This window comes from Curcuma longa, chromosome 1, assembly GCF_044706935.1.
Source record: "Curcuma longa cultivar G26 ecotype Majalengka, Jawa Barat chromosome 1, ITB_CL_G26_1.1, whole genome shotgun sequence".
In the NCBI taxonomy this organism is placed as follows: domain Eukaryota; kingdom Viridiplantae; phylum Streptophyta; class Magnoliopsida; order Zingiberales; family Zingiberaceae; genus Curcuma; species Curcuma longa.
This window is the reverse complement of record NC_133861.1, coordinates 2,108,028-2,179,905: the sequence shown is the minus strand read 5'-3', so window position 1 is coordinate 2,179,905 and position 71,878 is coordinate 2,108,028. Positions and strand designations below refer to the sequence as shown.

General features: G+C 45.0%; 2 protein-coding genes across 2 annotated transcripts; both read right to left on the bottom strand.

Moving 5' to 3' along the window:
• Positions 1–57,029: 57,029 nt before the first annotated feature.
• On the bottom strand, positions 57,030–57,921 carry LOC141830508 (uncharacterized). Its single transcript, XM_074717949.1, has 2 exons — positions 57,332–57,921; positions 57,030–57,270 (listed from the first exon to the last, which is right to left on the bottom strand). Exons 1-2 carry the CDS (start codon positions 57,919–57,921, stop codon positions 57,030–57,032), a joined length of 831 nt encoding a protein of 276 aa, XP_074574050.1.
• Positions 57,922–58,145: 224 nt separating this feature from the next.
• Positions 58,146–59,761, bottom strand: LOC141830308 (uncharacterized). Its single transcript, XM_074717787.1, has 3 exons — positions 59,312–59,761; positions 58,990–59,162; positions 58,146–58,911 (listed from the first exon to the last, which is right to left on the bottom strand). The coding sequence occupies exons 1-3, from the start codon at positions 59,759–59,761 to the stop codon at positions 58,146–58,148; spliced, it is 1,389 nt and encodes a 462-aa protein (XP_074573888.1).
• Between the last annotated feature and the right edge of the window lie 12,117 nt (positions 59,762–71,878).

Genomic DNA, 71,878 nt, shown 5'->3' with positions numbered 1-71,878 from the left:
GAGCATCACGTATCTCCATCTTTTGAGTTAACGCCCCTAATATAATAATAAGTCGCTATCATTCCAGATCTTAGGCAACCGTTGACCCTGGACCGCAGTCCACAATATCCGAAGCTCTAAAGAGGGCGGGTCTCCGCTGCATTACGCTAACACAGAAGATCGCAGATCTTAATCTCGCTGCTTTCCAATTGGTTATCATGAGTGGCATTGGTAAACTTCTAGTTGATACTTGAGATATAGTCTCATTTCTTATTGTTGATAATGCCCCTCTCCTCTTTATCGGTCCCTAATCTTTCCTTGTGCCGAAAGCAAAAAGCAAAAGAGAATCGATTCCTCTGTCTATCTTTAATGAGTCCATAAGCAGCACTCGGGACTGAAAGAAGGAGGCAGAGGGAGTGGACAAGATGAGCTTCTAAGGACTCTTCCACTCCACTATTCTTTAGAGCAACTCCGACTGAGCTATAGCTCGGACCTTGCTAAAGGAATCAGTCAACTATTCATTTGCGAATGAGGAAGGGAGTTCGAAAGGGGAATGCTACCAGAGGCGTCTTATCATTGTCCCAGGAGAGAGTAGACTGCTACTTGCTACCGAGTGGCTATTAACTCAAACTGGTGAACCATTGCACTTGGAACTCCGTTGTTCTATATTATTATAGAAAAAAGAGCACCAGAGGCGCGAGGGAGCAAGAAAGGCAAGGCAATGAAGGAAGAAGGGCCTCACCAGCCCCATTTCCGTAAGCTAGAACAGCCGAAAGAGTATCTCACTCCACCCTTTGGATCCACCGGAGGCCCGAGGCACCGCAGGGAGAGGAAAAGAGAAGAATCCGAGCGCAATTTAACTATATTAGGGCGCCCAACTGCGCGAAAGGGCCCAAATTCGATTGAAGACAGAGTTATACACATGCGCTCAACGGGAGTCGAAAACTGCCGATCGCCCTACCCTATAAAGTCAATGATGGGACCGCGAGACAGAAAAGGAAGCGAGCGAAAGAAAGAATGGAAGGGCAATGCCCGAAGGAAGGGCGAAGCAGAAAGAAGGCGCAAGAGAGCAAGAGCCGAAGGCGAGAGCATGCGATGCAGCGAAGCCCGAGCCCGAGCATAGCGATTGCTGAGTGGATAAAGCACCATTTAGAGGGAGAGGGAACAAATATCTATATGCATTTTTCTTTTCTTTGCAGCAAATTACTGGTATTACGAACTTAATATATATACGGGGTGTACCTGATATGTACGTTCTCTTTCCTAACTATAAAACGTACTTCTCGGATGCCCTAAATTACGGCGAGCTATCTGATACGGTATTGCGAGCTATCTGACGATACCCTCTACTTCGGCAGCTTAATGGGATGATTTAAGAGTGCCTTTAGAGCCCCAAAAATCTAGTAAATGTAGCAAATCCAGTCCTTTCAGTCGTCCCTCTTCTTGCTATAATCCTCTACTGGGGTTCGGAAATTAAATTCAAGAGCAGCAACTGAGTCGGGAGCACTAATTTAATATTATGAAGCAGATGCCCTCTTTCTCAGTTGGCCCTGGTCTCCTTAGCTTAGTCTTAGTCTTCCTTAGCTCCTACCTCTACCGGGAAGAAGAACCCTACTGATGTCCAGTCCAGGAATCCTAATAGCCCTAAGGTTGGCCAAGAAGAGTGTTTTTCTGCCGCCAAATATTCAGTCGAGTAACTACCTTCCCCCTATCCCCCAATGGGTTTCGGGTGCTCGTATGAGTTGTAGAGGAGATTTGGGAGAGGCTTGCTATCAGAGTCTCTTTCTTGGCCGCTGTCGGAGGGAGAACCCGAACAAAGAAGGAGGTTTTTCCTGAGGCTGTTTTCTATTCATCTTTGGATTATCATCATATATAGATATATATTATTATTATACAAGAATCATAAGACTACTACTAGTAGAAATTCCGCGCTTACTTGCCTAACCCCTTCGAATATAATTGCTCTTTCGAGTGTAAGTCTTACCCGTTCCTATCATGAGACCTTGAGTCATTCTGCTTGGCGGAGAGGACGAGATGGCAGCTATGCGTGTCAACCACACATGGACATTGACTGATTTACCAGCAGGCAAGAGAGTGAAGGGTGGGTCTTTACCTTTAAGTACTTAACTTTCCGGATGGGACAATTGAGAGGAGGAAAGCTTGTCTAGCGGCCAAAAGCTAGACTCAAATCCCAGGTAACAAATTCTACTGAGACTTTCTCCTGCGGAAATGAGTTCTAAAAATGGATGTTCCGATAATATTAAAAAATAAAATAATATTCAACTAATATTATCAACAAATTTCAATGTTATGTTAAAATGAAATGGTTCGTTATTAGACCATGTATTTGATGAATCAAATACATCATTATTGTATACTCTTTGATATATATGACGCAACCTAATGTTTGTTTTGCAAATTTACAATTAAATTTATCCCCTTATTCTTTTGAATCTAATCTAAATATCTAAATACTAAGAAAAATTCCCTCTTGACAGTGATATATGTTGTATATGTAAATCCTAGATGTGAAAATAGGCATAATTCATCCAAAAAGGGTATAAAGAATAGATAGGCAGCATATTCTAAATCAACATCTAAATAGGAACCCCCATCGAGAAAGCAAGGACGCCCAAATGCTTTCTTTGGAAGAATCTCTTATTTACTTTCCTTGTTTTAGTTAGTAAGTAGGGATGATGTATGGCACGACGCTCCTCTCTTGGTCTTTCGTGAGCATCTTTCTTTGGTTCAGGAAACGCCTTGATTAGCCTCCACATGAGCTAGGATAAATTGAACATCATTACGAATAATCTGCACTTTCAAATGCAAATGCTTGCCAAAGCATCCAAATGCCACCTGCGAAACCACACGCCGTAACTCTATGCGAGTATTTAAAATGAAAGGCACGAATAGTTTCATCAGCTCTGGTACCACTAATTCTAGGCTCAACGAGAACTACTAATTTGAGCTTATGCATCCCCTTTAGCATTTTGAACACTCTGCCAAAAGTCAAACTCCTGCCCCTTGACAATTCCAAAAGAGGTAAAACAAATGAATAATATACAATATCTGAATTTTAGACATGCCCACTAGGAAGCAGTCTCTATGAGCCCGCTCAAAAGTCCATCTCTCCGTCATTTTAGTTACTTCTATTTTTGGGCCATCTCATCTTCACTTTCTTCTGAAAGAATCTGCGTGTCGGCACCAGTCTCCCTTGATGTGCTAGGATTACTAGTGGTCGGGGTTATTTTCAATCTTCTCTTCAAGTTAGTGAAGTTATTTCATTGTAATTAGACCTAACAAGAACGGAATCACGCTCTGTAGGATTCAAATAGTTCTTTATTCAATACATAAATGTGTTATATAACTAAAAAATCTTTGTGAATGTTCAAAAGATTCTATTGAGCTAACAAAGGGAATCGCGAACCGGAAGTGAGCTTGTGATCACATCTCGTTTTCCTACGTAACGGTGGCTATAAAGGACTTCTCCGCTAGACCAGAGCTCTTAAGGCGCTATGGTTTTGCCCTGGCTTCCCCTTGTCCGACGGATCGAGTCAAGCAAGTGAGACTATAGCAAAGAGGCAGACTCGAAATCATCCAAGCTCACCAGGACTTAGAATCGGCGAGTGCCCTCTCTCCTCTCCCAGCAACACCCAGAAGATTACATCAGTATAAGTTCATGGCGCCATTCAAAACTACGAAAGATCTTCTGGTCGAGCGTATTACATGACCTCTCCTTGTTGGCTTAGTTAGCCTGGTCTCGCTAGTTCCCCCTATCAAGCATCTTCGGGAATAGTGAGTCTGCAAAGTCCTCTTACTCTTTTGAGAGGAACTTATATTATAGTAAGGGTGAGCTGGTAAACTCCTCTGTGCTCTTTAATAGTATTAAACATATTGGGGCCCAATCCGAACACTTTCCCTAGCTCAGTACTACTGTATTTCGTATAGCTGTACTGTGTTGTTGCTAACAGATACACCGTCCGCATCTAGGATTAGGCCACTAAGGGTAAAAAGGGACCGGAACGATTGACAGAAGAAAGAGATCTCATATGTTATTTTTCTCCTCTTTGGGATAATTCGTCGAAAGAGGCCGCGTCCCCGATGACGATAGCACTGGACTTGCTTAAGGCACTAGCTTTTTTTTGAAAGTAAAGAAGAATTCGTTATCAACCTTCCCGGGATAGGAGAAGGCTATTGAAGTCTTTCCCCTTACTATAATATAAGTTCCTCAACCCAATGCTATCGACCGATAAGACACCCCTTAAACCCACGAAAGCTCCCTCCCACCAACTCCTCCAACTCGAGTTGAGGTTCGGGTTAAGCAGATCAATCGGCGGCTTTCGGGAACCCCACCCACTCAGTCGGGCTCGCAAGCCGCTAATGGTTACCTTGCCAAGCGCGAAAGGAACTCGAAAGCACCGGCAAGTCAGGCCGAGGAACATACGCTTAGTCCTGTAGGTTGTAGGAAGTAGAAGTAGCCCGATGCCTAGGTCGATAGGAGCAAACGGCAGAATAAAGCCCGCTCTTCAACCATTGAGGGAACGACCGAAGGTCCTAGAACCAGTGCACCGAGGGGAAAGAGACCAAGACCAACGAGGGAGACAGGAGGGACGCACCGATAAAACGAAAGGTCCTTGGGACATTCGACAACGAATAGCTACAACAAGACTACAGGGAGGGAGTAGTAAAGAAAAGATCGAATCTTTTACCGTTACATCCGCCGCTGGAGATTCTTCTAAAAGCTTAGGAGGAGGTGACTCTAGTTGTTGAGTAAACCTTCCGCGCAAGGCAAGATTATTTATATATAGGTTTTGGTGACATAAACTGTAATTTAGGAAGTTGGGTACGGGAGTCTTTCCACACCACACCAGAAGCTGAGACCGAAGATGCTGAAACAAGAGAATCGGGAGAAAGATCCAATTCTCCTCTATGTCGAGCTTATACCCTGGTCGAGCTTCCTATAGCTCTCCTCTCCCCTTTCTCGTAGTTAGAAGAGCGAGTGGCTACGCGGATGTGATTCTTGTCCCATCAATTAATTAATCAAACGGGTAATATAGCTCCTCGGCATGTACGCACAAAGCATCAGCCCGCTGATATCTTTACGAAAGGACTGGGCAATGTGAGCCTCGCTGCTCTCTTCTTCACCGTAGAGATACTACTTTGTTTCAATAAATTCGTATTAAACAACCGGGAGTGGAAAGCAGAATAAGAACTTGAATGAGATGCCTTTGCAGTGGATGAAATCGATTGATTGAGATAAGGGTTGATTCTCTTCGGGTAGGGATTGGGGTCGATCCCGATTCATTTTTTAGCCACGTCTGGCTCGGATGGGTCTATGACCAGCTCGTGATCATGCATGAGAGTTGGACGATTATGATGTCGGTTTTGGCTAAGAGTTCCCTGAACCAAGTCACAAACAACTTGATATCTTCATTAGGTCCTTTGGTGCTATCCTCTAGGTCACAGAGATGGTAGGCTTCTTTATCGAGGAATGTTGCTACGTTTCAACCTTCAATTACAGTCTTTTATGATTTACTAAAATACCCAACAGAGCGGGTTTATGGAACTATGCAAATAAAGCAGTCGGAAGTGAAAGGGTTTGTCCCCCAGACAGCATTTAAGCTCATCACATTTTTTGGAGAAGTCGACACCAAGCAAAACTCGAAGACAGAAAACGATAAAGGTTCACGATTCTACCTGACTTAAGCCTTTCTGCTTAGACTTTTTAGGCGTTGGAGTCCCTTAAACCTTTCGCACGCATAGACGCACTAATGCGTCGGGCTGGTGCGCATAGCTCTTTCTACTGTGGAATTCTAGTCCGTTGTATCTAACCATCGCAGCGGATAAGGCGCATCTTCTCTTTCTTCTTCAGTGCCGCGGAAAAGAGCTAGCAATAAGCGCAAAATCTTGGAGCTAGAGCATACGTTGAGCCAGATCGGACCGCGTTCGTATTAGAGTACCTGTAAAGCTCATCACTAGGTAGCTGTCCATCTCTCGAGTCGAAATGGACAGCTAGTCAAGCTCTAGCTGATGGAGCAAGGGCTGTTCTTTCAAGTCCAAGAAAGTGTGTTGAATAATATAGGGCTGGATAGAGGGCAATAAAGCGCCTGGATTTAGTACCCGATTAACTAAAAAAAAGGCTTGTTGCCCGCTCTAAACTAAAGTAAGTAAACTACCTTTGAAAGCTCCACGGGACCCCCGACCACTAGTTTTAGACTTCTTTCTTTGATAAGCAATGGAAATAGAAAAGGTAAGATGGGAGGAATAGCTATCTTTGTTCTTGCGCTTGTACTGCCTTTTTTCCTATCCGACACCGGCCGCATCAAAGATTCCCTCACGAGATGGGATGAAGTCCCACAAGAGTCAGAAGGTAATCGACGACAAGGCAAGGTAAGCGCATTCGAGAACAGCTCCTGTAGGACTCCCAGTTATCCGGAAGAAGGAGAGGAGTGAAAAGAGGTTGGGGAGGAATCGGGTGACGAAGAAAAGCATTCATCCCATGAGATGCCATCTTATTTATATGCAAGACCGGCTACAGGTTGGGCTGACAGGTTCACAGCTCCTACTCGTAGTTAAAAAGAGTCCTCTCTTTCATGTCGCAAATGTCCAAAGATGGCAATGTGAGCCTCGCTGCTCTCTTCTTCACCGAATTCACTGACTAAGCTAACTACTTACTCTCCATCCGGTCCTTCTTTTGCCACTTCTTCCAACGATGTTGAAAGAGTTTCCATTCTCATAGCCTGTCAATCTCCAGCCCTAGACTATACCAACTCGCTTCAGACTCACTTTTCAGCTCAAAATTGAGAAAGTGTTCAACTTCAAAGGTCGGAGAAAGACTAAGACTCTCTACAAGAGAATAGGAGTACTTTGCAAGTGCACCAATGTCCCAGAGGAAGGAAGATATGAGTTAGGGCATGACATACCTCAAAACGTAAGAAGAAGGTGCGGGAGGTCTAAGTCCTAAATGAGAAAGGCGGTGTTCGCTAACCACTTAACCATCAGCAGATCTGCTTTCCAGGGCGGGTGAGGGCAATAAGCGCCTAATCGTGGAGGATCAACTCTTTCATCAAATCTATCGCTTGAAGAGCGGATACAAAACAGTCTGATTTATGCAATGAGTCGGCTTCTTCTCTGGGGTAATCCCAGGAAAATACCCCCCCCCATGTTCTTACTCTGCCACCCGGAGACAATCCTCTTTTTTATCCGCCTTTCCTTATTCCAGCCATGTCGTTTGGAACGGCTTTGGTTTCCATGCCGTACGATAAGCTTCCTTTTTGATACCAATTCTTTCGGACCTAGTTGAAGTGGATCGATCAAAGGGAGAAAGAATCGTCTTAATCATTTGGATGTGACATCGGCCAGGCAATTTCAACTCGGAATCTTCTTTCTACGAGTCGAACGAGGCCAGGCCTTCGTCGCAGCCGTAGATTGACTGTATGATTCGTTTACACAGGGTATTCTCATCATTCCAAAATAGCCACAACTATTTTCCCAGAAGATCAACCTATACGGCCTTTAAGACTCTTTAGATTCCCCAGATTCTTTGGCTGCCACAACCTTCTTGAACTCTACCCAAACTATTTGTGAATTTCCTTCTTCATCTACCCGGAAGAAACTTGGATTTGCTCCAAAGACTTCAAGACGAACTCCGGCACCCGAAACAAAGAAAATGGATATAGGGGAAGGCTAGATAATATCGCATTGAGAAAAGTCAATCAGCCTCCCATCGAAACGAGACTTCCTTTCCAAGTGTCAAGCCGTCCGAGCAGTCTTTCTGTGCCTCTCATTCCACGCATCTAGTCGGAAGATAGATTTAACAAGTCCTACGTAATGTCCTTCAAAGGAAGAGATCCGCCGAGACAAGAAATGTGACTCGCCACATGCTCAACCTCGGCCTGAGAGATGCTTTTCATAGCCGGAGTCGTATCGTAGTAAAGTACCCCAGCGATTCGACTTGCCTTGGCGATTGGGTCCGTAATCAAATAGGCTCAACCTTCGCCCTTCAAGGTCACAAGCAAAAACCCGATTCGGCTAAAAGAAAGAACCCCTTCAGATTCACTTGCAGCAAACAGGGCCTTCTCTCATCTCATTCGTCTTCGTTAGCGCCTGGTACTGGCTTGAGTTTACGAGACCTCTTTTCAAAAAGAAAGAGTTGATAGGAAAACCTAAATACGCAAAAAGAAGGCGAAACGCCCTCCCCCCGGGAAAGAAATACGGTAAATAATCTCTCCCTTACTGGCTTATTCCTTATTGACTTGACTGCAACTTCTGCTCTCTCTTATCGTTGTTCATTCCTGATGCACTTCTTCCCATTCAAGCATTCGTTCCGAGTCGGTAAGGGGAATCATACTTGAGTCTTATTTCTTTGTTTTTTGTTTGCAAGCATTCCCATACATAGGAAGATTCGTTAGCTAATTCAATTCATCTACGCGTGATTATTTTCTAAGAAAGATTAGGGCAATTCCATCACGCCTTACTACTGCTACGCGACGCTCTTCCACTCCTAATCTGGCCATCCCCCAATCCCTACTGTCCTAACTCTGCTCTAGCTCTAGGACAAAGGGGAAGACTTCCTCTAATTAAGTGCACGGGAAAAAAAAGCACTTGACTTTTTTCTACTACAGTCGGGTTCAGCCAAAGCGTGATATGCCTTCGATATGGTCTATTCCTTCTTTGCTTTTCTAGTTTGAAAAAAAGAAAACCTAACAACTCCATTTCATCGACCCTTGAGACTTGTTCCTATTAGTTCTTGGGCTACTTTCTTCTGTTACACATCCTAAGGCTTAAACAAATAAGAAATCAACTATTACTTTTGCGGCCAGTGGTCATGCCACTACAACAAATTGGCACAATTCCTCCCCGTATGTAGTTGTTGGGGAAGATCACACCGCTTGTTCATCTGCACCTGAGAACATGGGAGTAGTGAACGGCAAAAGGACTGATCGCGTATACTCTACTACGTGTTGATTCTGAGCTATGCCACGAGCGTTGCGAACTGCGTCGCTTATTCCTTAAACATCTGCCCGAGGGTCCATGAAATGGAGTAGCTGCTACTGTGATCATATCTGCTGTTCGCATATACGCTGTTAGGAATAGATGTCGCACGAGGACACGAGTGGAATAAGGACTCGTACGATTCGATATCGAGCGGACAAGGCAAACAAGAGCTAGCCCTACGGACTGCCTTCTTTCTCTTGTTGTTCCTGCAGCTATAGTGACGGACATACCGAACATCGAACTTGAAGCTAAACCAATGGCCGTTGTTCCTTATTTCACCCTTGGCATTAAACCAAAGGCAGTCGTCGATTCATTAACCAACCACGGATTAACGAACAAACAAAAGCCGAGTTTGACCTTAGCTCCTATGCTTGCAGCCGACCCTGAAAAGGTTCTGTGAAGCTTAACGCCCTGGTTGTTCTTTCTCCCTTGGGCAGGCTGGCTTGCTTTGTTGTGCTACGAGGGAATGAATTAACACAGGGAAAAAGTCGTAGTTAGTTGGACGAGGCGCTGACCCTGCTCTTTCTTTCTGCTTCCAGAGGTGCAACAATGGGAATTATCCGGGTTCAGGGATGGACTGGGGTGGTATTGGTAGGGATTTCGATTTGCAAGAGTAGCGCTTGCTTTATTTGAATTTGAACAGGCAATGAGAATTGCTTGCGGAAGTGACCCCGCTTACTATTCTATGACCCCAGGCGGCCTTTACTTGATAAGGCTCCTTCACATAGCCCAGCTATACTACCTTTCCGGAATTGATAGAATACGGGCACTGAACCTCAGAATGAGTGAGATGATTACAAAAAAGTAGTGTAGTCCGCACTACCTATCTGTAATAAGTTCAGCTTAGAGTTGTTTGCTGACACACGCGTATATCACTCTGTTTGCGCGCTTCTCTCCATCCGTTGAGTCGGTGGAAGGAGCTATGTGAATTGCGAGGAGCAAGTCTCTTTTGTTGCATTAGATGAATAAGAAAACCCTTCTTCAGCAGGTTTGAAAGCGTTCAATATAGAGTCAAAATGCTTAGTCTCGCCACAGTGTAAAAATTTCAATATTCGAGATTTCCGCGCCAAAAACTTGATAGGTCTTTAGAAGGATGGATGGAGTAGAAAGAGTAATAAATGGAAAGGAAGGAAAGAAAGCGTGACTCCATTTCCCGCCCTACGTAAAGAGCTCCTGCTTTGCCTCTTTGAATCACTTCCAATGCCGAATTTATATTTATTTTAGTTAGTCGTAAATAGCCCCAAAGGCTATTTATCTGCTCTGCATAGCAGAGGAACTTATATTATATACAGGCGGATTAGTCTACTTAGTCGTAAATAGCCCCAAAGGCTATTTATATGCATCTGCGTAGCAGAGGTACTTATCTTATATTATATACAGTTAGTCTACTTAGTCGTAAATAGCCCCTTTGGCTATTTATATGCCTCTGCGTAGCCGAGGTACTTATCTTATATTATATACAGGCTGATTAGTCTACGCCAAAGGGGCTATTTATCTTCTTGGGGCTATTTATCTTCTTGGGGCTATTTATCTCCTTTACTATATTTTTGGCTTGTTCTTGCGGAATTTATATTGATTTTAGGGGACCCGAGGCGGGTTAGGTTTGAGGAAGATGTGGCAGAACAATAAAGCTTTGCTTATTCAGTTAGGGTGGGCTTACTCAACAAAATGAGCTTTTTTGTATTGAAGACTAAGTCTATGTTGGATGGAGATGCTTTGACCGAAGTAAGTACGAGTTGAAATATTTCTTCGTTGTTCCGGGGCATGTTGTGGATTCTTGGAGATGGAAAAAGAGTCCCTCTTCTTTTTTTAAGGCGATAGTTAACAGTGCTAATTCGTTAACAACTTTAAATGGAAAAGCCAACGAATAGTTTCAAAGGGTTCTACCGAATTTATCAAAGCGGGCGGTCCTTGCTGTCCTCAGCAATACGCTCTGGTTCCTAGTCTGAGTCTTTCGATTTTATTGATTTCTGCTACCTTTTTATCTTGCTCGATTTTATTCAATCAAATATATATACAGGGAGAGAATTCCTCTTTCCGTCTCCGACGATCGAAGTGGTACTAGTTCTTCGAATAAACATTCTTTTGATCTCAATAGAACCGCAGCCGAACAAGCAGTGTATGAGCAAACCGCTTTTGCAAATCAAAGAGCAAAAGAAAGCTTTAGCCGAACTTCCCGACCCTCTCATGTTGATTGAAGAAATTCAAAAACCTAACATAAAGCAACTGCCTTCGCCAACAGACGTGGTCGAACAGCTAATTAGTCCAATTGGTAGCAATAAGGCACGAGCAGAAAACAACCACAATACACCGCTTCCGGATTGTAGAAATCTCAAGACGTGGTTAACCAGAACGTGTCAAAATGCGAAGGATGAGACCAAGGGACGTATGGCCATCCGAAGTCAAATTAGAGCTATCATAAAGAGTATAGCAAAAATGATAGCGAGAACTCATTTTCATTCCCAGACCGGATCTGGAAGCCCTGGTGAGAGGAGCGCAGCCAAGGAGCGGAACGGAATAAGGACTTTCCCATGGCGCTCGATATCCCAACTGGTAGGCAAGGAGCTCGAAGAGCCAGGCGCGTCACCATTGCCCATGTAATCATACAACTTCAAAGTCACCCCGAACTTCACTATTTCTAGCTCAGTTCGTTGGGGCTTCCAGAAAGTGACAATGTTAGTTAGGAGGGTCTAAGGACCTTTCAAGAATCTGCAAAGGGTCTACACCAGACCTAATATCAAAATACAACAACATAGAATACCATTTCTTTTAGGTACTCAAGTTGCCTCTCCATGCCGGACCTCAGCATTGACCGCTCTAGAAACTCACTGGAACTAGAAAAGGCTCCAGGCGTGATGTTAATTGCCGAGTGTAACGATAGTGAAGCGAGTATATAGAAAGGTGAGAGGAGCAAAAGTGGTCATCAGCTCTAGGTTTGCCCCTTTTGAGGACGAACCGAAGAGCTTCAGCGACCCTAAAAGGTCCCAAGAGCTTCTACCAAGCCAAAATGACAGAGGATTCGTCACCTTCAAGATGGCTTGAAGCCGTAACATAGTTACGACTAAGGACACCGTTACCAGCCCGAGCTAACGCCTTATACCCCATTCTTGCTATCCTAAGGTAAGTCTGAAAAGACAAGCCTGGGATCATCATAGGGCTACCATGCCCATCGGATGATGTGAACCCAACAAGTTCTTCACAGATAATGGAGAACAGTCCTTCGACAGATTTTTCACGAAGAACCTTTTCGCGCTGCGCCGGTATCAGAAACTAGGGATTTGATTTCAGATATTGATACCCCTAGTCCCTCCATGATACGACGGTATTCAAGAGCTACACTCTCGTCAGCGATAACTAGTTCATCATCTAACAAGGCGAGTGGAATACTATTTGCGAGCAATTGAGGGGAATCGGCTGTGTATACTAACACTATCAAACTGGAGCCGAGGCCAGGAGATGCCTTTAGGGTAAGTCTTTATTTAATAAGGTGCGTTGAGCAACGACTCTATTCCTGACTTGCCGACTACCTTTGCTAGGACCAGTCGTATCAAGATCCTATCCTGGGCCCTCTATGTTGGCAGGGCAGTTCCCTTAGTGTTAGTTAAAAGAAAAGTGAGTAATCAATTTAACTATATATAGGGCCGACAACGCAGAATTTTTTTAAGAAGAATAGAACCGTGCACCGAGTAGAGTCAAAGCCAAGCGCTTTAGAGTATGTATGACAGTTATCGGTAGATTTCTATCCGGTATATATCAAAGCTCTAATGAATGCCCATCATCCTTTTGGTCTTTTTGCCTTAGAAAAAGTCCCCCCTTTAGAGACAAGTCCAACTAGCGGAACCGGGTCAAGTCGGAAGTCAATCATCGGCTCTCGGCTCCACAAACAACCAGGGCCAACACTCGATCTCGTGCTATCACAAAATTCAACTGACTCTCTTTTCTATGTCCAAACGTACGGACATAACTTTGATGTTGAAGTGAACCCATCGATCCAGCTCAACGTGAAGAGGTGCAATCCTTGTATTGATCTGATCCTTCTCCCTAAGCAAACTGGACACCCTCTGGTAAGGAGAGATGCTTTGGTGGTCTAAGTCGCCGAACTCGGACACCAGCTGCTCGGAAAACTAGGCTTTCTGCCCATCTATTGGCCTTATGGGATGCTATAAAGAGTACCAGTTCTCCTTTCTTTTAGGGGTTAGGAACTATGGCAGCTAGGAAGGAGTGGGTTAGGGGAGCAAAATACTTGTAGCGAGTAAAAAGAGGAAGTGGAAGCTCAAACTGAACCTTTCCATAAAAATGCACTTTGTGTCCAACCAAATCTCTTTTCAAGTTACATCCACTGCAAGTTGAGAGCGATTGCTCTTAGTTTCTATCCTCTCCATAAGAGAATTCTTGCTCTTATTTTCTGCCTGAGGAGGCCCGTTATCATTAGCAGAGGTACTATCAGTCATAGCGCTGTTCTTCCTTCTCTTGCTCTAGGCAGACTTTTTCTAGCAGTTCTTACCTGTCCAAGCAAAGGCTCTATAAGGCCTCTTTAACCAACAAAGGAAAAGACGCAGCGTAGTACAGTAAGGTCGAGTGAGAGCCTCTACGATTAGGGGCAGGAATTCGCCCCTGAGCTCACGGTGTTGGGACTTATAACAAGGGAGACCACACTAAGCAAAGCATTTCTGTAGGTCGACTGCAGTTCCTCGAGTGCGGCATTCCGACTAACCTCCTCCATGCATGTTGCGCTCTACCGATCCATTAATGATGCTATTGTATGAGTTATAGGAGGAATACAAAACAAACCCATGACACTCTTTAGAGATAAAAACACACTTGGGCTTGAACGCATCGGCGAGCCACAAGATGATCCCTTGGGGATAACAGCAGATAAGCCTTAGTGGGAGAGTGAAACGAGTAGAAAAGGAACGAGTGTACGAGCAAAGAAGCAACTAACCGTTTTATCTACGACCTACCGAGCACTGAGCCTTGAGCCGAAAGAGATAGATGGAACTAAACCTGTACTCGCTCTAACGTCTTTCTCTGGTCCTTGCTCTGATCGACTTGCCCGTAAGCTAGTTGGCCTCTTCCTCGAGTGTGGGTATTCAGTATTCGGATCTGTCTCCTGGCTCTAGTTTAAGGTCCGTTTAGTACTTCTCGCTTTAAAGGAGAAGAGATAGATCGCTTACAGCAAACAGGGGCAAGAAGTGAGAGGAGGGCCTCACTAACTCCGTGAAGCGCGCCTAAGGCTCTTTTCGAGTGAGCCGAGCCATTTTATCATTTTATTACCATCATCAGCCCCCGTCTCTCGTGAGTTGCTATGTTGTGCAATGACCCTATAGGGTATACCCCCTACCTATGAAGGTCCTGCTCGTGCGTGCATCAGGTTATCTCCGACTCCCACTGCCAGGGGTTGAGGGGATAAGAAGGACATATCCTCAAAGTTTCTCGATCCCGCTCTCCCCACTCGAAATCTTATTTTTGACTTATTCCATTCTGATTCTGCTGAAATGCTATGGACGTCACACACAATCTAGAAAACGACTAAAAGTGCCAGTTGTGAACTCAGACCTTGAGAGAAGCCGCATTTTCCTTTTTTCATTAGTGTGGAGTGAGTATATCGAGATTTTCTAAGGTAGCCCTTTGTCACGAGCTTTTAGACTCCTTTCACTTACGTGTAACTCACTATTGTATACCCTCCCCCTTACGCTCGAGCTATTAATACCCTAAATTACGGCGAGCTATCTTACGTACAATCTAGCAAGAGTCGTGAATGGACTCACTCTACCCCTGACGCAAGAGTCGTGAATGGCACTTTACCCACCCAAAGATTACATCAGTATAAATTTATGGTGTACCATTTACTCTTGTAATTTACTCTACCGATCCCGTCGTTATCACTCGGCCCTGAGGTCGAGCACTTAAGTCCCTCTCTTTCTCTCGTAAGGCACCTGTGCTTCTTTATGTAATTTGTTTAGTAGTTCTTTCCGGTCGGGAACAGATGAGACTCTTTCAGCAACGGGAATTCCAGGAGAAGAAATGACCCTCGTTTGCTCAGCAGAGGATAAGGAGATGTTGTTTCAGTGAATTCAAAGTCCCAACTCCTCCGAATCTTTTATTGGAGCAGAACCCTTTTTTTCAGTCCTCGGGACTGCAGGTCGAGCGTATTATAATGTTGATTCTCCCGAGTCCGCTCCCCTCTTTAAATGCCCTCAACTTTGGAGTAGAGACTCCGCACCTTTCCTTATTAGATGTAAATAGTGCCCCTACGAGTACTAATACTTATTATATCTTTCCATGAACTATAGCAGCAGCAGCAGCCGAACTCAGCTAATTAACTCATTCTCCCTCATATTCACTCTGACATAAAATGATAGTAATAGGGCAGCCCCTACGCCTCTATAAGTTAATAGTGCCTGTACTGTAGGTCGGGGTCCCGTACTTCTTTCCATTTACTCTAACCCCCACTCCGCGTACGCCTTATAAGAATTAGCATATGAAAGTTTGCCGTCCCTGTTGAGTCCTAGGCTGCTCCACGTTGCGTAATTGAAGTCAGAGGAACGAGGTACGAGTGATAAGTGGCGTCTTCGTCCCTTCCCCTTCCTTTCCCGCAGGTCGAGCGTAAAAGAAATAAGGATAGGAGCCTGCTGCAGCTGCTCTTTATCTGGAGTTTGAGGGTTAGAAGTACTCTACTGGGGAAAAGCTAATAGAAGTATATAATCCCGAAAAAGCGTACTGATCACTTTCACCTCTTCTTATAATATGAGTACTCGCAAGCCCGAGATTTGAGTCCGGCCACTCAGCTGCTTTCCTTTCAAGAGTCAAAGTGCCTATCCTACCCGCTTAGAGCAATGTGCAATGGGGGCAAGAGCATCTGGGGCTGTCCGGAAACCTGCTCTTTCTTTATAGTATAAAGTGTTTACCTAACCGTCATTAAACTAACTTATATGGTATCACTCTTCACTTTGCCTTACTATTTATATTTCTCCTTTTTACTAAGAAGGAAAAGCACTCTTCACAGGAGCTACTTACTCTCTACTCTAAGAGGGATAAGCACTCTTCACAGGAGCTACTTACTCTACCTACGCTAAGGAACGTACGAGTTCATGGCCGATAGCCGTATATTGAACTTGACATATATAAGTAGAAGTAGCTGCGACAGCGACGTCTAAGTGAGTTGCTCCCTCTTTCTATTCACGTATAATAACAGTTGAACGTTCTGTGCCGAACCCTACCTTTCAACCGATCTAAGGGGTGCCATTCACTCTAAAGAACTCTCACCCTCTTTAACCGGAAAGAAGACGGACTGATCTGACTCTAAAGGGATTCTACCTGATTCCCGATCTAAAACAACTGCACAGCTATTAAGAGCAAGGGTTCGGACTCGTTCTCTAATCTTTCTGCAGCCGGGAATGGAAAGAATAACGCGGAAGGGGGCGGAGGGGACTGAATCAAACCTTTCATATGCCGGGAATTTCTATATGTAATAGTTCGCTGTAGCTTGCTTCACCGGCTTATTTTTTTATTTTTATCTACTGCCAGCCTGTGGACTAGACATTAAAAAGACCTACTTTAGATCTGAATTTACTATATTAGGGGGGGTTCATTAGTTCTAGCCCGCTTTCCTCTCTCTTTCCATACCCCTTTAGAGTTCATTCCAAGCTGTAGGAACTGTTCCCGTCTACGCTCCTTACCAGTCGCCCTTCCCCTCTATCGCAAATGATGTGCTCGAAAACCACATGCGGCCCTCTTCCACCTCTCCTCCTGTCGCTCGAGCCCGTCGTTCCTCGGCCCTCTCGAAAACCCCTCTCAACGTCGCTGTCGCCAAATATATATACAGGGCCTCTGCTTTCCTTGCTTTCCAGATTGAATGAGGAAATGAGTTTTCCTCTCTCGACGAACTTTAACCTAGGGAAGTAGGAACAAAAACTGAGCTTAAAAACCAGGAGCAAACCAATTTGCTTGATGCAAGAGACTAGACCGGCTTAAAAAGAGCATTTAAGAGCCTTTCGAGCGTATTCGACCAAAGGCACATCAAACGAGCGTTCTAGCGCGATTTAAGCTTGTTCTAGAGCTCTTTCAGTAAAGAGCACCAGCCTTGTTTTGAGCATAGGGGATTCATAATTGAATATGAAATGGAAGTGAAAGAAGAAAAGCAAGTTCAAGTAATATATACGAATGAACAAGTCTTCTGAACAGAAATTCAATTCCCTGCGCGGTATCTATTCTGATTCATATAATGAAATTCTTCTTCTTCATCAGACTGCTCGAGTAGTGGTACATAGATGAGATCTTTTCAATCGGATATTGAATTCAAGTGAAGAGCTAGTAGCTGCCGGGAGCCAATAGGCGGGGCGGTCCACAGCATTGCGCGGGACCTGCCCGAGCCGGTCATCCGCAGGCGGTGAAAGATCCGCGGAAGAGTGAAATTGAAGATCAAAATCTCGACACCAAGCTATTTGCTTAACACATGACTTGCAACTCGAACATAATCATTGTTTCAGGACTTGACAATCTGCGTAACACATGCACAAAGAAACCTTCGGTCTCTAATTGACTTTTATATTAGGGCTTGCTTGCTTTCATTTTTGGATTCAGGACTCCCTAAAATCAAGTAAATTCCGCCCAGTAGAGCAACGCCTAGAGTTTGTCCGGGCCCGCGAATGTTTGTTGTAAGTGCCCCGGTTGCTCAGTAGGTTTTGAATCCGCCGCAGACAGGGAAGTCCTTAATTCTAGCGTAAACGCAGACAGGGACACGAGAAGGGTATCCCCGATAGGCTCGAGCGCATGCGAGAGGGGCGCCCTTCATTTAGTAAGTTCTTCAAGGGCAACTGTTATAGACCAATTCAGTTCAGCAAAAGCCGCCTATTCTGCAGGAAGCTACATATGGCATCATCCCGAGAGTACAGACTTTCAGTTCATGTTTGGGAAGACCAAAGATCAGAAGAAAGAAAGAATAGAATTCTGTGCCGATGAGATAGGTGCGCTCTGATCTTCCTTCCGTTGATCCTATCAACCGTCTCTGCGAAAGAGAAAGAATGTGGTCTAATTCCCCTCTTTAGCCGACCCGGATGAATTGACCAATCACGGATCTACTCTTCATGGGTTCGATAAAGGTGTGCAGCACCTGGTAGTGCATTTTCTAATAAGTTATAAAATTTATTATAGAAGATTAGTCTACAATAGCCCCAAAGGCGTAGACTAATCCGCCTGTATATAATATAAGTTCCTCTGCTACCCCTGTATATAATATTGGGCAGATAAATAGCCAAAGTATTTACGACTAAGCCCTAAAATAAAAGGAGATAAATAGCCCCAAGAAGATAAATAGCCCCTTTGGCGTAGACTAACTGTATATAATATAAGAGTTGTACCTCTGCTACGCCTCTTTGAGTCGAAAATAGACCCTTTGGCTAAGGAGATAAATAGCCCCAAAGGCGTAGACTAACTGTATATAATATAAGAGTTGTACCTCTGCCACGCAGAGGCATATAAATAGCCTTTGGGTCTATTTTCGACTCACAAAGAGGCATAGCAGAGATATTTCTATTTTAGTAAGATGGTTTATTCTACGCCTTTGGGGCTATTTATCTCCTTAGCCAAAGGGGCTATTTACGACTAAGTAGACTAATCCGCCTGTATATAATATAAGTACCTCTGCTATGCAGAGCAGAGAAATAGCCAAAGGGGCTATTTACGACTAATCCGGGAGAGAAATAGCCAAAGGGGCTATTTACGACTAACCCAAAAATATAGTAAATTCGGAAGATCTTTATTGCATTGCACTCACTCTAGCTTCTTTGATTCTTTTCTTTTTTCTTTATTATTGACGACTTCCACCTTTATTATATACACTATTGCTCCAGGTGAGGAGCCTAGAAAGCAGGCATTAAGGAACTACTACTCCATAAGAGTAATCCGTAGATGTGATAATATAAGAACTGAACTTGCTTCTATTCTAAGAACTCCACTTTATAGTTCTGGCTTCGAATGAATAACTCAACTTTTCTTTTTTATGAAAGGGCTTCCCTCACCTTACTTCTTTCTTTCGCGCATCTGAGTTTTATTAAAGTAAAGATTCTTTCGCGCATCTGAGTTGAAAGTTTTATTAAAGATTCTCGTCCGAACCTCTTTCTCTAGTCCGATCCTTCTTTATAGCTTATAGCTTCCCATATCGAATTAGCTTATAGCTTCTGAGTTGAATCAGTTCTGTGTGCGCTACATTAGCTTCTTGCTTCCCAGTTTGTTATGAGTTGAATCAGTTTCTGTGTTCGCTACGTCGTTATCTGTTCTCCTCTCGGACTAAAGTAATTGAATCTTGCATCTTGCTTTTGCCCCGCTTCCCATAATTGAATATTGAATCTTGCGAAAGCAATTAGAAATTCTCATACTCAAAGATTCTTCCCTTCCTCCTAGACTAGGCTAAAATCAAAGACTTCTCATACTCAAAGATTCCTCCTTATCATAAGTCCTCCTAGACGAGGAATTCAATAATAAAATCTTGTGCTTTCGGGGCTCTTCTCTTTGAATTGAGGAATTTAATTCCAAAAGATCCAGAAAGCTCCGACCAAAGACCTAGGCAAAGAGTCCTAAAGTGTTGTCGAAATCAATCAACCCCGTTTCACTAAACTCACTTTCCGGGAAAGAAGTAGGATAGAAAGAGAGAAACCCCGTGTTTTTTAACTAAACGAACTTTCCCTTCAGTAAAGAGTCCAAAAGTAGCAAAAAAGGGATGGCTACACGTCCTTAAGTTCGGAACAACAGAAGCGGTTTCATTAGATTTTTTCAAGAGAGAAAATAACTTGAAAAGACTCATTTACGAATGAAAAAATCATCTGCTCGTTCGGAACTAGGGTTAGAATCAGAAGCGGTTTCATTAAGTTTTTGCTTCGTCCTCAAGTTGGAACAAAATGGACCAACCCCGTCATTTTCTGGACAAAACAGATTTGCACTCGAGTGCTCAAGTAGGAAGAGAAACCCGGTAGGGAAAAGAGAGAAATTCTTACTACTGCCCATGAACTCTACTAAACTGCGGGTAGGATGAATCGACTAAGAGCCGGCTAATATAAGCCTATATAAATTTCGGCTAAGATAATATTGAAGTATGCTACTTCACTTGGGTCGTTAGAGGGAACATAGGAGTGCTTTTAGGCTTCTTCGGGTGTAGGGATAAAGGGCTTTTGAGGGATAACCAATGTATATATGTATTTTATCTGTGTAGGGTAGATCAAAGAAGTTGAATAGGCGAGTAGATAGTAGGGAGAAACCTATTTATAATGATGGAATTTAGTATATATGCCCAAGGAGAGAAATAGCCCCAAAGGCTATTGTAGACTAAGGAGATAAATAGCCCAAAAGGCGTAGACTAATCCGCCTTACTATAAGATAAGTACCTCTGCTACGCAGAGGCATATAAATAGCCAAAGGGGCTATTTACGACTAAGCCGACTGGTCAATTTTTGTTCTTGATTTGAATATGAGCTATTAGAGTACTTAAGAGTATACTTTGATTTGCGTAGAATAGTCAGTGTATTTCTTTATTTAATACGTAGGCTTATTATGTAAGTTGACCGGGCTTTATTGGGGCAGATAAAATAACGGCTGGAAAATGAGCGTACTATAAGAGATGAGTAGAGAAGATAAGTGTTTAAGGGCTGAATTGAGATTGAATGCTAATCGGAGTTCCTAATAAGGGCTGTATATAATATCGGAGTCTATAATTTCTTTCAAAGAACGATAAAAAGAGCGCCTAGGAATTTTATAATTTGTAGCAGCCTATGAATCTCAAAGCCTAGGAATTGCCCAGCCCATCACCGAGCGGCTGGGCTATTCCTTTATTTGTGAAATGAATAGGTAAATTCGGATTAGTCGTAAATAGCCCCTTTGGCTATTTCTTCTACTCAGCATAGCTGAGGTCTTTATATTATATACAGACGGATTAGTTTACGCCAAAGGGGCTATTTATCTCCTTTCGTAAATAGACCCAAAGGCTATTTATATGCCTCTGCGTAGCCGAGGTACTTATCTTATATTATATACAGTTAGTCTACTTAGTCGTAAATAGAGGATTAGTCGTAAATAGCCCCAAAGGCTATTTCTCTACTCTGCATAGCAGAGGTCTTTATATTATAGTAAGGCGGATTAGTCTACGCCTTTGGGGCTATTTATCTCCTTTGGCTATTTATATGCCTCTGCGTAGCCGAGGTACTTATCTTATATTATATACAGGCTGATTAGTCTACTTAGTCGTAAATAGCCCCAAAGGCTATTTATATGCCTCTGCGTAGCCGAGGTACAACTCTTATATTATATACAGTTAGTCTACGCCTTTGGGGCTATTTATCTTCTTGGGGCTATTTATCTTCTTGGGGCTATTTATCTCCTTTATTTGTGAAATACGACTTATTATTATATTAGTAAGTCGCTTGAATTCAACCCGATAGCGCAACTTTCCTTATCTTCTCTTTCTTTAGTCGCTCCGGCTACGTTTCACTTGCTCCTCGGCTTTCAGTCGCTACTCATCACTTATATATTAGCTAGAGTGGCGCAGAAAGGAGTTCTCTACCATCTGACGGGCTACCTTTCTACTTAAGGACTCGGCTGCGTCGCTAAGGAATTCCATCTAGCTGAAGCGATAGCTACTTCCACTTTGAATGGAGGACTCATCTCTAGTCGTGTCCGACGACCTAACCAATCAGGGAGGATCAGAAGAAGGTTCGGGATTATTCTATTAAATAAGGAAGAATTGGGACCTAGTCAAGAATGCGAGAAGGGTGAAAGGAGCAGAGCGAAGGAAGGACTCCATACGAGAGAGGAGGAAAATCTAGACTCAAGTCCGCCCTCATAGTTAACTTAAGTTCAACCTCTTAAGCAACTCCCTAAGCATGAAGACTGACTAGGCCCGGCGGTTAGTTCTTGCTTATTCATTGCGTACGTGATCATCCGTCTTGGATCTATCTTTGCTTTATGAAGTTCAATTTCCGTAGTAGAAGAGAAGTTCGCGTCATTATCATTCGCTCCTTACTTAGTCTTTCTCCTCCTCTTGAACAATCATTGCTCTAAAAGGACTTACAAGGGAGTGATAGGGCTGCTGCGAGGACAGGTATGATCTTTCTCGCTTGCTAACGCACTGCCGGGCTGACTTATCACTCGACCTTACTGTACTATAATTTGGAAGTGCAAATCATCTAATAGTTGTACGGGAAGAGAACTGGACTCCGCTTGATCCGCTTCTACCGCTGCTTTAGCTTTAGCTGTTTGGAACCCCTCCGATCCTAATCTCCTACAACGATGCCTACTTATTAAAATTAGCCTCGAAGGTACTATACTTCGGCTACTACATTCACTACCGCTTGAGCCGAGTTCGCTTTTGGTGCAAAGGACAGAAGGAATTGACTCTATTTTAGGATGAATAAATAGAAAAAAGATTATGTTTAGGCCATGAAGGACTACTGCTTAACAGTAACAGAGTGGAGTTGATGCATGCGCTTCTTTTGTTCCATTCACGCTACTGGTAATAATCCGCTGAGGTTAGAGCGAGTGGCCTGGTTCCATAATGACATCTCCAGAACTCCACGATCTGATCTGCTTTTCCCGTAAGAAAGGCAGGGGTTGGATTTCTCAGTAGAGCTGTAGTTGCGAGTAGCTAGCTCTGTAGAGAGCTGTCCTTTCAATAGTAAATAGGAAGAGCACTTGGTTGGATTGATGAAGAAGACACATCAGACTCTTCGCAAGACGAAGAGGACTCACACGGCTCACTGGAAAGAATTCCATACTGGCAGTTGAACAGGAGAAAAATACATTTACAATAAATTCATTTTGATCCGCATCTTCTCTTTATATAACATGAAACAATAAGTAAGCGTCGGATAGAACTTACTAAAGAAATTATAGTAAGGGCAGTATATAATATAAGTTTGAATTCAAACTAAATTCCGCAACTTATATTTATTTTAGGCTAAAGAAATTATAGTAAGGGCTGTATATAATATAAGTTCGCTATTCACGTAAGGATAAAGAGATAGACGAGAAAGAAACGATCACTATTCAACCCTGTATATATATTGGGAAAGATCTACGCCTAAAATAAATATAAATAAATTGCTGAGGCTTAGTCGTAAATAGCCCCTTTGGCTATTTATCTGCTCTGCGTAGCAGAGGTACTTATATTATAGTAAGGCGGATTAGTCTACGCCAAAGGGGCTATTTATCTCCTTTATATTGATTTAGGCTCACGCTCTAAAGAGACCTCTTGAATACCTACGTGATTTTTATCAATCTGAGAGAAAGACTATCACTGGTTCTGAGGTCCCACTAACAACTAAGAGCAATGATAGATAGAATCCAATACAGAAGACGATGCGCGAAGACCAGCCCAAGAGTCTCTTTCGTGAATCCAATGCAGACTGAGAGCTTTGATAGAGAGATCCAATACAGAGCTATGATAGATTGAATGCAGAGCTATGATAGATTGAATGCCAACTGCTATGATTGATAGAGAAACCAATGCATGCAGCAGACTTACCGATAGAATCAAATGCAGACTGAGGAGGAGAGATTGATAGATAGAAATCCAATGCAGAGAGCTCGATTGAATGCGGACTGAGAGCAATGAGAGTTCTTGCGAAGACCAACCGAAGAGTCTTTCGAAGACCATTGAACGCATTTCTTGATGCCATTGATCGCATTAGACATGCTGGCGTAGCCATTTCTTTCCTTCTTGCATCGTCTCGAAGACCTCTATATCTATAATTGTCTTCTTCACCTCCTCTAATTGTCTTCTTACTGGAACTGTGCGCTATGTCTCGACCTATCTTCTTGCGCGGGAAGCACTGAGGGTTCTTGACTTCAGCTCTCTCCTTTCAGTCCAGTACTAGGACCTCTCGTACAATCTGTCCCCTCGCTCAGCGCGCTTGAATCATTCACTTGAGCGAGCACCAATAAGACGGTGATCTCCCGCCAGACGCCAACCTACACCCGTCGCTAACACACCCAATTGCATTGCATGATGATCATACGGCTATAGACCATCAGACGCACCGAAGAGTCCCCACTAGATAAGAGTGAGTTGCCGAGATTAAGAACCCACAGAAAGAGCCATTGAACGACGTAAAGGACTGAGTGCTCTCTCGGTCCTGTCCTATTGATTGCAGTGCTCTCAAAGTGTTCCCGGCCCCGCCCACAAAGAATGCTCCCCGCCTACAGTAGACTGAACCATCATGCAAACGGCAATCTGAACTCCAGCCCCCATACTATAATACTGGTTCACGCTCCCTATTCTATTCTTCGTCCCCACCCACAGCTATTCGCACGCACCATGTGATCCGCCTGAGCCCATTGACCCTGCACCCTCCTCTCTCTCTTGTGGATCTGTCGACCGCGCTTAGGTTAGGCGCTTATCCCTCTCTTATCACTGTAGGTTATAGGTTGGTTCTCTCACTGTAGGTTGGTTCACTCACTGTAGGTTGGTTCACTCTTTCTATGCTATGGTTGGTGAACTGTCTCACTCGGGTTCACTGCTTCTCATATCACGAGCCCTCACTGCTGCTTCTCATATCACTCGCCCATTCGCTCCTAACGTTCCCAACAAGAGCTCCTTGTACGAGACTTCCCTGGCATAGATAGGGCATAGCGGAGATAGGGCATAGCGGAGATAGCTGCCACACCCGGCATGGCTCCGATCGTCCTCCGAGCTACGATTGCTGACTGCTCCGCCTGGCGAGATAGCTGACTGCCCCGGCTCCGATAGCAGACTTCGCGGCATGGCTCCTCTAGCTGCCTGACTCCTACCCCACTCCGCGGTAGGCTCCTTTTGAGGCTCTTCCTCTCTTAGGCCCCTATGAATGAAGCACTAGAGTAGGCTAAGAACGAACTCCTTATCAGGTAGTTTCCGCTCGATAAGATTAGGCTCTAACCGATTCGAACCGATAGAAGTCAGAGTTGAGCCCGCCATCAATTGCTCCTTCTTCTACTATCAATAGCCTTCTCTCTCATATAGGAAAGAGGAAGTATCGTATCAAAGAGATATGATCGTAGGATTAGTTTAATCAACAGTCGTGAGATCCGATCCGAGAATAGAGAATGAATTAAGAAGGTAGAGTAGAGAAGTCCAAGCTCGGTTGAGAGAGCAAGGTTCTTAATTGCTATTTGATGATGGCCGGAGCCAATGGAATGAGGCGGAGAGCTAGGGTTAGAGTCCCGGGGAGAGTATGAAAGTCGGCAAGAATCTGATTTAATGAGATCTTCGGCAGGACGAGTGAAAGAAGACAAGTAGAGTCATACAGAAAGAGAGCTAATGCAGAGATTCGGATGAGACTGACCACGATGGCATGGCTAACCCAACCCCGACCGGAGAGAGATTAGAGGAGACCATTCCTACTGAGAAGAGAGGCTACTCCTATTGCGTCCGGGTCAGACATCTACTCCGGATCACAGGCCTAGGGACTGCTCCCCCTCATCATGCCAGGGAAGATTGGGTGGGCCTCCAACGAGAGAGGGAGGCAAGCCAGGGAAATGAGTCCTAAACCAGTCCCACATCCGTTCAACATGCTACTAGTAGCTAAGGGCTTCCCTCAGTCTGCTAGCCCTATCTATAGTCTTCCACTGCTGCTTGATCACATGCAATGCTTTCCCTGGGGGAGAGCTCCCTCTGGGCCGGGCATCTTAGTCAAAGCACGGTACCCCTCCTCCTAGCCTCCGACTGGTCTTCAAGCTGGGCTATAGTAATATGATCTTCAAGCTCCTTGATAGGACCGGAATCAATCAGAAGAATCAGAATAGAAAGACTCAGCAGCGCTACTCTCTTCTGAACTGTCCGCCCTAGCTCACATCTGAGTTCTTGCTGCAGAGGTCTGGACCACCTATACCCCTCCTTGTCTTCATTCGTAGAGAGAAGTCTGACTCACGAGCGGCAGAGGTCCGCCAGAGCAGGGGCGCCAGAGCACCTTCTTCCAGCTTACCAGTCCCGAGAGAGGCATTCTACCCGAACTACTTACCAGTCCCGAAAGAGGCATGCCTAACGAGCAAGTGCATCTGAAAGCCTAGCCTAAGCAGGCACCGCTAGCCAAAGCTAGGTGGCCGGAGAGAGAGCCCAGGCTGGAGAAAGCTCCCCGCTATGAAAGGGAAGACTAGTCAGGAGCAAAGACGCAGAGACACAGAGCTCAGTCTTCACAAGGACCATGAAAGGGCTGATGCCGAGGAGCGGAAAACCGACAGACCATCGCTCCCTTGACTCTGAGTCCCTTTACCGGTCCCATTACTCAATGAGGTTTCGCCGATCCGGACTAAGACGAAGTCGGCATCGGAAGTAGGCTCCTCCTTTCCATACTGAACTCCTCTTTCATTGTTCTTTTCTCATGGCTTCTCAGTTTTAATCTTGATCATTGTCTTCTCGCCTTGGCTGCTCTTTCATCATATTATTTGATCTCTTTTTGTTATCATACTTAAGAGCTTGTCAGGAGTTCAACCATAGCTCGCTCGCATAGTGGTAAGATTTTTTTAGGCCTCCTCCGACCTACTTCCTGAACTACCTGTCTTGTCTAGTACAGAGGAGATCGAAAGCATTCCTCCTTTGCCCCCACTAGCCGATAGCTAGAAGTAGCCAGTCTCACATTCCATTGCGCTAAGATATAGCTATCAATCGGGACATTGCTAAGATATTGCTATCAGTCGGGAGGGATCTATCAACCGGAGGAGGTCTGAACATCATGCCTCATCACAGTAGGCACGTCTCTTATCGCTACCCGGGCACGTCTCCTAAACCTCCCTCCTCCCTCCAGCTCCTCGCTATGAAAACCGCTCCGAAGATCTTATTACATTAAAGAAAAAAAGGCAATATCTAACCACGTCCATCTTCGCCATCTAAGATCCCGATCCAGAACTCAACAAGAGAGAAAGAAAAGAAGTAGAAAGGCTGAAAATAGATGTTGCAAGCAAAAGACAGTAGAGAGAAAGAATCCATTGCTTGCCCCTACTCACGTCCTTGAACGCACACCTCTAGTATAGAGTAGGCACGGGCTTGATTCAGTCCTTGGACCATTTCTCCATCACCTGCAACCAGATGCACTTGACAGTGTGTCTTCTATATCACCAGTTCTCTATCACCAGCAACTCTCTTTCTCTTCTTCCTTTCCATGTACTCTTCTCTTGGCCTTTCTATGTACTCCTCTCTTGGACTAGTGGGAGATAGGGAAGCCCAGACGACTAGAGCCCTTTCAGTCCTGTGGTCGGGGGAAGAAAAGAAACTATAGCTACGAATTTGCTAAACCATTGACATTGAATGAGAAGCGCTTGAGCCCCCGGAGCGAAGAACCACATTCCGTCCCGCCTCTTCGATTAGTTGACTTAAGTAAGAAGAAATTGATCTGATCAATCAATAATGCAACTGAAGAATGGGAAGCGAAAGAGCCTATGAATGGAGGAGAGACAAAGGCTACCTATCTATAAAAGAGAGTAGATCTCTCCGTCGACGTCCAACAGCTTTGTAGGCTCTACAATCCGAGGACAGGTGCTCACTCTGATAAATCCATCTTCTCGGGGGACAACTCCACAACTCCATTTGATCTCACACTTAGTTGCTCGGGTTCTTCCTTCCTGAGCCCTCCTCCACCAGCGAACTCTGACCAGCAAAGGAGCCCTCCTCGGTAGAAAGGGAAGAAGACCTCTCACATAGAAATATAGTAAACTCCCAAAAACAATGGTAGTTGAATATCGTCCTCTCGGCTTCATACTCTACTGTCAGATCCTATGGCTAGCACTTTTTTTCTAAGTTAGTTGGCTTAGGCGCATCACTGGTCTCAGCTCCTTAACCATCACTCCACTCATGCTCTCCTTCTGTCGTCCCATGATGACTCGTCGAATGACTTAGAGCCACACTACACTAGTTCGCACTTAAAGTAGGGCCGTTCAGTTCTTTGACTTGGAGGTGCCCAGCTAAGGTATACTTGGAGGTACCTACCGCTCAGTTCTTTGACTTGGAGGTACCGGAGCCTAAGAAATGAAATGCAGAAGTGCCGGAGTACAAGAAATGAAATGCTTCCGAAAAGAGGCCTGCTCCCATATAGAAAAGAGAAGCCAACTGATGCTCCCATGAAGACTAGAGATCCAACTGATGCAAAGGACTATGATGGGCTAGCAAGGCTACTGCAGCGCTCTCTCTCTCAGGATGACTTGAGTCCCTTGAGCACATAGCTGATATAGACTCTGGAGTGCATAGCTTACATTGATCACATAGCAGACTCCCCGGAGCGGAGCACATAGCCGATAGACTGAAAGCTCAGGCTTGTAAGACGATCCAGGAAGTGGATTCCTCCTCCGCTTTCTCCTCAGTGAGCCCTATCCACCGAAGAGACCACTCAACCAAAGCACTCCCGCCATACTATAATAAATTCAATTCATGGACCTGACCCGGTAAGAGTGAATTAAGACCGGACGACGAGAGGCCTCAGAGACGATCGAGACCAAAGCACCGGCGCGATCGAGACCAAACCAAAGCAACCAACTGGCGATCTCCTTGGGCAATGACAGTACGAGCCTTGAAGAAAGAAGGAGGAGAGGCTTGACCTCATGCAAGGCAAGAACTAAGATAAGATCACACTGCCTCTGCCTGCTATGGCACTATAGCGGTTCGGTTCATTCGCTGCTTCCTGCTTTGTGTGCTAGAGCTCAAGCTTCTTTTATGCTCTGCTCCACTGGGCGGGCACTCTCGTTCACATCGTTCGAGAGCTCGTAGGCCCTGCTTTCCTTAATGGAGATCTCGGCGCGAGAACTAGAGCAGCCTAGCCCCACTCTAATCCTTCTTTCCCCCTTCCCGCCTAGCCAGACTCTACTCTAATCTATGCTATCATGGAATGAGGTAGAACGCTACTATCATGGAATGAGTGAGGTAGAACTGCATGACCGATGATTGACGATAGCGGATCTTCTTGACCGATGAAGAAGAGTCAGGACCGGATCAAGTCCCTGAGCCGATAGCTGATAGCGGGAAGACTAGTATATAGGTAGCTGATAGCAGAGAAAGACGAATACTATAGAACAGAGTCCTCTCCCAATGAGTAATTGACTAAGAGATGACTAAGAGAGATGACTATGGCCCCACTTCCCCAATCTCCTCCTGATCACTGATCGGATAGATTTAATATAGACTCCTGAGCCACCTCCTGATCGGATGGATTTAATCCTCCTCCACCTCCTGATATCACTGATCGGATAGATTGATTCCTGATCCACCAGGTGAGATGACTGTGCTATGACTGTCTGACTGTGATATGACTGCCTGTGATATGACTGTGATGACTGCTCCTACTACTAAGGAGAGAGAGAGCCACGGTCTAGTAAGGGAGGATCAAGCAGCCCGCCCATATGAGGACGGAGAAGTCTCGCGAGCTGCTTACACGAGCGAGGAAGATTCAATGATTGTCCAGTCCGCTGACACTAGACTCACTGATCAAGGAACGAACGAGCTATGCGTAGGCTCTGCTCTAAGTTCTCACTCGTTCTTCAGTCGGCTATCCTTCCTCGCTAGTCTGGCTCGGGGACTCGAACCCGACCTTCATTCTTCAACTCGCCATACTATATAAAATTCGAAAATTTCGACTGCTACGACTCATCCTTTCCCACTTATGGTTATTGTTATGCCGGTCTTATTGTTATGCCGCAAGTCCACCTTTGCATCCTCTCCCTACCAAAGATTCCTTGACCCCTTGTACCACTGGGACTCCTTTGGATTCACAACTATGGGGGCGAGCTACCTTTCTTTCACTTCCTTACTCGGCATGCTGAGCGAGCTGGGCTCTTTCCAGACCTTAGAAACTTATTCTGCACAATCTCCTTCAACTAGGGATTCGATTATAGCTGCCGTCTTCTTTATCTGGCAAAGTCAGAGATAAATGGTGCGTCGGCCGCTTGAATTGTTGACTTGACTGCTGCTGGTGAGGGGGGCGGTAGAGTGACTCTTCCTTTCCTTATGCGCATAGATATGTTGTTCCATTAAGCTCTTCTTAGTGATGCTTTTTGACTCTTGATAAATGGGTGAGCGCACCCGGCAACAAGAACTGGAAAGATCCCTTCCATTGAACACGACTTCCTTTCGTAGGTTCCTACAGCGCTTAACTAGTTTCTCGGCCGGGCCTGCTATGAAAGAGTTCCACCATAATTTCTTCCACCAACTGATTCTAAGCCTGACCGATTCAATGTACTAGTCTTCAAGAGCTTCTCGCTCGGAGCTAATCTCTCATTTAGTTGACTTTCACTAGTTCGCCGATGACAACTCCTGACTCGGTACCGGGATAGTTCTTCTACTGGAGGTGGGGACTTGTAGATGCCCTTAGGAATATGGATTGTTCGTAGAATGGGTAGCGGTCCATCTACTTCTGGGGTAGACTCGCTACTTATGCTTGCACATCTACCACTTAATGGCCTGGGACCTTGAGCGCATCACTTGCACATAGAGCTGACTGGAACCCCAGTCGATTCAATAAGGAAATGACTTGAGCGAATGAAAAGACAGAAAGAGTAGCTGCCTAGGGATGCGTTGAGGTCTTATCTTAGAGTCCGGGTAGGTGAACGAGGGGAGGGACTCCATCCAATCCCAGAAAAGGAAGGGCCGAAATGATAGGCTCGACCAACGGGAGAGGAGATCAAATCCTATCTTAAGCCTTGTCTCTACAAGTGCGAGCCCATTGTGTACCAAGCGAGGCAGTAGTTGCCATTCAATCAAGTATGACTACTCTGGCTGTGTGGAGAGTGACGGACGCTCGCTCTTCAACTCGGGGAAAGGGGCTTCTAACTCCTAGCTCCCTATCACTATTATCTGCGGTAGGGAGCAGTATGGGTTTCGTTCCTTCCTAATGGAAGTCTCTGTATTAGGAGCCGGAGCGAGGTAGACTAGCAAATATATATCTCGCGCGTATGTGGGAGATCTAAGTAATGAGAAGAGCGCTTCGTATTCAAGCGTGGGATTAGTGGGTAGATAAGACAGAATCCGGCTGGATCGATCTCAAAGCTAAACGGAGAAGGGAATGGAATCTCTTCTGAAGAATCTATATCGCGGAAGGGGCTCACTCGCTCGCCCATCACCACTCAAGCAAGAAGAAAACAATTGAACTAAGAAAATAAGAACTTATGATCTGAAGCTACATGCGTCAGCGAACAATGCTGAAACTGATCAGAGCTTCATTTAGTTAATCACCTATATAGTATAGCTGAACTCTCTTAATCTCCTCATATATAGCTCTGATGATTCCTACTGCTTGCTCACTGCATTCGGTCCGACCACACCCAACTCAAAGTTCTTGTGCTTGCCTCGCTTACCTACTCGTGGCATGGTCCGATCTTCAAACGGTTGCTTCCCGACTTGAGGAAGGCTCTCCCTCTTCTCGGTCCGAGGCACCATCCGTCTTCTTCGGCACCGGTCATCGCACCTAGGAGTGGGGGGCCGTAGGATTGCAAAGATTTCGCGTAGCTCAACTTTGCCCTGCGCTTCTAAACCGACTCGTCTGATCGACCAGAAGCCTATCCACTGTGCTCTGCCTATGCTTTGGAGTACTCAGCTCCCATTTCTCTGACTTGAACGAAGACTTGAACTCCTATCCCGGACAGGAACTCCGACGACCCGATAATCATTCGTGGAGCACCTTACCTTCCTTTAGTGCTTTCCGAAGCTATAAATAAATTCCCGACCCTCACTCAACTCATTCTTATTTAAATAGAACCGACTTATAATTAATATAGGGCTTGAAGAGACTTCGCGCACCGCATAGTGGGTGACTTGCCTGCCTGGCCAGGGCTTTCTTATTCATTCTGGTCAGGTATGGGTATGGTCGGATTCGAACCCATGACTCAACTAGATAAAGAACTATGGTCGCCTACTTTTCTTGCATTCATAACCAACTTTCCTTGCGGGACTACTTTAGCTATTATATTGGACTACGGAAGTTGCCTCTATGCTCCTGCCTGAACTAAACTATTATGTTCTGAGCCGAGACAAATATTCTTAATTAAGTGCACTCGTCCCTCTCCTTAAATTACAGTATGGCGAGCACTTAACGTCCCTCTACTCAAAAATCTCTTATATATAGTAAGGGCCGACCCCACTCACACGAGTGAGCTGACCTTCATTCGTAACATAGCCTCCTATTAGATCCGGCTGACGGACGGGTCTTACCTCCCAGAGCCAGGAACTTTAACTCAGTTTCTTGGCTTCGCCACCTCGCTTTCTTCTTCTCAGCCTTCGCTTGCCTTCGCTGACCATCATTCTTTGATTCTATTCACTCCGTACCTTGGTCTCGCCATCTTTCATCTCCTTCGCTTTGCAGGGCCGGAGCAAATAATGGTGGAGCTCGCCTGCCCTATGCTTCCCGGGCAGAGATCTAGGTCTGGTCTGGTCTTCGTCGACTCGAGGAAGCACACTGATTCATGCTCTCCTTAGCTGGCAATATAATCAGTCCACTAGAGGATCATGCAATGTATCCCATCCATCTAGCCCTACATCCCGTCCTTTCTGACTAGTGCTCCCGATGCATTCCCATTCTTTGCACTCCCGATGCGCAGGCGGTTCACGGTGGGGATGACCGCTCATAGTTCGCTTCGATTGCAAAGATTTCGTTTCACAGTGATTGCTTTGATATAGCATAGCTCAACAAAGCCGGTCGGATCCGGGGCAGGCAATGGATAAGCGCTCAAAAGGTCGGCTCCTTTCAGTCGCTCCTCAGAGGGTACCCACACCCTTGGATTATTATAGGCTGAAGTTGGATAGCATGGCTTCTATGGCTTCAGTTGGATAGCATGCCCCTACGACCGAATATTCAATGAACTGCCGACTTCAACCGCAATTTAATTATATTGTAGGGGGCTGAGTGCCGGTCGGAACTCCACTCCCGTCTTTCTACCTTGGCCCAGCCTCACCGACGTCGCTGGTAGCTCGACTGATAAGGGCCGAGTGTAACGAATAGATCTTTCTACGTTTTGAATAGAGAAATTGCGTAGCAGAGGAACTTATATTATAGTAAGGCGGCCCTTACTATATATTGGGAATTTATTATAGCAGATTAGTCGTAAATAGCCCCAAAGGCTATTTATCTGCTCTGCGTAGCAGAGGTACTTATATTATAGTAAGGCGGATTAGTCTACGCCAAAGGGGCTATTTATCTCCTTTACAGTAAATTCGGCCCTTACTATATATTGGGAATTTATTATAGCCCAACTTACAGTAAATTCGGCCCTTACTATATATTTGGCGGTCGGTCAGTCGGTCGGCCCTTACTATATATTTGGCGATCGGATTAGTCTACAATAGCCTTTGGGGCTATTTATCTCCTCTGCTACCCTGTATATATATTGGGGAGTGAAATTGCATAATTTACTAGATTTTTGGGAATTTATTATAGAATTTATCTTTCTTTAGGGCTTAGTCGTAAATAGCCCCAAAGGCTAAGGAGATAAATAGCCCCAAAGGCGTAGACTAACTGTATATAATATAAGAGTTGTACCTCTGCCACGCAGAGGCATATAAATAGCCTTTGGGTCTATTTTCGACTCACAAAGAGGCATAGCAGAGGAACTTATATTATATACAGGCGGATTAGAACTTAATATTATGAATGTAGGGCCTTTGGGGCTATTTATCTCCTTTCTATTTATTTTAGGCTTAGTCGTAAATAGCCCCAAAGGCTATTTATCTACTCTGCATAGCAGAGGAACTTATATTATATACAGGCGGATTAGTCTACGCCAAAGGGGCTATTTCTCTCCTTTAGTCGTAAATAGCCCCTTTGGCTATTTCTCTACTCTGCATAGCAGAGGTACTTATATTATATACAGGCGGATTAGAACTTAATTATAGTAAGTAGGGCCAAAGGGGCTATTTATCTCCTTTCGTAAATAGCCCCAAAGGCTATTTATCTACTCTGCATAGCAGAGGAACTTATATTATATACAGGCGGATTAGAACTTAATATTATGAATGTAGGGCCAAAGGGGCTATTTATCTCCTTTAGTCGTAAATAGCCCCAAAGGCTATTTCTCTCCTCTGCATAGCAGAGGTACTTATATTATATACAGGCGGATTAGAACTTAATATTATGAATGTAGGGCCAAAGGGGCTATTTATCTCCTTTGGCGGATTAGTCGTAAATAGCCCCTTTGGGGCTATTTATCTCCTCTGCCCTAATATAGTAGTAAATTGAGGAACTTATATTATAGTAAGGCGGCCCTTACTATATATTGGCGATCGGCCCTTACTATATATTTGGCGTAAATTGCGTAGCAATTTAACTCCCCAAAAATCTAGTAAATTACGCAATTTAACTCCTCTGCTACGCAGAGTCGATTGGATTAGTCGTAAATAGCCTTTGGGGCTATTTCTCTCCCCAAAAATCTAGTAAATTACGCAGAGGAGATAAATAGCCCCAAAGGCGTAGACTAATCCGCCTTACTATAATATAAGTACCTCTGCTACGCAGAGGAGAGAAATAGCCTTTGGGGCTATTTACGACTAATCCGAAACATTCAACCCTGTATATATATTGGGAAAGATCTGCCCTTTATATATTCAGTCGAAATATGCCTATCTTTTATACAATTTATATTTATTTTAGGCGGATGCCCTAATGGTCGAGCCCTACGGCCCTCGGGTCAAAGTGGAAATGTAATCCAGTGACCAGTCTTTTCCTTCTTGTTCGCCGGGTTCAGACTACCGTTGGTCCTCTTCGTTTGTTGCCTCCGATTGGCATAATTTACTAGATTTTTGGGGCCGGTCAGCTTATCCGGGTGACCAAAGCTCAGTGGGCTCTCGATCGGGTGGTGGCATTTAAAGAGATAGCTCTCCATCTTTCGTTTACTCCTGAGCGTCCTTGTCCTTAATTTCTCTCCCTACGGTCGATTGGCTCTCTCGCCTACTGGCCTGGCTCCCTCCATTTGTTGATGGAAGATCAGTTCCTCATGCCAGCTTCTCCTTTCTTGCAGCTACCATTGAATCAGGAACAGGTTCTGGGCTTGTCGGCTAACGCTAGCACTTCTGGGTGACTTGCTGCCTTTATCCTACGATTGGATCTCAGGGCTACCTACATAGTGAGCTTCTTCGGCTTTGGGATCGACCTTCAAAGGAAAGATCTGCTTAACCTTCTCCGGAGATTGGATCGTTTGGATGTCCATAGTCAAATCTGTATGAAAAGGTTTCAGTTCCTTGTTCTCTGGTTCCTAGCCCAAGGGCGATAGGGCTTCCATCTCAGTGCTAATGGTTGGTTGAATCTCAGTCTCCGCTAGCAGGCTTTTCAGCATTTGTTCTCTCCGGGGGAGGGGTCTCAGTCTCCGTCTGTTGGTGGTTCCGCTAGCACTTCTGTATTTGCTTTCTCGCTTGAGTATGTTCGCACAGCCAATATGGTTTTCTTCGCTTCTTCGGGTTGTGCCGGGCAAGACAAGACTTTAAATCAGTATCAAGAGTTTGGTTCACTCTCAAGTTTCTGCTGGAGCCAATTGAATTGAAGGTTCGGCTGCTCTTGCCGGTCTTCTCGGGGCTACCGATTCAATAGTTAAATTCTAAGTATGAGTCTAAATAGAGTCATCCAGTTCTTGCTCCGGAGCTTTCACTATATATTCTTGACTTACTGGTTCGGCATAACCGTTTGCTGGTTCAGACTCTCATTCCAGTCCCTTAAAACAGTCGTGAATGGCGCAACGAAACTACCGCGTCGTTATCACTCGCCCCATTCACTCTTACCATGAACGCAACTATACTGGTAATAATCTGCTTATTCATAGCCATGAACTCTAATCTCTCGTCCCTAAATTACGGTATTGCGGTAAGCACGAGCAAGAAATTATTATAGTATGGCGGGAATGGAGTTTGAGGCGCCTAGAAGTCTCCTTAGGTTCGGTAGTTGTTGCCACTGCTGTGTGAGCTGTTGAGTTAGATATCCCCTCTTTTCCCGCCATACTATAATAATTTGAAGATAGAGCTTTCAGTCCAGGGCAGTTGTAGCTTCTCAAAGAAAAGTTCCTATCCTGAACCAGAACCCCGGGCTAATTATATGTGTTTATTGTCCGCTCCAATTCATTATGAACAAAAGCAGCAGTGAATTCAAAGAAGTCATTAGTCCCTGTCTGTAGCTCCAAAGAAAGACATACTTTGAAAGATCTTCCTACTTGCCCTTCTTCACCTTTCCTGTGGTGTTAAGTCCCTACCTTGAATTGAAGGAATTACATATAAGAAGAGTGCCGAGAAAGTGAAACCATGAACTATTGGAATTCCATGAACAACAATCACTTCAAGCATTTACTCGTAACAAGGGGCAAACTTGATGGTCCAGGTCAACATCCTGGTTGGTACACACCGCCATTCTCCGTGGAGGAGTCAGTCAAGCCTGCTTTGGTTAGGTAGAGCCGCTTGGTCTCGGGATCTACCAGAACGTCACATTCCAAGTTACAGATTCAAGAACAGATTACGGGGCCCTAAGAACACAGTCTATCCATTGGATTTCTGGAGCCACTCCTTATATTTTCTCAGTCGTCTCTCTCGCTGTATATAGAGTACTCACTGAGTTTCCAAAGTACCTTGCCTAAAGGATTCGAACCTACGAGTCAAAACTGGAACTCGAACGTCGCTCTGCTCGTCCCTTGCTACCTCTCTCTATCTTTCCATTGACAAGCAAAGAGGGAGAATCTGTCTTGGCATCGAGTGCGTTCAAAAAAGAGGAATCCGTTCCGCTTCGTCAACTAGACTTGATCACAGCGCCGGAACACCCTAGTACTTTTTTTCCTTCTACGAGGCTATCCCAGTTCAGATAACACAGGGAATTGGTCGCTGATTCAATAGCCAAGGAAAGGAGTCCAATTGAAGCGCTTAGTTACTCGCAACAAGGAAGAAAGACCTTCCCTAATTCAACAAGTGCTACCCACGAATCTAATCTCAGTCGAATGCTCCTTAAGAAAGCGTCGAAAGAGTGACTACTGATACATAGGTCACCTTCTTCCACGTCGCTATCGCAGGAAACTTACTTTTATATTAGGCCCAAAAATATAAGCCAATATTATAGTAAGGGGGATTAGTCTACAATTGCGTAGCAGAGGAACTTATATTATAGTAAGGCGGCCCTGTATATATATTGGGGCGTAAATTGCGTAATTTACTAGATTTTTGGGGAGATAAATAGCCCCAAAGGCTATTTACGACTAATCCGCCTGTATATAATATAAGTTCCCCAATATATATACAGGGCCCTAATATATACAATTGAGGAGGAACTTATATTATATACAGGCGGCCCTTACTATATATTTGAACTTATATTATAGTAAGGCGGCCCTTACTATATATTTGGCGATCGGCCCTTACTATATATTTGGCCTTCGCGGGCCCCCTCTTTTATGTTATGGACCACACATGGCTAAGCTCTATTGGGCGATCTCGAAACACTTGAATGAAAGAACAAAGTAAACTCATCTCATGTAGATCTACTACTACTACTGTAAAGGTGATCTAGTACTACTGTAAAGGTGATCTAGATCTATTACTGTAAAGGAATGAAAGAATCTAGCAAAGGAAAAGCCCATTCATGTAAAGTAATGTAAGCGAGATCCTCTGATCAGCCAATCTTGCCACCATTGCATTGGGAGCCGGTGCCCCTCTTTTATAAGCACTTGAACTTGATGTGTGAACCATTTCGGCGCATCTACAGAATCTCGTAATACAGAAAGGTACGAGTGAGTTAGACGGGGCGACGTGTGACTAAAGAAAAAAAGGAGCGAGCGAAAGTGACTGACGCACTAGTCTTCCGCACTAAGGAATGCTGCTAAAACTTCTTGCCTATAGAAGTCAGTTAGCTTAGGCACATACCGGACCGGAGAATCATTACTCTACTCGATCTGTCCTTAAAGTAAGAAGGGTCAGGAACTCTTAATTCATCCCTTTTCCGCTACCACTGCTCACTCTCACACCGGGAATCATAGAAACCTTATTAGATTGATTGGTTCCGGACTGAAAGATTTAAAGGGGGGGCCGACTAGTACTAGTTGGGCGAAGAAAAATAGTAGGAAATGGGTTTGATGCCGAACAAATCATACTCAAATCAATATTCCTACTTGAACCAGCTAAAGCTAAAGGAATTGAATCTTATCTTAGAGAGGACTACTTGAACTAGCTAAAGTGCCCCTTACTATATATTTCTCAAGGAAGTGCTGTCCTACTCAAACTACTTGAACTAGCTAAAGCAATTCTACTAATAGTAATTGAATCATAACTCAAACTAAAGGCGTAAAGTCATCGAACGATAGGAGCCAGTACGATTGATTAAGTCTTGTGCTAGGAGCCAGTACTCGACCTCCTCGAACGCTAGTGAAAGTAGTTAGCTCGTCCCCCGAGATCATCATAAAATATGACACAGGGCATTTCATACTCACTTTTAGTTCCTTATCACTTTGAGTTTAAAGGAATTGAGGAATTGAACTAAAGCAATTCGACTAATTGAATCGGAATCGTCACTACTCGTCACTAATACTAATGGGAATTGAATATTGAATTGAATCTTGCGATACCCAGGCTAAACCCTTACTATATATTTCTCAAGGAAGTGCTGTCCCACGAGTACGAGTCTTTTTTTACACGCTAATCTTCTTTCTTTATTGCCTCTTTTCAGTGCCTCTTAACTTGCCTTCGTGTGAACCCTACGCCTCTTAACTTGCCCTCCCTACATTGGGACTCTCCCTAGCTCGCTTCTCCGGCATAGCTGCCTTCTCCACCACGTGACCTGACCTCCACTCTACTAAGAGTAAGGTAAGAGCATGCAACCTCCACTCTACTAAGAGCATGTATTTTAGGTCGATTCCTCTCCGAGCTGAGTAGGCGCATGACAGAGGTCTCCATCGCACACACACAATGGAAAGTAGTCTTCTCTGACTCGGTAGTCTTCTCTTATCTCTTACTCGCCAGTAGCCCCCTATGAACTCGCTTCCCACTCATGGTAAAGTCCCACGGAGCTAAGCTATTCGCTCGCCTCGCAAGATCCCCTTTATTTACGCTACATTCCAGCGGGCCTACTGAAAGAGCCCTCCCATGCATTCTGGTACGCTGTAGCACCGAGCGAAGAGTCGCTTTCCTCCTACACCTACAGAGCCTATTCCAGAATCAAAGAAAATGCTGCCGGAAAAGTGGAGCGGAGTGAGCCCTGCCCTCTTCAAAGAAGAACTCATCAGGGTGCGAGAATTAGACTAGACGCTCATATCTGCTTTCTTGAACTCCAGTAGTAGTCTTGAACCCGTAAAAAGAGCTAAGTATAGCGTGCGCGTAAAGAGCGAAGTATATAAGTATAGCGTTCGCATCAGTATTAGTTCTAGTAGAGAGAAACCTCGTGACCTGGCTAAAGCATCTAGTAGAGAGAAACCTCGTGACCTGGCTAAAGCATCCAATAATCGAGCTAGGTTAGCCGAGCTTAGGATCTGAACTTAGAGTGAGCGCCCGGGAGTCTTTAGTCACTACTTGAATCAAACCCCCACATGAATCATAGCGCCCCTACACTTAGAGTGAGCGCCCAGGAGTCTTTAGTCACTACTTGAATCCCCTACTTTATACTTTAAGCGCTTGCCAGAAGCGGATAAGCTCGGTTCAGCTACTTTGCTAAGGGGACAGACCCTATTAACAGGTTAGTTAACAGGTGAGGGAGAAAAGGGAGTAGGTCTATCGGACTAGGGTTCCGGAGCTTATTCTCTTTCGGAGGAGGCTATAGTGTATTTTCCCTAATATAAAAGTAAATTCAGGCGGAGATTTTTCCGCTCGCCAAAATCTCTTCAGTGGACGTGGACCGGGCAACCCTCCTCTCGTACTTCTGATCCCGAGCATGTCAACTGCTTTCTAATGAACTGCTCTATCTCTTTCCGAACCTGAAAGGGACAATGAATCAGTTTCCGGTGAGCACCAGGGAGGTGCGACATCGCACTTACTTGAAAGCATTATTAAGAGCTTTTCCCGTCGATCCTTGCTTTCATCAATCAAAGTGCGGGGTAGTAGCAAACCAAACTCAGTGAGCTACTTCTCTATCTGTTCGGGAAAGGCTATTATGGATTAGAATTAGAGGTACTTATATTATAGCAAGGCGGTTGACTTGGACTAAGTACTTGAAGACCTAACAAAGTAGGGTCACACGAGAGAGAGTTAACAAAGTAGGGACAGTAGGCCTTGCTTACTTCGCGTTCGGGAGAGAAGAGAGTGATAGCATCTTTCCACGGTGGAGTCTCCTTCTAGAGGACCCGAGATCATATGACACGGGGCATTTCAGAGTTCCTGCCATCCTTATCATACTCACTTTGAGCAGAGTTCCTGCCATCCTTATCTTTGACCGAAGGAGTCCGTAGGACAAGCCACTGTTGTGAATGTCTTGCTACACAAGAGGTCTTCAGTCCTCGAAGCAAGGAAATAAACCAGTACAAGATGCCAGGTGAAACAGGTGCTTACTGGAACAATAAAAAAAAAAGGATTAAGTACTAGACAACAGGAACCACTACTCGAAGAAAGGTACTAGGACTTAGGAAAACTCAACTCATCGAAGACAGTCCAAGAAGACAGGTGACAGGTGACACGACAACTAGCATGTCCTAGACAACAGCAAGAAGTCAGCGAACGATAGGAACCAACCAACAATGAATGCTACCCCTTTTCCTACCGCTACCCTTTTCCTTAGGAGATAATCAAATAAACCCACTTATAAGGTTTTATAAGGTGCGAAGCAGAAGAAGCACCCCTTGGTCTTCTGGGCTATGAACGTAGGAGGCTCATAACCCTAGCGAGGTCCGGGCAAACTCTTTTAAGAAGCTCAAAGAGAGGTCAGGGCAAACTCTTTCTCATTTATAAAAGCTAGGCTAGAGATCACAAGAAACCCGGGCGGAGTAGGAGTAGTCGCTCATCACTAGCTCACTCGCTCATCTGGAGAAAGAAGAGCCTAACCATGTCAGCGAGGTCCGGTAGAAAGAAACTATTTTAAGAAGCGTCGAAACTCCTTCTCAAAGCTCAAAGCGAGGTCCGGTAGCCGGTAGAAAGAAACTATTTGAGGTCAGGTCATCCAATACTCATTGAAGCCCAAGAAGATAGAGCTATTACTATTTACTATAAGCCTTGGTCGAGCGCTCCTTAGTCTTTGAAGAAAGTGCCAGCCAATCAGAAAAACCCTCACTACCTAAAATGAAAAAGAGTTTGGCCTGACTTTTGCTCTTTATCAAAGCTAGGCTAGTTGGGAAGTGCCACTACACAGTTGTCGAGACTACCATAACCATTGGTTGGAATCCTGTCCCTGCCATATAATCTCATAGCTAGGAGCGACTGGACATATAAACATATGAATCGCAGTTAGAGGAGCAGAAAAGTCCAGCAATCTTTGCAGGAAAGAAAGCAGGAGTAGGTTTAGGAGGCTAAGGATGGAACCCAAGCCCATGCATTCAACTCACTATTGGGTGAGTGAGCCCACCTAAGCTCAGAATAAAGAAATGTAGCGGTAAGCACACCTAAAAATAAAGAAATGTAGCGACCACCTTAACCAATGAAAACGTGGGAATGAATGAATGTTTCGTAGAGCCCACCAGAGGAGATTCAGCTAGAGCACGCGAAGCACGTAGAAGCTAACCTAACAGCTAGAGCAGAGCACGCGAAGCACGTAGAAGCTAACCTAAGCTCGTGAGCAGACAAGTGGTAGGAAAACACAAAAGTAGAGCTAAAGCGCGTGAGCAGACAAGTGAAGCCCACCAGAGTGGTAGGAAAACGCTAAAGTAAAGCGCTCAGGAAAAGAAAAGTAGCTAAAGTAAAGCGCGAAAAACCAAGTACAAAAGATTGTGCTTAACGAAGCTGGCCGGGCATGGTCCGCTTAAAGAGAGCCCACCGAAAGTAGAGTTGCTATGAAGTGCGATTGAGAGCCATTCATCCCTCCCCAGGCTAGTACTCAAATGAGTACCATTGCGTCACACGTGAAAACGTACCAGCGAAAGCTAATTAGAATTATATTAGTTCAGTGAGCCCCAACCTTATTTAATAAGTTCAGTGGTTCGCCGAATTTATATTTATTTTAGGGTGTTGCAAAGCTCGAAAGATAGACCCCATATCATATTGCCAGGTCCTGGAAACGAAGCAGTGGAATTGAATTAGCTTATATATAAAGAATCAAACTCAAGCAAAGAGCATTAGGGGAGAGCGCTACGTACTAGTAGAGGAAGAGTTGGTGAGGCTCCTCAATAAAAGTTGACCTATCCGGCTTCGTCAAGCTATGCAACATCAAAGCAATCCGAAGCTATGCGACATCAAAGCAATCCGAAAAGTACGCAATGGAAGCAATTGAAGCAAACTTCAAACTAACTGAAGATGATGCGCCAAATGCCATCCACTAAAGAATGATCAGAGGTTCTTCTACAGAGCTCTTCTTAGCCTCACCAACAGATCTTGTACGGAGCTACTCTTAGCCAGATCGTCCTTCCTAAGATAAGCACGAAAAGAGCACGACTACAAAGGGTAGGGTGCAAACGAAAAGAGCACGACTACCAATAGTAGGGTTCAATTAGCTTATAAATTCAATTAGCTTAGGGTAGGGTTCAATCAATTAGCTTAGAAATTATAGTATATATTAGAATATAGAGTATATAGTAAATCTAATATAGGTAATAAAGGAGAGGGGATAAAAGAGTAAGGTAATAAAGGATAGCTTATAATAAAGAAAGGAGAGGGGATAAATCCATACCTATGCACTGCGCCAATTATCAGAGCTCAGGGAGGTAGAAAAGATATGCCAGAGCTCAGGGAGGTAGAAAAGATATGCCAGAGTTCAGGGAGGTAGAGAAGATATGCGGATGCATGTGAAAATCAAAATGCATGAATCCACCGGGTGAGATGAAGGGTGAGATGAATCCACCATGCCCTAATATAAAAGTAATTCGATTTGGTCTAGCAACTAGAAGAACTAAGAATCTTAACAGTAGGTGCGTTCAACAAGAGCAAGAGGGAAAGAAAAGAGAGAAGTTCAACAAGAGGGTTTGAAATCACTAACTGAAACAAAAGAGAGAAGTGCAACAAGAGGCAAAGTCATGCCTGGAAGAGATTAGTTCGTAGGCTTTCCGTTACTTGAATCAATGCCGATGACCCATGAATTATAAGAGAAGGAGAAGTGGTCGGGTATGCCACGAGGGAATAGATGTGGTCTTCCAAGAGGGAGGAAGAAGAATAGCTTTCTTATTGCACGAGGGAGGAACACTTTATTATCATTAATAATAGCTTTCGCGCTTCGTTGCACGAGGGAGGAAGGGAAGGGAGGAAGAATAGCTGCTTTCTCATTAATAATAGCTTTCGCGCTTCGGATACTGTAAAGCGAAAACACTTTAGCATAGAATCAGAAGGAAGGAGAAGTTACAGGGTTCCTTCAGGGAGGAAGGAGAAGTTACAGGGGAATTTATATTTATTTTAGGCAGAAGGAAGTGAAAGGGTTGGGTTCTCAGAGGTTGGCTTTTCTTTGCTTTGCCTATTTGTAGGAGAGTGGAAGCGGCTTTACCTCCATGGAGAGCCCATAGTAGAATTGGCTAGGCAGGTTTGGGGAGTTCCTATAGTAGAATTGGCTAGGCAGGTTTGGAATCCATTCAAGATGAGCGTCGATGTCCTCCACTTGACTAGAGAAGACTCCATCTTTTGGGTCCACTTATACGGGAGAGACTAAGTTATCGGTCAACCGGGGGAGACTCAGTTATCCTTGAAAGGGGTCGAAAGGGCTATTCCATATTATAGAAGCAGGCTATTCCATATTATATTATAATAGCTTAGAAGGAGAGCCGAAAGGGGACATTTACTAGTACTAGATTCTTTGCATCAAGTGAATGAACGAACTGGTTCCCAACAGAAGGGCGAACTCCTTCCCAACAGAAGGGCGAACTGGTGCCGAACAGAAGGGTAAAGCTGTGGCAAGCAAGAGAAGCGAAAGAAGAAGAGTAAGTGAGGGCATTGGATGGAGGGGAGAGAGAGGAAGAAGACCTCTATCAAACGATAAGGAAGATAAGGGGCTCCTGACCGAGAAGGAAGAACAGAGGAGAAGGGCTCCTGACCGAGAAAGGAAGAACAGAGAAGGGGCTCTCTTTAAAGAATAGAGTGACCTTGAGAGGAAAGGCCTTAATATAAAAGTTCCGTGGAAAGAGTAGGAGTAGAGTAGAGTTCCGTTGAGAGGAAAGGATAGACTGGAAAGAATAGAGTTACCTTGAGAGGAGGACACGCTTCTTCTCAAAAAGAGGGATTAGGATCAAGTGATTAGGATCACAACAAAGAAAGATGAGGATCAAGTGATTAGGCGTATCGTCTTGGGTTGGGTATGCTCGATATGAACTTTTTGATTGGAATTTATTATAGTATGGCTTTGCGGTTGGGTCCGGTAGATATGAACTTCTTCCTTCGGTGAAGAGGTAAGGCAATCGATATGAACTTCTTCCTTCGGTGAAGAGGTAAGGCATTTTCGTTAGGTATTTGTTATGAACTTGTTCGTGTTATTATTAAAAGTAGAATGAGTGTAATGAAAAGTTATAGTATGGTTTGATTGTATAGACCTTTCCTTTGAGGAAGATCAAGAAGGGAAGAAGGGAAACGGGAAGCGAACAAGGAAGAAGGGAACCTCTCTCGAGCTCGAGGGAACAAAGAAGAAGGGAACAAACAGTTAGCAATTGAGTATGCCATTGGATGGTAGATGGAAAAAGCAGTAAGCAATTGAGTATGCCATTGGATGGAACAAGCAAAGCAGTAAGCAATTGAGTATGATAGTGCATGGTGGATGGAACAAGCAGTTAGAAATTTAGGATTAGTCTAGTGCATGGAACAAGCAGTTAGAAATTGAGTAGTCTAGTGCATGGAAAAAGCAGTGTACAATTTGTTTATGATGGGAACAAGCAGTTAGAAATAGAGTATGCCATTGGATCTGCTGGAACAAAGGGATAGAGGGTTCAAGTATTGGATCCGCTGGAACAAGGAAGACAGAAAGAAGACTTGCCTTACCCCTTCCTTGTTCCAGAGGACTAGTAGTCAGAGCTAGTAATGAGGATCGGCATATTACTCTTAAGAGAGCATCTAGATAAATGGCTAGTGAGGGAAGACGAAGGCCTTGGACTAAGTGAAGACATTTCAAGCACTCGAAAAGCCTTCAGCTTACTGTCAAACTTGAGATTGTAGCAGCGTCCACAATGAAGGTCAGAAAATGACCTCTGCATCGTAGAATGAGAGTTGAACTAAACTAAACTGGCTAGGACCAGAGTAGAGTCGTTAACCGGGCATTAGAACCCGAAGGCGAACATGTACGGGATAGAAGAAGGCAACGATTGAATCGGGGAACTCAACGGACTCCTTCGCATCTGCTCGCCCCCCGAACCTATGGATTGATTTGCTCTCCTATCTTTCGCGGATCTGCCCTCTCCTGAACTTACTCCGTCATCAGAGGCATACCCAGATTTCTTTCCTTGAACAAGTCTCTTTCTCTGCCCCGCAAGGCGAACACTCTCTGTGAGGCACTCCTCTTTTTTCTACATCGACCACTGGAGCACTTCAAGGATGATTGAATCTCCAACTGAATAAGATCGAGTTGGAATGGAAAGATGAACCACTACTTAGCTATATGCCATTCAAATCAGAGACTCTGGCTCAGCTTGGCGTTGCACCTTGGAACTTATATTATATACAGGGCTTTCTCGAAAAACTTGAATTCAAGAATCAAGTGTTCTCTAGTACTCATGTATAGGATTAGGATTAGTGCATGGCATGTGTGAAGCATAAAGCAGATTCAGATCTTTTCCCGGACTTGAGTGAACAAATGAGCACCCGATAGCGCAACTTTCCTTATAGGGAAGCGCTACTTTATTGAAAGAAATTGAATCTCATTACTACCTCTATCTACTCTATCCACTATAACCACTCATTGAATTTACTTTGAAATCAAGTACTCAACCCGGTGTTTTTTGACTCCCGCAGGAAAATGGTCTTTAAGTTGGCAGACTAAAAAACGAACTTGATAGGTCAAAGTCAGAATTATAGTATTGCGTGCCTGCAAGAAAGGAGAGAAATAGCCCCTTTGGCGTAGACTAACTGTATATAATATAAGATAAGTACCTCTGCTACGCAGAGTAGAGAAATAGCCTTTGGGGCTATTTACGACTAATCCAAATCATTCAAAACTACTACTGATCTACTTAACTGTATGGCCCCTCTCACCTCACAAAGCTACGGCATTCAACTCTTTCAGCAACGGGACAAGATTTCACTATCAAATCGGAAACAACAACTGGAACAAAAGGAGCTCCACCTCAACCGGAAAGGGCAAGGGCTGCTTCAACTTAATCTAAGGCAAGGGCTGCTTCAACTTAATCTTAATCTAAGGGGTCCCTGGTTCCTTCCCCAATCCATTTCCATTCAATGAAAGAGGTACGGAAGCAAGACAGCAGGGTATGATAGCAGCTTTGCTAGAAGGAGTCCTTTATCACCAAAAACCATTCACTGGTCCCAGAACCTAGAACGAGCTCATTCACATTCACTGGTCCCAGAACCTAGAACGAGCTTCATATTCATATCATAATTCCGTGTATTGTATTGGGTCTTAGGCGTCTAACTCACTCGCACCTTCTTCCGATCCCGCAGCAGTGAGCTCACTTCCGCTCCCGAAGAGTAATGGGTTTCCGGGGGCTTAGTTGATTGTGCCAGACGGACAACGACTTTAAAGTAAAGAGCTGGAACCAAACCTAACAGCACTCTTTATATCCGCTCCAAAAGAATTAGCTACTAATATCTCCTCCTCATCTACCCCTGACTTTTCTGTTTCTCTTTCTCTTTCTCTTCATCTACCCCGCACTTTAAGAGTGTGACTTTAGAGCACTTTAAGAGTGCGTCACTCTCGTTCGTGCCTTTGGCCCTCCGCGGGCAAGAGTCGTTCATGGCATTCCAAGATAAAGAGATGGAGATGGGGAAAAGAAATATCTGGCTCCTATCCTTAAATTATTACCAGTATAGTTGCGAGCACTTTAGTCCCTCTTCGCTTATAGCTCGCGTCGAAGACTTTGACTTTAGAACTCGCTCATTCATTCGCTCGAGCGCTACGCCCCTCTCTTTTGGACTCGAGCGCTCCGCCCCTTCTTCATTTTTGCTTTTCTTTTCTCCTGACACTTTGAGTAGCTGAGTTGCTCGCCTAAAATAAATATAAATTCCGCAACAAGAGGTACGAGCAACGTGAGCGAATGAAATGACGCCTAATAATGAGTTCCATTAGAGGAAACTTTCCTTTCATTCCAGTTGTTGTTTCCGGTTTGATAGTTTATTCAGTTCCGTACGCTTTTAGAGTTTCATCAGTGCCGGTGTCTTCTGTGCCCCTTGATTAATCAGTGCCGGTGTCTTCTGTGCCCCTTGATTAAGTATTAAGTAGTTGTTGATGTTCCCGTAGCAAATGTTGAATTTAAATTAAGTAGTTGTAGTTGTTGATGTTCCCGTAGCAAATGTTGAATGAAAAGAGATTCCCTGTACGGAATGAAAAGAGATTCCCGCTTAGTTTCCGTTGCTGCTCTAGTTTCAGCTGCTGCTGCTTGGTTTAATCTTTCCTCATAGTCTGTAGCAGCTCTTGTTCGGGACTAGATACTTGAATTGTTAATACTTGAATTGTGTTGCAGGCACCCCTAAGACTCCAAATGAAATGAAATGTACAGAACCACTTAAAGGGATAGAAAGAAAGTCAAGGGAGAGAAGGAGAGAAAGGGCATTTAAAGACTTGGGGAGAGAAAAGGGCATTTAAAGACTTGTGCGGGACTTGGGTTATATCCTTGATAGATGAGTATTCTGACTACTTTACTTAACTCGCTATCTTACTATCTCTCCTTGCCTTATAAAAGGACAGACTCTTGCTCTTACCTCTTTATCCTGGGATTAAGACCTATTGATCACCTATTGATCCTTTTTTAAGGTGATTTGAACCTTGTTGGCTTATCCACGTCGTTGCACTCGTACCTTGGCTTCAGTGAGGGTTCTAAGCATTTCTGTATCCCTACCTTGAGTTCACGAATGAGGCTTTCATGAAAGAGGCTGCCGGAGCTTATCCCTATCTCGAGGCAGGGACCCCACAGCGAAGCTCTATTGTAATTGTAGGAGCTTTATCGATCAACAGGAACGAGTGAAACGACGGCCGAACGAAGTGACGAACGGTAGAGTGAATATGATACTCATATTCACGCAATTATACTGGTAATAATTTGCTGCGAAGCGACGTAAGGACCGATAGGAACGTAGGGAGCGACAGCTTAGTGGGACGGGAAGAAGCGACGGGCGAGTGATAACGACGCGGAGCGAAGCGACGTGGAGACGGCTAGACGTGTGAGTCGTTTGAACTTACTTAAGGAGGGCACGCAATTATACTGGTAATAATCCGCTGCGACAGCGACGTGTGAAGGTTCTTAAGAGGATCCAAGAGCTGCTAATAAAGTTATAGCTCCGAACAGCAACAGCAGCTGCCGGCTACTAGCCTCTCATTCCAAACAGCAGCCGTGCATACTTCTTACTTTACTTCTTATAAAAAGAATGAATTCAAACCTCTGCCCTAACCTGACCCAGGGCCACTCAGCTACACTCCTCTCAGGAAAAGAAGAGTCCTAACAAGAAGAGCCTAACAAGAAGAGTCCTACCCTAACAAGAAGAGTCATCCCCTCGCCAACTTAGGAATTTAATTAGAAGTGTTCCTTCCTCCCAATCGGAGTATATGGAATCCCAGGTCCGCCTCCCATAGATTATATGACAAGAGCCTTATAGGGCAGCTAAGTCACGGGCACCAGTGGAACCAGAACTCATAAGTCATAAGTAAGTCATAAGGGGGGGAATGAGAGTAGCTGGCTCAGTAGCGACGGCTGAAGCAAGAACTGCTGCTGCTCCAAGAAAGTCAAAAACAAATAATTCATGACGAACGAATAATGAATGACGAAGCGGGTGACCGTTCGGTGCCCCGGAAAGAGTGAGCTTATTCTTGCTCTTATCTCCTTTTTCCTTATTGGATTTGAAGTCACTACGAAAGATCTTAATTAACCGGATAAAGAGCTGCTGCATAAGATAGAAGTCAAAAACGAATAATTCATTTACCGTTCGGTGCCCCGGAAAGAGTGAGCTGATCTTGCTCTTATCTCTTTATCCTCATTCTCTTTTTTCCTTAGACTTATACTTATATTATAAGATTAAGATAGGCACAAATTCTCTTTATTTATAAGATAGGCACAAATTCTCTTTATAATATGGTGCGGGCAACTTTATAATATAATATAAGCAGGTGCGGGCAACAAATTCTCTTTATAAGCTATAAGCTGGTGCTCTTGCGTGTTCTTAATAAGATGAGTTCACCCTAGTTTGCTAGTATAGTATGCTCAGGCTCAGACCTCTTTATAAATTCTTTATCCTCTGATTTAGAAAAGGCTTCTTTATCCTCTTTCTCCGGGGATTCAGTGTATTTGATCTTATCTTGGCTTCTGACCAATACTGACTTTACTCTCTATCTTATCTATCCTCTCTTGAACTCAGGCTCAGACCTATTTGGAAAAGGCTTCTTACCCGGAGAAAACCACGTCGCTGTCGCGCTTCAGACCAATACTGACTTTACTCTCTATCCTATCTTTCACTCTTGACTTCCTCTCGTACTTCTTCTCTTTCACTCTGTACTGACTCTCTTCTCTATCTTAGTATTCAGACTATCCCTCCTCTGCTTACATACTCTAACTACCTTATTTGAGTAGTTGTGTTTTTATGATATGAATAGTACTTTACTTCTCCTTGGCTTCTGTATGTTCTTTCTTTTTCTGTATAGAACTTATCCTTGTCTAGTGTTTTCTGGTTGTTTTTTGTACTATCTTCTTTGGCATCTTCTGTTCGTTCAAACTAATCCTATCACAGCAGCTCCTGGCTCTGCACCTTCTTGTGTAAGTTCATTAGTTTCTCGCATTACCTACGGGTCTAATAGATTCTAGGCCTTGCTTAATTCACTTGGTTCAGTGAACTCTTTCTACGTCGTTGCCCCTACGGGTCTTGTAGTCGCTTCGCTAGCAAGAGGTCGTGAATGACATATGGCCATTCACTCTACCGTTCGTCACTTTGTTCGGCCCTGTTCTGTTGCAGCGATAGCGACGTGGTCCGGTTCTTTGATCTTTCCTTTCCCGGCAGCTCTTGAATAGGAGCTGCTGACCCTCCCTAATTCCGCCAAAAATATAGTCAATTACGGGATCTAGGTTCAAGGGAATTCCTATAAGCTATAAGGTAGGGACTTTATACTCATCTTCAGTCCTTTGAGTCATCGGTAGGCACTTCCCATATTTCCAATATGTAAGGTTCGGACTCGAGAGACACTTCTGACTTTATAAGCTTTAGCTTTAGCCCCCAAAAATATAGTAAATTTCATGTTGAATCTCGTCGGCACTGGGCTTGAGGACCCCCATCGAAGGTAAATGTAAGGGGCTGGCCCGCTACTCCAACTGTAACTGAATGTCCAAGATTTCCAAATGGGAATGGTTTATCATACTAACAATAAGAAGCTGGAACTTTCCCTATCTTTCTTGCCTTGCCCCTTCAAATCTCATATCAAAGCAGGAGATTCGCTTTTTTCTGCTGATGAAATTGGCTCGGCTGGGAGAACAAGGAAAGAAAGAGACTGTTAAGTGCTCGAGCGAGTTCCCTGTTATCACGTTAGATGCTATGCCTCTTCTACCGGGTACCTGCTTATTCAAACCAACCATGAGTCCCGAACGGCTAAAGAAAACTTAAACCATGAACTTCCGGAATGAACAAGAGGTGCGGAGCCTTTCACCATGCCCAAAAGAGACCCTGAACTCCACTCACTTAAGCACTCTCTTAATTCACTTAAGCACTCTGTTAATTCACCTAAAACTAAGTCAACATCTCTTGGACTCTTTCTAGCCTAACTTAGAATATGAACTCTTTCCTAGATCCCATAGGTCGGAAAGGTACGCCTCCTATCTTAAAGAAAGGGTAGATCTTTCGTAGTTTTGTAGCCGGATAGCCACTGTTCGTCCCTTTAGGCCCGTCTACACGTGGCAAAAAGAATGCTCGTTCCTGGAATTAACGACTGTTGCATAGAATGATAATGACGCCAATCAAGAAGCAAGCAAAAGGAAGAACAAAGAGCATTGTTTGGACCTTTAGATTCACTCCTTCCTTAGCCTTAGCGCTAGTCCACTGATCCGGTATACTTATACTTTCGTGGATCTTCAAAATTGGAGATTGAGATCCGTCCTGATACACTGAAAAATGATCTCTTACAAATCTATGAATTCATAGTCGAATGATTATGGCTCTCAATCAAAGCCCTCGGTGAATGTGACCAGCTTTTTCAACCTTGCCAGAAAAGTGTCAAAAGAGCTCAGTCGCATCCCTGCTGTCTGACGATTAAAATGCTTAAGAGACACATCGAGCGAGAAAGCACAATTGAAGCAACTAAAGCAGCACCTGGAATAAGAGGTACTACGCCGGCCTAAAATAAATATAAATTCCGAAGGAGATAAATAGCCCCGAGAAGATAAATAGCCCCTTTGGCGTAGACTAACTGTATATAATATAAGAGTTGTACCTCTGCTACGCAGAGGCATATAAATAGCCAAAGGGGCTATTTACGACTAAGCCTTAAGTAGACTAATCCACCCTACCTGCATTCATAATATAAGTTCTAATCCTTATGTATATAATATAAGTACCTCTGCTACAATTTACTAGTTTGGGGCCTAATATAAAAGTAAATTATAGCCAAAGGGGCTATTTACGACTAAGGAGATAAATAGCCCCAAAGGCGTAGACTAACTGTATATAATATAAGATAAGTACCTCTGCTACGCCTCTTTGAGTCGAAAATAGACCCAAAGGCTATGCAGAGCAGATAAATAGCCTTTGGGGCTATTTACGACTAATCCGAACCGCAATTTAACTATATCCCTAAAATCAAGTCAACATATAGTTAAGTTCTGTATATAATATAAGTTCAAATATATATACAGGGCCGCACTTACTATAATATAAGTTCTAATCCGACGCCATGAACGACTGGGCTCGACCGAGAATAATAGGGCGTAAATACCATTATCATTCGCAGCAACAGGTCGTCAATGGTGTACCATTGACTCTTCCCTCGCCTACTACAATATTTAACTAGATAGGCTCGACTATAAAGGAGAGGGAGAGCGAGATTTGTTTTCCAGCTTGTGAGGTCAAGACAATACCAGCCCCTCCACCATTAAGGGTGGATGAGCCATCAAATCAGCAACCAACGAGTCCTCTAAATGAGCAAGGGAAGTGCAGCAAAGCCTGGTTCCTCGCCGGGAGAGAGTAGAGCCTTGGAGTGCTCATAGAAGTCTTTAAAAACCGATTCGGAAGTATCCGGATTCAGGAGATGCAGAGTCCTTTGGATGCGGCATACAAACAAAGAACTCAGATCAACTGGTCCATCCTTTTCCTCTGCCTGGCTCCATAGTGGTCTGGAGAAAGAGAGATGAAGGAAGGCACGAAGTGGTCTCGTGAGTTGGACTTGCTCATAGTCAAGTTGCTCTGCTTTTCGTATGCCGGCGTTGAATGAGATATGCCCATTAGCTTACTGCCTGCTGCAGCACTGAAAGAGCTATTTACTATTTACACTATTGTTCGGTAGCACAGGAAAGTGGACATTGCTTGCCTTCGTACTTTCCATTTATTGGAAAATAGGGTTCTCTTTCACCTGCTGTAGGACTGAACTTGAGCTGAAACAATTGACTCCTTCTTGATAAGCAGCGATACCATTCACCATAAATGGAGACTAGGCCCCTATTTCCTCTTAAAATACAATAAGATTCTTTTGTTTGGTTAACACCATCCCTTTTGTTCCGTGGGGTTGAGTAAGAGTAATATTGTCTGTTTGGCCGCTTTCCTGCCAACATAGCAATATCAGAATCTGATATCATCCATCTTAGAAGCAAAACAAAGAACGAAAGCCTCATAGGCCCAGGCTTAGGTCAATGAGTTGATAAAGAAGCGCTTTTCTAAGGCATCCCCTACGTCCCCGACTTGGGGCTTGGCCATAGCTTTCATCCAACCGAGCGAGGAGAAGTGGAGTAAGCGGAATAGCACCCGATGTGAGACTTGCCAGTCCCATAAGAAGAAGTTTGATTGAATTATTCATTCCTGTATGGGGCTTAGCCACGGAGGAACTCTTCCTAGAGTTTGACAAAGGCGTATCGGGATCCTGCGGGTGATCACATACCAGTGACTCTTCTTCCTGGGTGGCCTATATTACCTAACTTTAGAGCTATCTGCTCTTGCACCTGAATGAAGGATCCTACTCTACTTCTTTCACGTTGATTAAAGCATTTCGGTCTTACCTTACCGATTGAACTTTTCTACAACTCTACGACTTTACCTGCTAAAGTCTCTAGCCCTCAAAAGCTTAGTGCTTCATGGCTTCTTTTCCCGCTGGGCTGTGTCCTTTATTTAGATTAGAGAGAGGAACGAACTCTAGCTAGTGATCTACCTTATGACTTACTAAAGTACCTCTACAGCTTCCAGGAGGTATACTAAAAACAATACATGTGCAGGAGCCAGGTGTCCTCCCTTCTATCTCTCCTCGTGCAGGTTATCTATTCCTAAACGAAGGAGCTCCCTGGATCATAACTCTGTAAAAGAATCTCTCCGTGGTTACCTTACCCAAAACCCTTTCCTGCTTCCATAGGCAGGTCCAGTATAAGTTCCATAGCCATGTTGCCTAGTCCTAGTTCCATAGCTAGGGTTGGTAGATTCAGGTCCTCCCAAGGGCTTGGATATCTAGAGAGCAGGGGAAAATACATAGGGGAAGCCCACTAGCGGGGTGCCGCCGTATTGAAAGATTTTGCCCTAAAATAAATATAAATTGTAATAAAGAAAGACCGGACGGACAGACCTCTAATTTAAGGATCCGGTAAGAGAGGGTAGCTCCAGGTACGCTTGGAGCTGGGCGTCATTATCATTCGCTCCTTCTTTTTTTCATTTTCTCCCTTATTCAAAAGGTAGTCAAGATAGCTCGGTTTAGGAGACATTTTCTTTTCAAATAAAGTAGGTTTGGTGTTCGCAGTCCTATTCTCCCAAAAGCCAAGGAAGGAGCTCAAAGAAAGAAGGTCAAAATGAGCACTCCACACCCAAACAGTTCAAGCACACCCCAAGATGAACCCGATTTCATTCCATCAAACCTTGACTTTATTCATCAAATGGTACAGGTTCTTGCCCAGGCACATCACAAGAGAATGGGCGTGCAGAACGTAAACACAGACACATTCTGGAAACTATTCGCGCTCTATTCATTTCTGCATCTTGTCCTGAACTTGGGGTTTTTCTGCTATTACCGCTATTTATACTAGTTATCGCATAACTGATTCTACCATTGGAAATAAGACTCCTCCTTACGTATTAAAGATTAGTTTTGGGCTCTTAAAGTCTTTAGTTGTGCTTTGTTCTTATTCAACCTCATGAGCGTACCAAATAAGAGCCAAGGGCACAACTTTGCTCTTTTCTTGGGTATTTTACATAAAGTCAAGACTACAGATGTTGGGATTCTTCTTCTAATCGTCTTCGTATCTCTCGTCATGTCATCTTTTTGGAACACAAGATGTTTTATTCTATGTCTACATTTCATTTGCCTTCTACTTCTATCTTTCTTCACTAATCCTTCTGTCGAGTTGTTTCCTGATACAGGTTAATCCACCTACTTTCCCACCATTACTTCTAAGGTCTTACTGACGCTCTTACGCTTTCTCCCGAGGAGCCTGCCGCTCAAAATTATGAATCATCAATTTAGTTAGATGCATAAAATCCTCTTCGCCGCCCCACCAGGGTAAGAGAACCATCTGTTCGTCTTCGTGATTTTCATTCTTTCTCTGCATGAACCTAAGTCCTACCGCCAGGCCAGTTAGAACCCTGTTCTGTTTGGCAGCAAGCTATGGCAGAAGAACTGCACGCCTTAAGGCCTATGATCAAACTCATAGATGGGACTTGGTTTATCTTTCTCCTGAGAAGACTAGACTGCTCTGGGATGTAAGTGGGTCTACAAGATCAAGACTTTCTCAATAAGTTTTTTCTTTCAATATTAGTATTAGTCGAGCCTTATAAAATAAAGCCTGCCTGGTTGCCAAGGGATTCTTTCAGTCGGGTTACTACCTTCCTGCCTTCCAGAAGAACCCAGTGCATTCTATAACGGTCTGTGGAATGCAGAGAAAAGATCCAAAGGGCTCATTCATTTATGTAGGCACCGGTAAGTAAGTCCTGTCGTCTAGTGTATTTTTGATATAGGTGGTCAGCCAGTTCCGGCTTGCTCCGCCCTGTATATAATATAAGTTCTACATCTGGGCCTTTAATTTAGATTCTTTTCAATTCATTTTTGAAGCCCTTCCTTCGCTCCGGGGATACCACGCAATCCGTTTAGATCTATTTCGGTTGCCAATGAAATGGAATATGGGGAACTCTCCGTCTAAGTGGTTAATCCGACGAGTCAATGCTCAATGCGATGCTGCTATCCATTCGATGATCCTACTTCTGATGTCACCCCCGCCGACAAAGTCAAGCAGGAAGGTCACCTGATGATTAAGATCTAAGGTGAGGAGGGCCCTGCCCTCTCTAGACTATCTTCTTTCACGTATCAGTTCCGCTACTCCTACCTATTAGATAGTGATTCTTCTGCCTAAAATAAATATAAATTCTGCCTTCGCTCCCACTTAAAAGAAAGCATGGTACGGACCTTCCCTCCTAACAATGGGGAAAGAACCAGGAACCTAGAGACCATCCATGCGTGAGCAGCCTCCTGGAGTCTTCCCCGAGATCAGGACCTTCGATGATGCCCGCAATGGACCACCACCGCTGCTCCAGGGAAGAGACCGTCAGGGGCTAGTACCAGCAGCAACCGGAAAGGGAAAGGCAAAGCTTTGAGTAGCGACGCGAAGCACCACTAGACACTCGATGCAGAGCTAACGGGAAAGTTAGCTAGAGGCGCATCCCTAGGAGGAATCTTCCCCACTCGCTTCTCCTAGACCGGGGCTTTCAGCCAGGAATAAGGAGCCCTGACCTGCTACGAGTTGTGGCATCTATCCAGAGGAGGGTATATAGCTATAACTTCCTTGTGCCCTTGGATTAGACTCAAACCTGTATTCATGGTACAGTGAGTGAGACTCCTCTTCCTTCGGCCCCGATTCAGGAGTGCCGATCTCACTCCCTCCCCTTCCTCCTGATCCGCCTATCCTCCAGATAATGCCTACCACTGATCTGCCGACTCCTATCCGAAATGACTGCTAAGATAGCATGAGGGGCCCCGCGCACTTCCCTTCCTCTTAGCCGAAGATCATTAATAAGTGAAGCGAGCAAGCGAGTAAGGATTCATGAATTCAGAAAGATCGGCCTTACTATAATATACCCAACCCAATCAAGGTTCGAATCCCGTCCCCGCCTTTCATATGAGTATTGGTCTGTCTTGTCTTTCCCTTTTTTTTTGGATGAAAGGTAAATGTTATATATCCAAAAGTGGGATGTACAGGTTTAGATGTCTACAAAACGGTAGACATGCGTCTGAATCTTACAAAACATCCTATCTATGTTGGGTACATCACCCTCATATTGGCATCTATTTCTAGCTTGCCACAAAAGAAAAATCATACACGAGACACCCAAATATCTGGCCTTCGTGAGTCTCCCATTGCCTCGGTAGGTTCGTCGGAAGAGACGAAGTAAGCGGACTGAGGTGGACACCTCCTGCCGTATGCCTAGCCAAATCTTCACTTTAGTCCATAGTGCCATGCTTATGGGACACTGAAAGAAAGTGTGAGCACATGTCTCATCTGCATGTTTGCACAGCGGACAGGTTTTGTTCGCCTCATATGGTATGCGATCCTTCGTCCGCAGCCGGCCATGAGCAAGCAGCCATAGAGTCAATCTGTGCTTGGGCATAAGACATGGTTTCCACACTACCTTGGCCCAGTCCCAAGCTGCTCCTTTCGGTCGGAAGAAAGAATATGCCTTTGCCGCACCTTGCTTCTCTGCTACATACCATTCTATGAACTTCATGTTGGCGCCACGACTTATTATTATATTAGGGGCCGCCAGTTTGCTGTACAAGCTGATCACGGAGCTGCAGTAAACGCTTAATCAAAGGGGAGAAATATATACAATGCCTTACTTTGCCATTGCCATAAGTCCACTCGCCTGAGGTAATGATGGTGTATCCAGCGAACCCATAGTGAATCTTTTTTGCGTTGTATGTTCCAAAGAGCACGACATAAGAGAGCAGAATTCCATGCGTGTAAGTCCCGCACTCCATAGCCACCTTCTTCCTTTGATAGACATATCGTGGCCCAATAAATCGGTGGATGTTTCGTCGACCAAACAAAAGACCGACATATGGCATAGAGTTTGTCAATCACCCCATTTGGAATCGGTAAAATCGATAGCCAAATTCCACTCCTTGCAAGACCGTCTTTACCAATTCTAGCTTCCCGGCATAGGATAATGTATGTTTGGGCCATGATGTTAACTTCCGCTGCATCAATCAAAGCACCATAGTTACTGATACGTAGCTTCTCCGTGGCCAATGGAATGCCAAGATATCGAAACGGAAAGCCCCCTTGCTGAAAACCAGTGAGTGCCAACAATGTATCCCGAGTCCGGGGGTCCACACCGGCAAAATAGATGCTAGACTTGAGTGGGTTCGCTCGCAGTCCAGCCATGTCTCCAAAGTCTTGTAGACAATCCGCAATCATAGCTATAGTGGACTCATCTCCCCTAGCAAATAAAAGTAGATCATCCGCATATGCCAGGTGAGTGATTTCGGTGTCGGCACACATAGGATGAAAATGAAACCCCGGCCGCTTCGATACCACCTTTAAAGACCTGGAAAATACCTCAAGACATAGCCCAAAAAGTAGGGGGGAGAGTGGCTTGTCGGAGACCTCGACGCCCTTGAAAGAAGCCATGAATACCACCATTGATGCCAATCGAGAAGGATACCGTAGTGACACACTCGGTGATCCATTGCCGAAATTGTTGGGGAAAACCATAACCAACAAGTGCAGCCTGTAGAAACCCCCAATCCACCGTGTCAAATGCCTTTTGTAGGTCAACTTTGAGCACGCAACGTGGGGAGATCCGCTTCCGCGCATACTTCCGCAAAAGCTCTTGCGCCAAATGGATGTTCTCGGCTATGGATCGATCACGAACAAAGGCGGCTTGAGCTGGATCCAACAATCTGTCCATCACCTTTGCCATTCGGCTGGCCAAGATCTTCGAGATCACCTTGTATATTACCGTGCAGCAAGAGATAGGCCTGTAGTCTGTTACTTGCGGAGAGTGATCCGACTTGGGAACCAATGCAATTAGCGTGTGATTCCATTGTCTTAGCAACCGGCCAGTCACAAAGAATTCCTGCACAGCACGCTGGACATCTGGCCCGGTTGATGAGTACACCCCAGGCTGAGGTAAAGAACTTCGCACCATAACCATCCGGTCCCGGCGCTTTGTCGCTGCCAATGTCAAATAACGCAGCGCGAATCTCCTCAGCAGTGACCACATTGATCAGCTCCTGACGCTGCCCATCAGTAAGCTGCTGCCCCATGAGCAGTGTGCTGTCCAGTGGACTGCATTGTACCGGTTGGCCCAGCAAACTTTGAAAATAATCAACGAACTCAGCCTCACTTAGGCTCGTCGTGTGTTCACCCGAGCGCTTCGTAATGGCGACAATTGAGTTGCGCTTGTTGTTACGCTTCACCAAATCATGAAAGAACCTTGTGCACCTATCACTGCCCTTCTGCACACTTCGCACGTTGTTGGTAGAAGAGTTTCTCCGCCTCCGCAAGCAAAATGGCACGGGTGCGCAGCTGATTTCAGCCGGCTGACCACCCCCCCGACAGTAGTGTACCTTGGGCAACTTCCAAAGCGTCCTTGGCACGAAGAGCTTGTTGCGAAATGTGATGGAAGTGCTGTTTATTCAGCAGTCGCAGCTTTGATTTCAATCTGACCAGTTTGCTTTTGAGAACAAATTGATCCGTGCCAAAAACCGGTTCCGCCCATGAGTCCGCAACCAATTCTTGGTACCCATCATGCAAGGTCCACATGTTATAGAACTTGAAAGGCCGTTGCACACGAGGTTCACATTCAAGAAGAGAGACCATGCAGCATGAATGGTCCGATAAGCATCCCGGTGGAAGGAATTCCACATAGCCATTAAAATCTGCCATCAACCAGTGTGAGTTAACCAAAGCACGGTCCAATTTGCAAGAGACCATACCGTTCGTCCACGCGACATCCGATTGACTGTAAGTCCACCAATCCGCATCCTTGAACCAATTGCTCCAAGTCTTGTAGCTCATAGTTCGATACCGGTTGACCACCCACCTTGTCATGAACAGATAGTATGGCATTAAAATCACCCATGATCATCCATGCCTCCGTGATGTCCTCACCTAGCTCTGCTAGCGACCTCCATAAGGGCCTTCTAGTGACGATAGAGTGAAGTCCATATACGAAGGTAACCAACACCCGCTTCCCGGTTACAATGCATCGCAACCGGCAGTGAATGAGTTGGTCCGTTGCCATAAGAATCTCCAAGTCCACAAGCTGTGAATCCCATAGAAGCAAAATGCGACCACGATCAGAAAAATTGAAATTCTGTGCCCCCCCTCGTTGAATGATAGTGTCTAAGGCACTTTCATTCAACTTGGTCTCCAATAAGCCAATCACATTGATCTTCCACTGTTTAAGGAGGTGCTGCACCCCCTTTTGTTTAAGGGGCTTGTGGAAGCCCCTTATGTTCCAGCTTGCAATCTTCATCCACCTCTAGTCCGGGCTGTTCGCGCCCGTCCTCGCCGTCCAGTTGGCACCACTTTTGGCCCGCTGTCCGCTGTGGACACCGAGGCAACACTCCTCCTGCGCACTATCCTGGGTCTTCGTCGCATCGGATGTGGTAGCGCCATTTGTCGATGAGCTAGCAGATGTACCACCAGAACCAGTGCCATTTGTCGATGAGGATTCAGTAGATGAAATCGCACTGTCTTTGTCTGCCTGCACCTCATTAGCCTTGCTGGTCTGTTGCTGTTCTGCCACCTCCTGTCCACCCGCAGGATCTGCCCGCCCAAGCTCTGTTCCTGCATGGGTAGTGTCCTTCTGCATAGGGCCAGCACTTACACATGTCGCCAATGGCACGGGAGTCTCAATCAGCACTAGTGCTTGATCCCTAGCCGGAACCTCACCCTCCTGCACAGAGGCAGCCCTATCCGTCGCTGGGTTTGGGCCAGCAGTGCGACTCCGATGTTGCTGCCGGGACCGGTATCTCCGTCTAGCCGATCGTGATCGGCCTCCACGTGTTGCCTCTGCACCTTGCTGAGCGTCATTTTTAGCGGACGCTTTCTTCCTATTCTTGCATTCTCCTTGCTTGTGCCCAATCCGATGACAGTCCAAGCAGTGATCAGGCATCGCTTCAAACTTTCTTTCTAAATCCAATTGGGTGCCGGTAGGTAGGGTGATCGGCACAGTATCAACCTTTGATCCTTCCATGTCTACCTCCACAAGTAGTCGTGCATAGGTAAGCCTTTCCCTTGTACGGGTCAATTTGTCCGTGTATAGAGGCCTGCCGACCTCCGAACCAATCAAACTAAGAACTCTCGGAGTCCAACAGTCAGGGGGCAAACCGTGTATTTGGATCCAAGCAGGGATGAACCGGCCATCCTCATCAAACAAGAAACAGCTCGGCATAAGCTTCAGAAACAGCGGAATCCCAAATGCAAAGTATGGTCCTCCTGCTAGTATTCGATCTCTGTCCGCAGCATTATAAAATTTGAAAACAGTCCATCCACTCTTGTGCATGTAGAATTTATATGGTGCCCTCCATCGATCCGCTATCCACACTACTCCCGCTCTCCCTGGATTCCGCCCCATGAAACAACCTACAAGGCAAAATCCTAGAGAGTGTTCTACCGTGTCAATATCATCAAAATCCAGCTTCAAACGTTCTCCCGTACGCTCGAACTGATGTAATGGAGTTGCCATGGTCGCCTTGCGGTTGTCGCGGAATAGATTCGCCCATGTTTTTTGCTGTTCAGCCTGTCCGGCGTTTGCCCTGCCTTGCTCAGCCTGTCCAGCAGCAGCCCCTCCTTGCTCAGCCTGGTCGACATTAGCCCCATCTTGTGGTGTGTCCACAGCTGGTATTTGTTTGGCCATGTCAGCCCGCGTAGGTGCCTTGTCAGCCCCTTGACTTGCTGCGCCAGCTTGGGTGTCCAGCTGTGCCGCGCAGCTAACTGGGCCCGCTGCTTGCTCAGCATTTCCAGAGGTGACTACTGCCTGGACAGCTTCAACCAATACTTGATCAGCAGCCTCTACCGCAGCAGCTGAGTGGACAGCTTCCACTTGCCCATTCACCTGATTGGCCCTGAGCTCTGTTCTGCCCTTGTGCCTTCTTTTTCTTAGCCATTATGCTGTCTGCCACACTCTGACACAGACCATGCAGCCCCTGCAGCCCCCAGGATTGGCAGGGCAGTCTGCCCTCCACCAACCCTCTTTGCCTTGTGTGCCAAGGCACCGGTCAACTCAATCTTCTCTTGAACCGTAGACCAAGAAAACCACTGAGTTCGCCGGAGCAAGTAGTAACGCCGATGATCACCGGAGGAGTGAAATAACTATGGAAAACAGCCACGCACTCCACCACAAATACACCACCGGTTTACCACACCCCCACTCACCTCGCCCTGCCTGCCCACTGCCCCTGCACGCACCACTCACCACTGCACCACCAGACCAACGCACCGCCAGACCTCCGCACCACAGCACACCGCACACAGCACAGCACCGCACCACAGCAGAGCACCAGCACACCGCACCACAGCACAGCACTAGCACCACAGCAGAAGCACCAGCACACCGCACCACAGCAGAAGCACCAGCACCACCGCCGCCGCACAGCACCACCGCACAGCAGCACCGTCAAACGGCACCACCACACACTCGCACCCTCTCCTTGCCGCTCAGCAGGCCACTCAACAGCAGGAGAAAGAGTAGACCAGAACGGGAGCCTTCAACAAGCTTGCACCCAGCACGCCATACCATCCTCCAATCACCCTCTCCACCGGGAAAAACCTAGAGAGAAGGGAGAGCTTCTCTCTCTAAACTGGAAGTGGATGACTTTCTGTCTTGTCTTTCCCGCTTCAGAGAATAGATGTAGCTATCCGCCTTTCCGGAGTCTCTCTCTGAGGAGCTGGCTCGGAAGCTCGTGCCGTAAGCAACACATTCTGGTGATGGAGTTCATTCAAGTTATCTGCATTAGCCCAACTCATTCTCTAACCCGAAGGTGGATTAATGAGGAGTTGAGTCCCTTTAGCTTCATCAGCGATAGGCATTCCCTGCCCCTTTCTTTTGGCTGTTTGGCGCGCAGATAGAAGTAGAATGCTTGCTTGTCGCGCTCTCACCCTTTCTTGTCTGCTTTTGAGCTTCAATCGTCAAGATAGAGTGAACCGCTTCTAATGCTTTAATGGCCACTAGGGACAAAGTATGAGTCCATACACTTGCTAGCTAATACTGGTAAGTAGATCTTTCTACGTTTTGAATAGTTTCGGATTAGTCGTAAATAGCCCCGAGAAGATAAATAGCCCCAAAGGCGTAGACTAACTGTATATAATATAAGATAAGTACCTCTGCTACGCCTCTTTGAGTCGAAAATAGACCCAAAGGCTAAGGAGATAAATAGCCCCAAGAAGATAAATAGCCCCAAGAAGATAAATAGCCCCAAAGGCGTAGACTAACTGTATATAATATAAGATAAGTACCTCGGCTACGCAGAGGCATATAAATAGCCTTTGGGGCTATTTACGACTAAGTAGACTAATCAGCCTATATATAATATAAGATAAGTACCTCGGCTACGCCTCTTTGAGTCGAAAATAGACCCAAAGGCTATTTATCTTCTCTGCATAGCAGAGGTATTTCTATTTTAGTAAGATGGTTTATTCTACGCCTTTGGGGCTATTTATCTCCTTGAGGCATATAAATAGCCAAAGGGGCTATTTACGACTAAGTAGACTAACTGTATATAATATAAGATAAGTACCTCTGCCACGCAGAGGCATATAAATAGCCTTTGGGTCTATTTTCGACTCACAAAGAGGCATAGCAGAGGTCTTTCTATTTTAGTAAGATGGTTTATTCTACTTAGTCGTAAATAGCCCCTTTGGCTATTTATATGCTCTGCATAGCAGAGGTACTTATCTTATATTATATACAGTTAGTCTACGCCAAAGGGGCTATTTATCTTCTTGGGGCTATTTATCTCCTTAGCCAAAGGGGCTATTTACGACTAAGCCTTAAGTAGACTAATCCACCCTACCTGCATTCATAATATAAGTTCTAATCCGCATAGTAATAGCGTACTATACTTAGCGAACTGGCTCGACGCAGAGAGAGATTGATCAATATAAAGAAATTATAGCTCTGTTGGTGAAACTATTCAACCCTGTATATATATTGGGAAAGATCTACTTACTATTTTGGCCCTAAATTACGGTATTGCGAGCTATCTGTCGATACCCTCTCTTTCATTCCGTTCGCAAGCAAAAAAGCACTGAATGCGCGGAATGCGCGGGATGAGCCCGGAAAGGGCAATAGAGCGATGCGAATTCGAGATCAAGATCTTAGGGCGGCCCCCACTATTTGCGAAGCCATTGGGCCTTTCTCGTCCAGAGTCCATTCGATGCAGCATTTCGCAACACTGAAAGAAAAGGTGATAAATTAGGGCAGCGAGGGTGCTCCAGCCCGAAAGGGGAGAAGAGACCATCGATCGAAAGCACCAAGAGAGGATTTCAAGGTGAAGCCCTCGAAAAAAGACTCACTAAATGCACGGAAAAGCTTCACATTTCTTATTCTCTTTAATCATAAAACAATAGCAGTCCGAACGGGTTGCTTTCTAAGATTGGCTGCTTTTCGGTGCTGCTTAAGTTTCGTTTATCGCATTACTTACTTCTACTTAGCTTAGTAGTGGGTAGTTTGAGGCTAGGCTACTACAGGCAATGCTATGAACATCTTTATTAAGCAGCAAAAGTGCGATTACGTGCTGATGTTGTGCGATTCCGTGCGAGTATGAAGCAGCTGCCTCTGAAAGAGGAAAAGGGTTCTTCGACGATAAGTAGACCTTAGAAGGAAGTGATGCCAGCTACCCTGCACCTGCACCTGAGACTATGAGTAGTCCCTCTGGCGTACAAATAACCTAGAACGGCACCCCTCACGTTCTTTCCTAAACCTTCCTCTCCCTTGACTTGACTGACCTTGACGACCTTGACTTGACTGACCCCCCGTCGCTACCGCTCGGCCCTTTACTTTAGTTGACTTGACTTGAGAAAAGAACTACCAAAATTTACTTTTATATTAGGGAGGGTCGAGCCTATCCTAAGTAGCGTCAGTCCGCTTACTTTGGTCCGAACATTTGGTACGTTCCGAACTTAAGCTTCAGACAAGGGATCGGGACGGAGTGCTTAAGCAGCGGAGGACTATGGACTCTCATATGCTGGCTCAGTTGCGGGAGAGCTTAACGCGAACTCGAACCCCTCGCTTCAGTTAGGGAATGGAACGATTCTCCTTCAGCTCCCACTCAAGGATAATCCTTCATTGTTCTAACGAATTCTTTCAGTATGGTCTTATTTGCAACCTGGAATACTGGAAGCCTGTCAGAGTCCGGTGACTTGGAGGGATAGGGATAGCAGGCAATGAGTACTTAGTCAAGGCCGAAGGTCTAACACAGCCTCGAACTTTCTTTATTGTAGTAAAGGAGTCGTCGTACATAAGACGCGCACCTGAGCGTAGAGAATGGAAGGAGCGCCCAACTTCGAAGCGCAATCGCCCGACTTCAACACCTCGACTCGGGAAGCCCCCCCTCGAGAGCCTGAGCCTCCTGACCTCTAACTAAAAGTGAGTACCCCGCCTGCTCGTTAGCAAGTGCGGTAGAGAGCAGCGAGAGTCCGCGCGTACCCCTCAATGTTGTGAAGGTTCACTCTTAGTTGAAATGCTGACTCGTATGCAATTGAAGCTCTTATAAAATGTGAAGCCGCCTCACTCTCCCGCCACTCCATGGATCAAACCAACGCGTACGATCTGGATATCCGACAGCAGCTCCGGGAGCCAGAGTCGAGTGCTAGCCGGGTCAGACCATGGACTCTTTTCCTCTCTTGATCACCGTGGACGAGGGCCTTCCTCCATCTTGCTCAGCAGGCGTAGCTTGCGTCTTTCTTCGAGACCCGCTTGCTTCCTTGACAACTACTTATATAAGATAAAATGAGGAGTGGTAAACTTCCCGGTAGCAGTACGCGAGGAAGGAACTCTTCTTTCTATCAGAGGTGTAATCGTATAGTAAGATGATCCCCCGTCTCGCTTATGTCTGAGACCCCAGTCTTCCCCCCGATGCGGCCTGTGCACACGCTTTCTTCATGTTGATTCGGGTGGTCCGCGGCGGCAAAGGGGTCGATCCAGGCCACCGGAAGAACAGGGGGCAAGTGATTCGAGGCAGCCCTAGTGCCGGGGCATTTCAAACACAACCCTTGACACATGCGCTTGAGTAGATCATTTAGCAGAACAATGAATTGAAGCCAAGATAGCAGAGAAGGAAGGGTAGATCTTTCGTAGTTTTGAATGTCTAGTCGTCGGAATTTATATCTTTAGGGCCAATTCGGATTAGTCGTAAATAGCCCCAAAGGCTATAATTTACTTTTATATTAGGCCCCAAAAATCTAGTAAAGGAGATAAATAGCCCCAAAGGCCCTACTTACTATAATTAAGTTCTAATCCGCCTGTATATAATATAAGTACCTCTGCTACCCCTGGGCTATTTATCTCCCGCGGATTAGTCGTAAATAGCCCCAAAGGCTATTTATCTGCTCTGCATAGCAGAGGTACTTATATTATATACAGGCGGATTAGTCTACGCCTTTGGGGCTATTTATCTCCTTTACTAGATTTTTGGGCAATTTATTTATATTTATTTTAGGTCAATTCGGATTAGTCGTAAATAGCCCCTTTGGCTATTTCTCTGCCTCTGCGTAGCAGAGGTACTTATCTTATATTATATACAGTTAGTCTACGCCAAAGGGGCTATTTATCTCCTTTCGAAAATAGACCCAAAGGCTATTTCTCTTCTCTGCATAGCAGAGGTATTTATATTATAGTAAGGCGGTTTATTCTACTTAGTCGTAAATAGCCCCTTTGGCTATTTATATGCCTCTGCGTAGCCGAGGTACTTATCTTATATTATATACAGGCTGATTAGTCTACGCCAAAGGGGCTATTTATCTTCTTGGGGCTATTTATCTCCTTTGGGGCTATTTACGACTAATCAGGGGTAGCAGAGTTATATTATATACAGGCGGATTAGAACTTATATTATGAATGCAGGGCCTTTGGGGCTATTTATCTCCTTGGGAATTTATATTATATACAGAACTTAACTATATGTTGACTTTCTTTTTAGGGATATATCGGGAACTTATATTATATACAGAACTTAACTATATATTTAGATTGATTTTAGGTTCATTTTAGGGCCGAATTTACTTTTATATTAAGCTGGCATATAAGTCTTAGTCGTAAATAGCCCCAAAGGCTATTTATCTGCTCTGCATAGCAGAGGTACTTATATTATAGTAAGGCGGATTAGTCTACGCCTTTGGGGCTATTTACGACTAATCAGGGGTAGCAGAGGAACTTATATTATATACAGGCGGATTAGAACTTATATTATGAATGCAGGGCCTTTGGGGCTCTTTATCTCCTTCGGGAATTTATTATAGTATGGCGGATAGTCTACAATTGCGTAGCAGAGGAGATAAATAGCCCCTTTGGCTATTTACGACTAATCCGATCGCCAAATATATAGTAAGGGCCGATCGCCAAATATATAGTAAGGGCCGCCATACTATAATATAAGTTCAAAGGGGCTATTTATCTCCCGCGGATTAGTCGTAAATAGCCCCAAAGGCTATTTATCTGCCCAATATCTAGTAAGGGTAGCAGAGGTACTTATATTATATACAGGCGGATTATAACTTATATTATGAATGCAGGGCCTTTGGGGCTCTTTATCTCCCCTTAATAACATTAAATTCGGCCCTGTATATATATTTGAACTTATATTATAGTATGGCGTCCTTTTAGTCTTCACTTCACGGGTCCAAGTTCCTCTTTCATTGTGATTGGGAATGGTAGACAAGCGCTGCTATCGGGCGCTACTGGATGCTATTCTATCCTGCATGCGCTACTTGATTGGATGCTATCTTGGCCCAGGGCCCTAAAATCAAGTAAATTCCGAAAGAGAAGAAAGGGGCGTAGCGGGGAGCGCTTTACCCGAGCGACCGGTAGGTACCTCTCGTTTGATCGTTCGCACCTCGGCTCATTCCTCTCGCTGCCTCACTGGTGGGCAAGTCTCAGTTCCGTTCGCTGCCCTTTCTCTTCCTGCTTGGTCTGATTCCAAGTACGGGTGCCGAAGCCGCTCCTCCCGTCCTCTAACTGAGCCTCCGACGACCTTACTATAATATAAGTTCCTCATCTCGAAGAACCTATCCCGCGTAGCACCTCGCTTGGATTCCGCTCGCCCTCATCGGCCCTTACTATATATTTCTGGATGGGACTCTGACTTGTCGCACCTTGAAGACTTGCAACTCAGACTTGCGAGATGCGAGAGTTGAGTGCTTCCCGAGCGCTATCTATACATTGCTTGGCTTCCCGAGCACCATATCAAAGCTACACACCACTACGTCACAGGTCCCTTAATTGCTCCTTTCTTTGCCCTCACCGGACAACCAACCTTCTAAGCCAGGGACTGAGCCCTTTCACTCTGCCCTTGAAGCCCGGTAGAGCGGCGACTTTCACAATAGTTCGCTGACCTGGGATGACTCTCTGATCCGCCTACGTACGATGCATGCCCTTGCTCGAGATCTCTTCTTTCTTAGAGCTTGGCTTGGTTCACTGTTCTTCTTGCTTCCCGCTCCTCTCACTGTCATTCGCACCGAAGATTCTTAGGCAAGAAAGGGACTCTTTCCCACGACCTCCATTTCTGATTCATTGGTCTCTCGCGCAACTTGTCTTCGCTCCTCAACTCCCCTCCGAGTCTCATTGGTGGCATGCATTTGACGCGCAAGCACCGCTCCGCACCTGGTTTGTTTTCTTCCCCTCCTTGTCTCATTGGTGGCCTAAAATAAATATAAATTCCGCCATACTATAATATAAGTTTCTTTCCTTCGCTGCCATACTATAATAAATTCCCCGACCGGAGAGAGATTGACTGGAGATGCCTCTGTGCCCTCGTTCCTCCACAAAGACTTTCCCTACTCTAAAGGAGATAAATAGCCCCGAGAAGATAAATTGCCCCAAGAAGATAAATAGCCCCAAAGGCGTAGACTAACTGTATATAATATAAGAGTTGTACCTCGGCTACGCAGAGGCATATAAATAGCCTTTGGGGCTATTTACGACTAAGTAGACTAATCAGCCTGTATATAATATAAGATAAGTACCTCGGCTACGCAGAGGCATATAAATAGCCAAAGGGGCTATTTACGACTAAGTAGACTAACTGTATATAATATAAGAGTTGTACCTCTGCTACGCCTCTTTGAGTCGAAAATAGACCCAAAGGCTAAGGAGATAAATAGCCCCAAAGGCGTAGACTAACTGTATATAATATAAGATAAGTACCTCTGCCACGCAGAGGCATATAAATAGCCTTTGGGTCTATTTTCGACTCACAAAGGGCATAGCAGAGGTCTTTATATTATAGTAAGGTGGTTTATTCTACGCCTTTGGGGCTATTTATCTCCTTAGCCAAAGGGGCTATTTACGACTAAGTAGACTAATCCTTATGTATATAATATAAGTTCCTCTGCTACGCAGAGCAGATAAATAGCCAAAGGGGCTATTTACGACTAAGCCATACTATAATATAAGTTCAAATATCTCGTTTTAAAGTTAGGGAGAGGAAAAAATCTTCCATTTAGGGCTAGAATGAATGGGTTCGAAGCACACGCCCTCCCGTTTGTAGGAACGCGTGGCAAAGTCGAATAAGTGGAATCCTGGTTCGCGAAGAGCTTAGGCCTAACCTAAGTTGTTTTTACTTTCAAGTAGTAAATGGGAAGAGTCTCTAATATAAACCTAGAAGTCAGTCGCCACTCCACGTCGCTCCTACGCTCCTTACCAGTCGCCCCTTGCCTTTCTGTGCTTTAGATTGGAAGCCCCTTGCCCTTCATTGAGTCGTGCGCGTTGACTACCGCATCTCGGTGCGCATCAATGAGAATAAGTTTCACTGCCCTTTCTAACTCATCTTCGGGCGAAATAGAGTAAACCATAGATCTATCATCCAGCCTTCTCTTCATCCTCTCTGTCTAGCATGGGATGATTGTGCTCTTACCTCCGTGACAATTCTTTCGGAAATGGCCCGCCCATCGAGAGAGTCCTCCATCCAAGCTATTCAAACCACTTTTGCAAAGGATAGAGTCTTTGAAGTCGTGGAGTCGTTGGGTCCTGGTCCAGTTTCCCTTCTTTCATAGGATTGAACGACCAAAGACTCCCCACTTACGGCGCCGGAGAAAGAAAATGACCCTGAATACAACGCCAGAGAAAGTGCCAAGGATTAGACTTTGGCTGATCATCCAAGAGACGAGAAACTCAAGAAAGATAGAGAGACAACTCAATTCGAATATATCACCTAGAGGCCGGACAAAGATAGGATACCGCTTGCCATACTACACCTGAGGAAGAAAAACTACTATTAATCCGACTGGAAGCGAGAGAGACTGCGGCAGTTGAGGGAAGAGAAGTGTAGGAAGGCCCAACTACTTTGACTGCAGCGGAAGAGACCTTTGATACGGAATACCATAGATTGACACACAGATAAGATCTCGGCCACTGATATCTCTTCGGGACCCTGGCTGAAGCTAACCCTTCAAATGCCACTGAGATCACCAATGCCTGAAACAGCTACAGAAAGAACGTATGATTGGGATCGCTGCAGCTCCTTTGGAAGATAGACCAACTCACAGAGAATCTTTCGGCAGAGATAGCTACCCACCGGAAGATACTACTCGGTAAGACTCACTAGATATACTCGGACCCCAGGGCCACCTTTTTCTACTACCCCACCGCGAATTAGACCGTTGGCGAGACCGGGAGGCCAGAACACTATCTGATGAGCGGTCTCAAATGAGCTTAGTTACGCTTAGTTCATGTTGGGCTCGACTAGCTACGGTGAAATAGGTCCCCTTTAAGAGAGGGAGAACGAAGGAGAAGGGATATCTTTCTGGTTGTACAGTGGGAGCCCGCCATGGTCGTGGTATTGGCAAGGTCCAACCTTTCTTCCTTCCTAGCCAGCCTATCTTAAGGCGAAGATTTGACCTCCATGCTCCTATTTCAGTAGTTTACAGTGTTATTCCCGCCCTACTCATCTATCGTTGAAGGTATGGAAAGGTACGAGCAGAGCGACGTGGAGAGGTGCTCGCTCTTCTACTTATCTGTACCAGAACCAAAACAAGGTCTTTCTCCTTCAGAAAGAAGGTCCTAGAACCCGCCCGTAGTATAGTCGAGCGTGTACCAAAGTGCATGGCCTATCTAATCAGTCTTGCTTTCAAAAGAGCTTACCTCGCCCTCTCCCTAATGGTCGAGCTATGTAATACCCTCAGCAACAGTCGGATCGGATATGGTTCAAGGTCAGGGCTAGTGCCATGCCAGTCGGGTATGGTTCATATGGTTCAAGGGACGAGTGAGAACGACGTCGCTTGTCCACTACCCTTGCAAAGAGAAGGACGTGAGTTCAAGCCATGCGGAATTCCACTCACTCAAACAGGACAGCCGTACCGTACTACTGGAAAGGAGAGAGAAATATGCACTAAAGCTGTCTGATCCCGACCGACATCCGTTATTGGTGGCTTTGCTTCATAAGTTGTTTCGTAGGCAGTTTAAGGGTTAGAGTTAGCAGTTTGGCTTGAATCTCCTAGGCAGCTTTCCTTAGCTCCGGTAGAGTCAGTTGCTGGTGCCCTGAAAAGAAAAGTAATAACAGTCTCATGAGCTACTCCTTTAAGAGCTACAGAAGCTTCTCGGACTGCAGCTGAGCCTTAAAAGTGCCTTTCAGTCGTACCTACGCGTCATTTCATTCGCGTTTATATTTATTTTAGGCTACCCCTGGTGTTTAGTACATGAAAGGTTTTGCTCCTACTGACTTATCCACTCCGATCAAAGGCACGAAGACTTCAAGAATTAAGTAACACTGAGTGCTGGAGGCAGCTGCTTCATCTCTTTGTAGCGTTGCGTTAAGGCTTTCTCTTTTAGGCCTTCCAACTTGATTTGAACATCATAGTCTTCCCAACGTCTAATAGGCTACAGCCGGCAACAACTAATTCACTCTATCCATGGAATCAATATCTCTTGGTTTTCACTCTTGGACTGCCACCCCTTACTATATATTGGCGGTACGAGTATGTATAAGTCTCTCGCGAACTATTACTTAACTAATGAATATGAACTTCAACCCAAGAACAGGAGCTCTTTATCCGGGAGGGTAGGTCGGGAAAAGACAGCAGCGAAAGGAGCAAACAAAGATATTTGGGAATGAGAAGTAGCTTTAGGAGTTCGCTGTGCTTTCCTTCTTTGAATGGTTCAAGTTTGATTTCAAGTACGGGACATCTTACTATAAGTTGCAGGTGACCTCAAACAAGAAGTCAGAGTGAATGAAAAGAAGGGTTATGAGCCATCTACCCCAATCAAAAGAATGATAGGAGATGGAATGTTTACCGCAGCAGATTATTACCAGTATAATTGCGTGAATATTAAAAACGTAGAAAGATCTACTTACTATTAATTGGCCCTTGTTTTAGCAAGGAGCGAATGAGCTGACAGCGAAAGCAATGCTAGGTACGAGGCAACGTCGCTATCGCC

What these genes read in the sequence shown, in the direction of transcription:
- LOC141830308 (XM_074717787.1), bottom strand. Translation starts at nt 59,761, where the DNA reads ATGAAGATTGCAAGCTGGAACATAAGGGGCTTCCACAAGCCCCTTAAA. An exon ending in ACAAGGTGGGTGGTCAACCG is followed by an intron (nt 59,163 to 59,311) that starts GTATCGAACTAT and finishes GGTTGATGGCAG; the next exon opens with ATTTTAATGGCTATGTGGAA. An exon ending in CGGACTCATGGGCGGAACCG is followed by an intron (nt 58,912 to 58,989) that starts GTTTTTGGCACG and finishes CTGAATAAACAG; the next exon opens with CACTTCCATCACATTTCGCA.
- LOC141830508 (XM_074717949.1), bottom strand. Translation starts at nt 57,921, where the DNA reads ATGGTGGTATTCATGGCTTCTTTCAAGGGCGTCGAGGTCTCCGACAAG. An exon ending in AAACTCTATGCCATATGTCG is followed by an intron (nt 57,271 to 57,331) that starts GTCTTTTGTTTG and finishes TGTCTATCAAAG; the next exon opens with GAAGAAGGTGGCTATGGAGT.